General features: G+C 41.7%; 1 protein-coding gene across 1 annotated transcript; it reads right to left on the reverse strand.

The window, feature by feature from the left end:
* Window positions 1–13565: 13565 nt before the first annotated feature.
* On the reverse strand, window positions 13566–45611 carry LOC110489807 (V-set and transmembrane domain-containing protein 2A). The gene is made up of 5 exons (XM_021562728.2): window positions 44913–45611; window positions 43591–43760; window positions 20617–20667; window positions 20003–20333; window positions 13566–17530 (listed from the first exon to the last, which is right to left on the reverse strand). Exons 1-5 carry the CDS (start codon window positions 44989–44991, stop codon window positions 17454–17456), a joined length of 708 nt encoding a protein of 235 aa, XP_021418403.1. The 5' UTR covers window positions 44992–45611; the 3' UTR covers window positions 13566–17453.
* Between the last annotated feature and the right edge of the window lie 26478 nt (window positions 45612–72089).

Consider the following 72089-nt stretch of genomic DNA (forward strand, 5'->3'; position numbering starts at 1 on the left):
ACATTATCCTCAACTTTCCCCACACTTCCCTTTCTCCTAGTACACATGTTCATTAGGAAAGTTGTGTTCTGCTCTGCGCTGTCTATGTTGTGCAGATGTAATAAAATGTTTGCCAAGTTGGAGTATTGGATTAATACAGAAACACTGTAAAATCGATGATGGGTCAATTATGCGGTCTCCGTTTTTGGACATACCCTGTCCTTTGTCCTTCTCCTAATAGGGTGTCAGTTCTCCAAAATTTCTTCAGACAAAATGGCTGCAAAGAAACACTTTTTTTTCTCTCTCTTTTTTTTTACTACTGTGGCTTTAACTATTGGGCAAAGCAGAGGTCAATCATTTCATCTAGAATGCTCTCATGTATCATCAAGCATGTGATTTTCAGGTAGATTAGAAGAGGGTAAACTGAAAGCTGTTTTGTCTGACAGAGTTTAGGAGGAGGAGTGACATACAGTATTGTAGTCTGTCATTCGTTTGATCTCTAGTCAAGTCAGAAGTTAGCCTCTTTCAGAATCTCCCTCATACAAAACGTTACTTTTATGAGTTTGAATCCTGTATTTACGATGCTCTACTGTGAGAATTGAGTCACCAGCAACTTATTTATTCTCGTAAAATCAAACACTACTGCTGCCCCCAGTGACTTGCAAATATCATTGTGTAGCAACATGTATTCTAAACCATTGCTCTGGATATTCTGAATAGTTTCCCTAGCCCAACAAATACAAACAACTTATTGAATTTTGTGTACAGTTGGTTGCTGGCAAAACAATTGTTTTGCTCAAATGAGCTCCACGGCCATTCCTCAATGACCAGTGATGAATCTTGAAGAGCTGGTCTGCCGTAAAGCACTGTACTTTAGATTCAAAATCAATACCACTGACGTTCACTGGCAAGTACGTATTTCCTCTATAGATTTCTCTGCCATGGACTCAAAACAAATAATTGCACCAATGGCATTCATTTAAAAGGAAGACCTATGTCTTAAAAGGATCATTTCCAACTCCCAGATGCTATTGTGAATACTACATATAAACAGCCTTGAATTCAATATACTGTAGCAGTGTCCAGACTTGATAACTAACAATGATGTCAGTAACCTTAAACCATATGAATGGGTGCCTGTTGCATTCTGTGTCTATACTCAGTCAACTACATTACCGCTGGTTTTCAGCGTCCTCTTGATTGCTGTCCGCGTTTTGAGGATCTGGTAATATTCTGGTTAGCTGTCACTAGTCTGTCTGGGCACTCTGATCTGGATTTGACCTCCTGCCAAAGGATATTGCACATATCTACAGTACCGGTCAGTCTCCAGTTTTCCAGCAATACACCAAGAATCACCACCAAGAATGGTCTTAGCCAGTATTGATATGGTATGCACATTACCTGGAGATGAGACGTACACTTTTCACCCTTGATTGCTTCTACTGCAGCTGTCACGCCCTGACCATAGAGAGCCTTTTTATTCTCTATTTTGGTTAGGTCGGGGTGCGACTAGGGTGTGTAATCTAGGTTGTTTTATTTCTATGTTGGCCTGGTATGGTTCCCAATCAGAGGCAGCTGTTTATCGTTGTCTCTGATTGGGGATCATATTTAGGCAGCCATTTCCCCACTGTGTTTTGTGGGATCTTGTTTAAGTGTAGTTGCCTGTGAGCACTCCATAGCTTCCCGTGTCGTTTGCTTGTTATTGTTTTTGTGCGTTTCACGAATAAAAGGGTGTGGAACCCGTATCACGCTGCGCCTTGGTCCGAGTGTTATTATGACTATCGTGACAGCAGCATTGTAAAATGTTATTGTTGTTGCCCTCTTAACGGCAATGTCAATGAATTGGACTGTAGTTATTACAGACCAGGAAGATGACATCTTTACTGCAGCTCTTTTTAGGCCAATTGAGACGAGCTAACACTGCTGTAATGAGTCTGTCTGAGATGAGGTTCTGAAAATGGCCTAGAGTTAACAATATTTTATGTTCATTAAAATGTTAATTAGACGATATCCCTGAAGCCAAATTCTGAGTCAGTCATATTTTTTGGTCACACAGTCTTGTTTCTCTTGGACACTGCCAATGCCGAGAAACAAGTCTTACCATATCTTAGGTTAATGGTGTTACTGTTAATGTATGTGTTAGTGGCAACACCATTTTAGAAGATTAAAATAGTTTGGGGGGTTATCTAATTTAAGAGTGTTTTTTACAATTAATTTGTCAATTATAGATGTGTTTTCATGATTAGCATTACTATTCATTAAGTGTTAGAAACATTTGATTGCATTTCTAAAATCATACACCTGGGGTAAAATTTGCCTTGCCGTATTTTGCCAGCAAATACAAAAGTAATTGGGTCATACAATCATGACTAATGTCAATAACTGTCCTTCTATAATTACGCTCAGAGGTTACCCATTTCCTTTTAGTGATTTGCACATTGCTCACTTTCTGCAGTCGATAGCTTGATGTGCTGTATATTAAAGCTTGACTCATCCTTAAAGTTAACCAAAGAGGAGGCCTGGCTAAATGGCTTCATAATGCAGGTTATAACTTAGCCCTGCAGAAGGACGTGATTGAACCGCTTACAATATATTACTCTCCCTCTCAGCTTACATTACTTGGGCTTTCCCCTGTCTTGGCACATGACATCTATTGCAATGCAGGGCTAGGAAGATTCTGCAGAATACAATGAAAAGTCCTTAGCGTCCGCTATCATATCTTTAAAATAAATGAATGATCAAAAGAGGAGACCAGGCCATACAGTATGTGAGACTGACAAGGAGTTTTGCCATTAATATATTTTCTGCATAACCAATAAATAATCCCCTAATTATGTCTAGGCAACGTTCAGACTCATTTTTATTAAATTACAGTGAAGTACTCCATGCCTTATGACAGGATCAAAATGAATCCACTTGCAGCATTGATCATTTACTGTAACCTATAATTATGTCTTCAATAGATTTGACTTATTTTACCAGATTAAATCACTAAATATCGATGCTAACATGGAATCCGTTTCTAATGAGGATTGGGATTGAGAGGAAAGAAGAAATGGTGTTGTGTTTTTTCATCACACAAAATTGCATTGCAAAGTCGAAGACTTATCTAGATTCGAGATAACCTTTTCAGAGCCCTGTAGCACAATAATGACTTTCAAGTCATTGTACAGTATGTGCAGTCAGGCTTACACATTTTACCATTGTGCATTCATGCCACTGATTCATACCAGGGACAAAGATGCCCTAAAAACAACTTGAATTAATTTGACTGTAGCTTGTCACTCTCACATCGTCTGGTGTGTGGGTGTTTCTTCCTTGACTATGCCCCCGTGGGGGCCTGGGATGATTTGAATGCAGTTGTGCTCGAAGGTAACTCCATATTACTTGCCTCTGGTTTCACTGTGCGATAGTTCCTTTTGCTGCATTAGGCGAACAGAACAAGTCATGTTGCTGTCATGTACTAAACATTTTGAACTGTATGATAGTTTTGCTTCTGGTTTTGTCGGCTTCAAAATGAATTGGAACTAATGTGTTTATTGACATTAGCTCGAATCAGTTAAATAGTTACCGCTCATTCCATAGTTGAACAAAGCAGGCCAACAGATCCACTGTCATACACTATTTTCTTGGCTCTATTAAATAATATACACCCACTCAAGGCAATATAATTCCCTACCCACCTACCCTTTGCATCTGACACTCATATTAAATAGTGTGATATCCTTTATTGTTTATCTAACCCATTATGTACAGAAGGATCATTCACATGGTTACTGTGTGTTCCATGGTTTGTATTGCGCTAAGCCTTCTCACTGTTCTTTCAGTAGATATGGCAATACACTTTCCCTCTAAAGGGTTCTTACATCCTGAACCTGCAAGGGTTGCTTAGCATCGACTGATACATTTGAACACATTTTCCTCCCCCCGAGCCTCTTATAGAATAAATAAAATCACACAAGGTAAAATAACCTTTATTAAAGATAATCATTTCTGCAAGTGCCATTAAAGAGCCACACATCAATGCTACAATCAATTGATTGCATTTAATGAAACAAATAAATAATGCAGGTATCTTTCTCTCTGAGTGCGGCACATGCCCGTGCATGTGAGAAAGAGAGAGAGAAAGACAGAAAAGAGATAGATAAAAACAGGGTTGGAAGAGGACAATGTCATTGGATTGCATTGTATTACCTCACAATGTTTTTGAGCGAGGCGTCTTGTTTGCATTTCTCTCCTTTTCTTCAATGACCCCAAGTCATGGGGCCAAAGGGCAGGGCAGTAGGGAGTTACATGTATGCCTTGTTACTCTCTCAACATGCCACAAGGGGATTGTTAGTGAATACTGCTTTGCACTACCCAACAACCCTTATCTGTTTCAGTCTCATTGCTTACCCTGTTTGGTAGTAAATCCTAACCTATAAAAAGCATGCATACTAGGGTTGGGCTCAACTCAGAATTCTGGAATTAACTCATGAGTTGAAATTTGAATTGAATTTGGCCACACCCTACAGGATGCAGAATTTGAATTGAGTTTGAAATTCAAAGAAATTCCACTTATTCATAGAATGTGAGTTTAATTTAATCTGACATAAATGCCCTGTTATTGAGCATTTCTCTTTTGCCAAGATAATCCATCCACCTGACAGGTGTGGCATATCAAGAAGCTGATTAAACAGAATGATCATTACACAGGTGCACAATAAAAGACCACTCTAAAATGTGTGTTTTTTTCACACAACACAATGCCACAGATGTCAGAAGTTTTGAGAGAACATGCAATTGGCATGCTGACTGCAGGAATGTCAACCAGAGTGCCCCATGGTGGCGGTGGCGTTATGGTATGGGCAGGTATAAGCTACAGACAACGAACACAATTGCATTTTATCGATGTCAATTTGAATGCACAGAGATACTGTGACGAGATTCTGAGGCCCATTATCGTGCCATTCACCCGCCGCCATCACCTCATGTTTTAGCATGATAATGCAGAGCCCCATGTCGCAAGAATCTCTACACAATTCCTGGAAGCTGAAAATGTCCCAGTTCTTCCATGGCCTGCATACTCACCAGACATGTCACCCATTTAGCATGTTTGGGATGCTCTGGATCTACGTGTACAACAGCGTGCTCCAGTTCACAAAAATATCCGTCAACTTCGCAAGAGGAGTGGGACAACATTACACAGGCCAAAATGATTGTCAAACCAGATACTGACTGGACTTCTGATCCACATCGCTACTTTTTTTAAAAGATATCTGTGGCCAACACAGATATCTGTATTCCCAGTGATGTCAAATCCGTAGATTGGGGCTTAATGATTTAATTTCAATTGACCAATGTCCTCATATGAACTGCAACTCAGAAAAATCTTTGAAATTGTTACATTTTATATTTTTGTTCACTGTATAACTTTTCTCTGGAAGCAATGTTCATATACTCTTTTAACCTTAGTGCTTAGATGAGCCAATTTATATTTCGACAACCATTTTATTTTCTGGGCTTCTTTTTCTATTGCATTCTTGGAAATGTACTATTTTTCCCATATTGGACACAATTTAAGTGATTAATGAAATATAATCATTTAGAATATTCACATACATATTTTGTTTCCCTTGATCATTACTTTAAGTAAACCTTTTTAGATAAAATTATACTAAATATATTTACATGCCAACAAATAATTGATTTAAAAACCCTGTTTTGCATTGAAGGTCTACTGTAGCCTCAACAGCACTTTGTAGGTTAGCACCATGGTGTAGCCAGAGGACAGCTAGTTTCCATCCTCCTCTGGGTACATTGGCTTCAATACAAATCCTAGGAGGCTCATGGTTCTCACCCCCTTCCATAGACTTACACAGTAATTATGACAACTTCCAAAGGACATCTTTCTACCTATCAGACCAATCAACTGATATGTTGTCCACCCAATCAAAGGATCAGAAAATGAATCTAGTAATGAAGCTACAGTTAGCTAGTGCATAAAATGTGGTGAGTAGTTGACTCAAAGACAGAGAAAGACAATAGTTGAACAGTTTTTAACAAATACATTTCTTTAAAAATAAAGGAGAAGCAAGAGAGAGAGAGAGCGCTAGCTATATTTAATTGTATTTTTTTCCCCTTTCACTTTCACTTAGCTAGCGAATGCAGCTCGCTAGTTTAGCCTATTGAAACACCTGGCTCAATCAGAGAGGGATGCTATGTTAGCTCGTTGGCTATGACTAGCCAACACTGGAACTCTTCAAAGTCAAGGTAAGATTTTGGTTTTAAAAATGTATTGCCACCGGGGCCTGCCAGTGCAAACCTGCTTTCTGACTATACACTGTACTGCATGTTTGTAGCTATGTTGACTATGACAGTACTAATGTCATTAGCTAATATGATGACAACAATGTGGGCTGTGTGTAGCGGTTAGTGGTTATGATATGAAGGTTTGGCTTGGAAAGTATTTATTTGCCTGGTCACAGACAGCTGATGTGTTGTGCACTGAAGTCCAAAAACAAAGGGAAAAAGTGAGAGAAGGAGAGCATTTAGATGTATAAGGAATTATATACAAGCAAAATGTTCATGCTGTTTGTATGTGGCTGCTATGAAAGTTTACTGTGTTTGCGTGTGATCAGAGGTGTATTCATTCCGCCGATTCTGTTGAAAAAGTTTCTTAAACAGAAGGTAACTGAACGAAGCATGGATAAACATGGATAAACATGTGTCCAATACTAACTCTCATTTGCAACTGTTGGACTAATGATTAGATCAGAAAGGTGTAGACAAGTGTGCAAGGCAGTTATTAATATTTCTCTATCTGTCACCTTGATTATTCAAATTATTCTCTCAACCTGTGTAAATGTTGTAAACTGACATTCATAGGCTAGGTTGTAGCAACCTCATGATGGGTATAGAGACATTTTTTGTATCATGTAGTAGCCTAAACCTATCGATGTTACATTAAGCTGGGTGAATGGAATATGAATGACAGTCATCCAATATGCTGTAATAGAAATAAGGCCATGCTCATAAATTGTTTTATTGTCCTCCCACATCTTAAACGCCATCGACTGCCACTGGATCATGTTGCCATAATATAGTATATTTGTTAACAACTTAATAAACTTTAGAATCCAGTTGCTGAATATAAATGTGCTGCCATCCCCAGATTTATTCATATAATAATTTCCCCAGCCATGCTTCCCTGTGGAGCTATAGTGAGCCCGAACCACAATTAAAGTACTGGAGGCTGGGTTGCAATCATTTCCACATAAATAACGGACTTGGTGCTGACCAAATTAACAAACACAAGCCAGGCATAATTTTGCATTGTTGTTCATCTAGCGTTTCCACCCGTGGGGCCAATGGTTGGTATCATCCTTGCTAAATGTCCTTCTTTTCCCATCCCGAATCTTCTGATTAAACAAACCTGATTGCATCCGCAGTTGCAAATTTTAAATTAGAATTTCAATTTTTATTTAATTTTTTTATCTCGCTCCTCAAAAGGATGATTGGATGAAATGTGAGAGCAAATTTTTCTGGGCAGTGAAGTTGCGATTAGATCATTGTCCTGTGACCACAGTGTACTTAGGCAGAGACTGAATTAAAAATCAACGTGTACGATTACAGCCCTCCAGTAATACCAAGCTGTTACACTGCATCTCTGTTTGCCCAGTTCTGCAATCAACGACAATGTACACAAATACCCGTCTTCTCTGAGTAGGTGACATGCATGCGCCATTGTCAAATTCAGTAAGTTAGAGTAAAACATTAGCACCAAAGTACATTTATCTTTATTTTCAAACGAAATAAATGATATTGTCATGTTGTCTTGTCTCTGTCCTTTCCCTTCACCCTGTCTCCCTCTGCTGGTCGTGTCAGGTTACCTTTTCTCCCCTTCTTTCCCCCAGCTGTTCCCTGTCTCCTCCTAACTACCCATTCACCCCGTTCCCCACCTGTTCCCTTTTTCCCTCTGATTAGGTCCCTATATCTCCCTCTGTTTCTGCTCCTGTCCTTGTCGGATTCTTGTTTGTTTGTTTGTGTCATTCATGCCTGAACCAGACCATCGTCGTGTTACTGTAACCTTGTCCTGTCCTGTCGGAATCTGCCTGTCCGTCTGAGCCTACGTTTTGTTTTCGTCATTAAAGTAACTCTGTTTTGTTAATTCGCTTTTGGGTCCTCATTCACGCACCTTAACAGAAGAATCCGACCAAGAATGGACCCAGCGACTTCGGATCCTCTCCACTCAGCCGTCGAGATCCAGGGAGCGATGCTAGGCAGACACGAGCAGGAATTGTCTGCTGCTCGACATGCCGTTGAGACCCTGGCCACCCAAGTCTCCAACCTCACAGAACAGGTTCACCATCTCCGCCTCGATCCACCGGCCACTTCCAGGGCTTTCGAATCTCCGGAGCCCAGAATCAATAACCCGCCGTGTTACTCTGGGGAGCCCACTGAATGCCGCTCGTTCCTCACCCAGTGTGATATTGTGTTTTCTCTCCAGCCCAACACTTACGCCAGGAGCACTGCTCGTGTCGCCTACGTCATATCTCTCCTTACTGGACGGGCTCGTGAGTGGGGCACGGCAATCTGGGAGGCAAGGGCTGAGTGTACTAACCAGTATCAGGACTTTAAGGAGGAGATGATACGGGTTTTTGATCGATCTGTTTTTGGGGAGGAGGCTTCCAGGGCCCTGTCTTCCCTATGTCAAGGCAATCGATCCATAACAGACTACTCTATTGAGTTTCGCACTCTTGCTGCCTCCAGTGGCTGGAACGAGCCGGCTTTGCTCGCTCGTCTTCTGGAGGGTCTCCGCGCAGAGGTAAAGGATGAGATTCTCTCCCGGGAGGTTCCTTCCAGCGTGGATTCCTTGATTGAACTCGCTATTCGCATTGAGCGACGGGTTGATCTTCGTCACCGAGCTCGTGGAAAGGAGCTCGCGTTCTCCGTTGCCCCCCTCTCCGCATCACTACCATCTTCCTCTGCCGGCTCGGGAGCTGAGCCTATGCAGCTGGGAGGTATCCGCATCTCGACTAAGGAGAGGGAACGGAGAATCACCAACCGCCTCTGTCTCTATTGCGGTTCTGCTGGTCATTTTGTCACTTCATGTCCAGTAAAAGCCAGAGCTCATCAGTAAGCGGAGGGCTACTGGTGAGCGCTACTACTCCTGTCTCTCCTTCAAGATCCTGCACTACCTTGTCGGTCCATCTACGCTGGACCGGTTCGTCAGCTTCCTGCAGTGCCTTAATAGACTCTGGGGCGGAGGGCTGTTTTATGGACGAGACCTGGGCTCGGGAACATGACATTCCTCTCAGACAGTTAAGGGAGTCCACTGCCTTGTTCGCCCTGGATGGTAGTCCTCTCCCCAGGATTCAGCGTGAGACGCTACCTTTAACCCTCACTGTTTCTGGTAATCATAGCGAAACCATTTCTTTTTTGATTTTTCGTTCACCTTTTACACCTGTTGTTTTGGGCCATCCCTGGCTAGTTTGTCATAATCCTTCCATTAATTGGTCTAGTAATTCTATCCTCTCCTGGAACGTCTCTTGTCATGTGAAATGTTTAATGTCTGCTATCCCTCCTGTTTCCTCTGTCTCTTCTTCACAGGAGGAGCCTGGTGATTTGACAGGGGTGCCGGAGGAATATCACGATCTGCGCACGGTGTTCAGTCGGTCCAGGGCCACCTCTCTTCCTCCACACCGGTCGTATGATTGTAGTATTGATCTCCTTCCGGGAACCACTCCCCCCCGGGGTAGACTATACTCTCTGTCGGCCCCCGAACGTAAGGCTCTCGAGGATTATTTGTCTGTAGCTCTTGACTCCGGTACCATAGTCCCCTCCTCCTCTCCCGCCGGAGCGGGGTTTTTTTTTGTCAAGAAGAAGGACGGGTCTCTGCGCCCCTGCATAGATTATCGAGGGCTGAATGACATAACAGTTAAGAATCGTTATCCGCTTCCTCTTATGTCTTCAGCCTTCGAGATCCTGCAGGGAGCCAGGTTTTTCACTAAGTTGGACCTTCGTAACGCTTACCATCTCGTGCGCATCAGGGAGGGGGACGAGTGGAAGACGGCGTTTAACACTCCGTTAGGGCACTTTGAATACCGGGTTCTTCCTTTCGGCCTCGCTAACGCTCCAGCTGTCTTTCAGGCATTAGTCAATGATGTCCTGAGAGACATGCTGAACATCTTTGTTTTCGTTTACCTTGACGATATCCTGATTTTTTCACCGTCACTCCAGATTCATCTTCAGCACGTTCGACGTGTCCTCCAGCGCCTTTTAGAGAATTGTCTTTTTGTGAAGGCTGAGAAGTGCACTTTTCATGCCTCCTCCGTCACATTTCTCGGTTCTGTTATTTCCGCTGAAGGCATTAAGATGGATCCCGCCAAGGTCCAAGCTGTCATTGATTGGCCCGCTCCTAAGTCACGCGTCGAGCTGCAGCGCTTTCTCGGCTTCGCGAACTTCTATCGTCGTTTCATCCGTAATTTCGGTCAGGTGGCAGCTCCTCTCACAGCCCTTACTTCTGTCAAGACGTGCTTTAAGTGGTCCGTTTCCGCCCAGGGAGCTTTTGATCTCCTCAAGAATCGTTTTACATCCGCTCCTATCCTTGTTACACCTGACGTCTCTAGACAGTTCGTTGTCGAGGTTGACGCGTCAGAGGTGGGCGTGGGAGCCATTCTTTCTCAGCGCTCCCTCTCTGACGACAAGGTCCACCCATGCGCGTATTTTTCTCATCGCCTGTCCCCGTCGGAACGTAACTATGATGTGGGAAACCGCGAACTGCTCGCCATCCGGTTAGCCCTAGGCGAATGGCGACAGTGGTTGGAGGGGGCGACCGTTCCTTTTGTCGTTTGGACTGACCATAGGAACCTTGAGTACATCCGTTCTGCCAAACGTCTTAATGCGCGTCAGGCGCGTTGGGCGCTGTTTTTCGCTCGTTTCGAGTTCGTGATTTCTTATCGTCCGGGCTCTAAGAACACCAAGCCTGATGCTTTATCTCGTCTCTTCAGTTCTTCAGTAGCCTCCACTGACCCCGAGGGGATTCTCCCTGAGGGGCGTGTTGTCGGGTTGACTGTCTGGGGAATTGAGAGGCAGGTAAAGCAAGCGCTCACTCACACTCCGTCGCCGCGCGCTTGTCCTAGGAACCTTCTTTTCGTTCCCGTTCCTACTCGTCTGGCCGTTCTTCAGTGGGCTCACTCTGCCAAGTTAGCCGGCCACCCTGGCGTTCGGGGTACGCTTGCTTCCATTCGCCAGCGTTTTTGGTGGCCCACCCGGGAGCATGACACGCGTCGTTTCGTGGCTGCTTGTTCGGTCTGCGCGCAGACTAAGTCCGGTAACTCCCCTCCTGCCGGCCGTCTCAGGCCGCTTCCCATTCCCTCTCGACCGTGGTCTCACATCGCCTTAGATTTTGTCACCGGACTGCCTTCGTCAGCGGGGAAGACTGTTATTCTTACGGTTGTCGATAGGTTCTCTAAGGCGGCTCATTTCATTCCCCTTGCTAAGCTTCCTTCTGCTAAAGAGACGGCACAAATCATCATCGAGAATGTTTTCAGAATTCATGGCCTTCCGTCAGACGTCGTTTCGGACAGAGGTCCGCAATTCACGTCTCAATTTTGGAGGGAGTTTTGTCGTTTGATTGGGGCTTCCGTCAGTCTCTCTTCCGGCTTTCACCCCCAGTCTAACGGTCAAGCAGAACGGGCCAATCAGACTATTGGTCGCATCTTACGCAGTCTTTCTTTTCGCAACCCTGCGTCTTGGTCAGAACAGCTCCCCTGGGCAGAATACGCCCACAACTCGCTTCCTTCGTCTGCAACCGGGCTATCTCCTTTTCAGAGTAGCCTCGGGTACCAGCCTCCGCTGTTCTCATCTCAGTTCGCCGAGTCCAGCGTCCCCTCCGCTCAGGCTTTTGTCCAACGTTGCGAGCGCACCTGGAAGAGGGTCAGGTCTGCACTTTGCCGTTATAGGACGCAGACTGTGAGGGCTGCTAATAAACGTAGAACTAAGAGTCCTAGATATTGTCGCGGTCAGAGAGTTTGGCTCTCCACTCAGAACCTTCCCCTTAAGACGGCGTCTCGCAAGTTGACCCCGCGGTTCATTGGTCCGTTCCGTATTTCTCGGGTCATTAATCCTGTCGCAGTGCGACTTCTTCTTCCGCGATACCTTCGTCGCGTCCACCCGGTCTTCCATGTCTCTTGTGTTAAGCCCGTTCTTCGCGCCCCCGCTCGTCTCCCCCCCCCCCCCCCCCATCCTTGTCGAGGGCGCACCCATCTACAGGGTCCGCAGGATTTTGGACATGCGTCCTCGGGGCCGTGGTCACCAGTACCTTGTTGATTGGGAGGGGTACGGTCCGGAGGAGAGGAGTTGGGTTCCCTCTCGGGACGTGCTGGACCGTGCGCTGATCGAGGATTTCCTCCGTTGCCGCCAGGTTTCCTCCTCGAGTGCGCCAGGAGGCGCTCGGTGAGTGGGGGGGTACTGTCATGTTGTCTTGTCTCTGTCCTTTCCCTTCACCCTGTCTCCCTCTGCTGGTCGTGTCAGGTTACCTTTTCTCCCCTTCTTTCCCCCAGCTGTTCCCTGTCTCCTCCTAACTACCCATTCACCCCGTTCCCCACCTGTTCCCTTTTTCCCTCTGATTAGGTCCCTATATCTCCCTCTGTTTCTGCTCCTGTCCTTGTCGGATTCTTGTTTGTTTGTTTGTGTCATTCATGCCTGAACCAGACCATCGTCGTGTTACTGTAACCTTGTCCTGTCCTGTCGGAATCTGCCTGTCCGTCTGAGCCTACGTTTTGTTTTCGTCATTAAAGTAACTCTGTTTTGTTAATTCGCTTTTGGGTCCTCATTCACGCACCTTAACAGATATACTATACTCTCCCAGGCGTTTCTTTATCACTATTTTAATCTACGCCTCATCCTACACTCTCAGACTACATAGGGAATGATCATGTTGCTGTAATATAGTATATTTATTATCAGATTAATACACTTTGGAATCCAGTGGCTGAATGTGAATGTGCTGCCATCCCCAGATTTATTCATATAATCATTTCCCCAGCCATGCTTCCCTGTGGAGCTATAGTGAGCCCGAACCACGATTAAAGTGCTGGAGGCTGGGTTGCAATCATTTCCGCATAAATAACGGACTTGGTGCTGACCAAATTAACAAACACAAGCCAGGCATCATTTTGCATTGATGTTCATCTAGCGTTTCCACCCATGGGCCCAATGGCTGGCACCGTCCTTGCTAAATGTTCTTATTTTCTCATTCCGAATCTAATGATTAAACAAACCTGATTATATCCACAGTAGCAAATTTCGAATTTGAATTTAAATGTATTTATATATTTTTTTCACATACTTCAAAAGGATGACTGGATGACATGTGAGAGCATTTTTTTCAGGGCAGTAAAGTTGCGGTTAGACCACAGTGTACTTAGACTGAATTCAAACCAACATGTACGATTACAGCCCTCCAGTAATACCAAGCTGTTACACTGCGTCTCTGCTTGCCCAGTTCTGCAATCAACGACAAAGTACACAAATACCTGTGTCTTCTCTGAGTAGGTGACATGCATGCGCCATTGTCAAATTCAATAAGTTGGAGTAAAAAGTTAGCACCAAAGTACATTTATCATCTTTATTTTCAAACTACCACTGAACAAAAATATAAACGCAACATGTTTATATGTGTTGGTCCCATGTTTCATGAGCTGAAATTAAAGATCCCAGAAATGTTCCACATGCACGAAAGGCTTATTTCTCTCAGATTTTGTGTCATGTCAAAAAGCTGATTAAACAGCATGATCATTACACAGGTGCTGGAGACATTAAAAGGCCACAAACAACTGCCACAAAGTGTGCAGTTTTGTCACACAACAGAATGCCACAGATGTCTCAAGTTCTAAGGGAGCATGCAATTGGCATGCTGACTGCAGGAATGTCCACCAGAGCTGTTGCCAGAGAATGTTATGTTTATTTCTCTACCATAAGCTGCCTCCAACGTCGTTGTAGAGAATTTGTGGGTATCTTTAGCAGGAACCGGGAATCTGTTTGATCACCCCCTCATAACTCTGATAACTATTTACTAAATTACATTTATATGATACAAGGGTGAACACAATCTTGCATACAGTAACTAAAGATAGATCTCTTCTATAAAAAAAGTATGTTTTTATAGCTGTACAGTGTACATAGTAGGACATGCGTACTCGTGTGTCCATATTGTGTACACTGTATAGTTGTAACAACGTCGCAACCTGTGCAGAAAACAGTTTCTCCTACAGCAGACTTTAATGATAGCAATGCCACAGATGGTGTTGTGAGCCAATAGACACAACTAATTGAAAATACGAATATCCAGTTGGCATCCTTGCAATCTTATTGGATAAAACATTTTAGTTGTTATAATTGCAACCAGGGTAAAGATACTTTTTGTGGTTTGGACCTCTCTAAAACCTTCAGTGGTGTTTTGACCAGACAGCGTTAAGCTTTGTCCTGATATCCACTCGGAATGGTTGAATGCGCAGTACGTGCCCCATTATGTGCCACACTATGATCGCCCAGTGAACTACATCCAATGTACTCACTAAGTCAAGTCATAATGTGTTACCGATTTAACAGATGGAATCCAGCAGAGGAAGCGGTGTTTGAATCCCATCTGTGAAAATGATTTATTTAAATATTTTTCTGATATCATCATTATAATACAAACTGCTGCAACGTTCCAGTACAGAAGCTTCACACAGTACCAAATAAAATGAAAATTACAGGTCATAACATTTTTGACAGCTCAACAAACAGATAAGACTGCATTGAGATGAAGCGTAATAAGGAAACAATTCATCTATGTGGAGCTGAAACAATGGACATCGGCGTCATAAACAAAACATAACTGCTGTGTTGTTTCTGAAACAATATCCATGGATTTGTGTTGCTCAAATGTCATAATATAGTATCTTGTTTGATGGACTGAGACTTCGTTGCTTGTTAGCCACCACAATTGTCAGACGTTGCAATTCCCTTATCAGACGACTGTTGTCGATCCTTTAAATTATATATCCACTTTGCTTGAACTTGTACTCTGTAGTGATTCCATTTCGTGTTGAAGTAATTGGCCTTGCAACAGGTGTGCACTGCCATGGCAAGTGGTCCTCCTTAACAGACTGTCAATAAAGTTGTTTTTAAATTCCATTTCCTGTTGTTAGTGCTTCACAACGAATATGACAACATTGTTACAAATACAGAACATAACTTGTCTCTGCTTTTAAACATTTGGATAAAAAAGGTTACATGCTGATTACTTTACAAGTTTTACAGATTTTTTATTTTATTTTTAACATTTTATACAGGGATTTGATAAACTGAAGGCATTCTTTTACTGTGCACACAGATATGCTATCCATTTTACCTGCTTGGAGAAGTATGTGATAAACATTCTACTAGCAGATGTCAAGTTCTCAAAATCTTCTTCCTCAAAACTGAACAGTTAGGATTTGTGATAATAGTCATAAAATAACTTTTACTCAATGGACAATAGCCTAATATTGATTTGAGGTTAAGCAGCATGACACAGCTCTGCTAGATTAACTGTTCTCATCCCGGGAACCAGCGCAGATTAAATACTGTATATAGCCCACACATTTTGTACCCTGACAAGACTTGCTGATCAGGATATGTCTCTAGCTGGATTCCTCTGTATTATTTGCTCTGTCAGCTAACTCCAACTGCTGTATCAACAGGTTAAGATCCCTCACTGAGTTCAGCAGCGCTATCTACAGAAGACTGTAGACTGTTTACGGTGGAGACCTTAAGCAAAATCCTGCTTCTTAGTGGCCCCAGTAATTTTTTTGTACTGCCAATACATGTAATTATTCCATCCAAAGTGCTGTTATTTTAAATACGATTTGAAGAAATGGACAGATGGTGCTTTGTGAATCTGGGCAGATTGTCCGCCTCGTTCTGAGATTGTAAAAAGATAGGGAATAAAGGGGCACAATATGTGAGAACACTAGGCTACAGTATAAGCAATGTGCAAAGAGATCGATGTTGGTGAGCGTCAATATTGTATGGCCATAGCCACGGTCTTTGGTCACATGATACATTTTAAAATGGAGACTCTCTTCAGTCTATGGATACCCTCTTCAACTCAACTGAAAGGCAGATCTGAAGCACTGTTGCTGCACGATTACCAATACCACCTATTCATACCTTAGCTATGGTGGCATAATATGTCCAGTGGTCATTGCACTTAACAATGACGCTACATAAAATAGGTGCATCCATATAGTGAATTGAAATGATTCCAAGTGGTGAATGTCTATGGAACATTGCAGATAGACATTTAGAAAGATTCTATATATATTAACAGTTTAGTATAACAGTAGAATCCATGACTTCTGCTAACGGGTTCTGAAACAAGAGGTCAGATTGTCAAAGCGTTGTGTCGATGAACATTGAGAATGGACAAGAGCGAGAACAATTTAAAACCATTTTCTTAATCACAAGACCTTTAAACTGTTTCCTCGTATACTATAGATACCGTTGGGGCATCATTGCACCATCAAATGGCATAAGAACTCTTCTTGGCTAATGTGAGATTCTTTACACAAAGACAATGCCCCTGAGCATTAGGCTACAGCAGTACCTAGATTCTTCTTTTCAGTAATGGAGCATATTTGAATATTAGAGCTGTGCTCTAAGTGAAGCATTCCATTTCTTAATGGCTTTTTACAATATTAGTGCAGCCAAATTTTAACGAATGGTCTGCTGGCACAGTCACATATAAACATTGACATTATTATGCTTCATAACATGTGAAGCTGTTGCACATCAGGAAATTACAAGAGATGGAAGTATTGTTTTTGTATACCAAAGGAAATACCGTACAAAAGTAAAGAATGTGAGAATGAATAAGAACAGATCCATAATAACAAAGTTCAAGAATTGTAGTTGCAGATTATACATATGCAGATTTTAAAATAATACAATGTCGAGTTGCCCTAATTTAGCAATCCAACTAGGCCTATACATCATTTTGTTGTATTTTAGTAGTTCTTTTGTTTTGGGTGGGGCATGAATACCCTTGTACAATGTAGTTACATGATCAACAAAGTGAATGTAAGCTATAAACAGTTCAAGGAGTTTGAAATAAAACAATTATATACTCATATATTACACAAATATAGATCCTTTTGTTTTCTACTTTGACACAATAAATGTATTGCAGGAAACCAAAATAAAGAGTATTTGTGAAAGATATTCCAAGTAGACACTGTCGGTTTCCATTTTGTTTCAATTGTTGGGAGTGCTGAAGAAACATTGGCACAACAGGTAATCCCGCAGCTGGCCTTTGAGAAGGTGGCTCTTGTGTACAATGGGTAATAAGAATTCATTGGGTGCAGAGTAGCGGTGGGGGGAAAAAAGGGCCAACTGTGCTGTCTGCTTGGTGGTAATAATAGGCCATACATAGTGATACTGGGAGGAAAAGTCCGTTCTTGAAACTATAGCAAGGTATCCCTCATAAAGCCACAGCCAAGAATCAGGATGGCAAGTCCGTAGCTTGTAGCTATCCTAGTACCTGTGAATGAAGGCATACAGTCAGGACATACACAGTGCTCATCATCACACAAAATATGTGCACAGTTCTTATCTTTAACATGTACTGCTGCGGAGAAATATATGCAAAAGCTATCATGGCACTAGTCTGAAACATTCTATACATTGTGCACATATGGAATGATCTTATTCTTAAATGAAATATGAATATGGAATACAAAAAAACATTATATATGTTTGTGCATCACCATCTGACAACTGTATGATACTGAAAAGCCTGGCAGTCTTATGCGCATTTGGTTAATTTGCTTCTCAGGGACATTGTCCTTGAATTGATAAGATCAAAACTACAGGAAAAAGGCATCGATACATTTCTGTCCAAAGGATAATGATACAGAACTTATAGTACAGTAGGGAGAGATAGGGAGATATTCTGAATGGCAATGCTCTACTGTATATTGACGCAAGATTTTCTTCTGTTTAATCTCCCTGCAACACACAAGCTAAAATAGAATTCAAGGTCCAAAAGAATCAAAAGAAACCAGATTCCCTAATGAACTTTTTCTGGTACCTGCCCGGGACTGAAAAAGAGGCACAAAAAAAATGTCATCCTACGAAACAAAGGCAGCATTAAGGAAATGGAAAATGAAATATTCCCTAAATCATGGTGACATTTACTGGATTTTTCCGTCAGACCAAGCACAGCAATGTTCTAAGAGGAGAATTGTCTGGGGACACTATGGTTCGGCCAAGCTCAATATCGGGAGGAGGAAAAAGACGGAGGCCTGTAACCCGCTGTTCCTCCCTGCCAGATTTCATTTGGCCCGGGGTGATCAAGTGAACAGTATTGCCACAGAGGAGCAGCAATCACGCTAGGCCAAAACATCCTCTACATGGAGAATAATGAATCAGCTCGCAGCTTGATAGGCTGGACTAGGTTTACATGCCGATAGACACAGCTCTGATGACTTGCAGTGAATCTCTCACACCATCCACGAGAGCCCCACCTTAAAACATACTCAAACCCCTGAATATAGCTTAAATGCAATTCTTAGATAAATACTGAAAAAGTAATGTCGCAGGAAACGCTTTAAAAAAAACTATAATTTGCCACAACCAAACTAAATAATTAGTTTACAACATGAGTACTACACTACTAAATACCAAACCAAATACTGTTGCTGTACAAGTACTGACTCTAATCGCTTTACAATGCACAGAGTAAAGTCACCTGATCCACCACCAATAGTATACAGCCTGAGTCTCCAGTTTACTCCTTATTTTGTCTAATGGAATACAGATTTGAAATATAAGGTAGAGTGACCTCCCTGCTAAGAGTGGGTGCGTCACCCAGGCATATGCCGCTGCCATAGGGAGAGAGCTGGCCTGGCGCCATCTTTCTGCCTACATGATGGAGCTAGTGGTGGGCTACTGAATTTTTAAAAATAATACAGTCTGACTTGTGTAGCAAATCCCAGCTGGGATTAGTGATATCAGAATGTACAGAAGCTAGGTTCGATGTCATACACCCGTGTTTCACAAATTCTCCCTGTTCTCAGTGTCATTCACCACTCAGCCATGTCTGATAGGACAGGGGTATTCCTTCTTCTGTGTTTGAAGTTGTATGAGCACATTGGGAAGATGGTATGAAAGCAGTTATTTTCCAGAACCGGTTGGCGACTTGCCACATGGTTTAAACAAAGTTGAAGGCCTTTTGGTACAGTACATATCACTTCTGGGACATTTGTTGTATTTCATTTCAGTGACCCAAAGTGTTGAAAAACCAACAGTGCCAAAACCAATATATGCAGACTGTGAGGTAACTAGACCTGACACATTGGTCTTCTTTGCACAGGCAAGTAACGCAGGCAAACCACCATGCACTTAATTCCGACTCGGCTAACAGTTGCCATCGTTTACAGGTAAGGCAACGTGGAAAATCGTTTTACTCTCACAGGTCTAATTTCATCCAATTGTTTGACAATTGTTGTTCATCGACCAAAAAACCTGCATTTGCAGCAATGTAACTGTCCTCCAGTCATAACAGTGCTCAGTAAAGGTAAGACCGCAGGGGGAGCAATAGAGGAACATTTATCAGTGTCATACACTGCACAGAGCATTCAGCGCCACACAGTTGTCAGCATAATTTGGGGCGCCTCTGCCTCATAATCACAAACTGCAGTCTGGGCTTTTATTTCTGCTGTATTTCCACATTCAATTGTAATGTTCACTCACTACAGTGTCCTTCAGTGTCCTTTTGATTAACTACATGGGTGAATTGCTTTAAAGTGGAACAAACTGACAAGCGGACAGCAGACTGAAGGAAGACAGACAAGAAACATGCAGATGGACAAGCAGACTGACATACAGGCAGAATTAAAGACATAATTTTTTTTTACAAATAGTTAGACGGATTGGCTGACGATTTACCCTACTGAAGGGAAGAATATTTATATGAAAAACCAAAGCAGAATCTCTGGCGCCGTTATCTCACCTGAACTGTGTTTGACTGTCTTGGCTGATGAAGTCTGAGAGCTGGAGGTAGAGCGGACCCTTTGGTCGGCGCTCATGCCGTCTTGTGCTGCTGTGGAGCCTGTCTTGCGGGGCTTCTTATCTGCTGTCAGGTGGGACAGGGGGGACGTCTTCTTGACCGGTCTGATGCGGGGCCTGGTGCTGTTCACATTCAGGTAGGCCTGGACCTTGTACTCCAGCAGCTCTCCGTAGTTGGCGTTGGTGACTCTGCACTCATACAGGCCCTCGTCACTCTTCCCCACCCGGGAGATCTGCAGTTTGTGGGAGATGTCGTTTCCCTGTACCTTCACCGTCTGTAGAGATAAAGATACAGAGATGTTCAATGAACGATGCAGGAGCAACTACATCCCATCCACATGACTGGTTGTTCAGTACAAAGAACCATGTAATGACAACAGAAACATCAAACAAATTTGTTTGGTCACATACACCTGTTTAGCAGATGTTAATGCAGGTGTAGCGAAATAGTTGTAATGGTGATGGTTTTATGTGTCCATACTTATGGTGTCCATATTAGGACATGTGATGTTGCCCTAGTATGGACACTGTAAAAGCTCTGTACATACAATAACTTACACTTATTTTAGTCCCTTCGTCGTCTGGATCAGGCTCTGGTATCATTTCCATCTAAGAAAACAGAGAAAATAAAAATACACTTAAAAAAGCTGAATATAAGTTTGAAAGGGAGACATCAATGCATTACGAGACTCTAACATGTTGACCACACTGCTCGCGTTGTGTGCGTGTGTGGCAAAATAAATACATACATGTTATTCAATCATTGCACCCACACTGCTTGCGCGCGCCAATGAGCGTCTGTGAAGCCAGGCGCTAAAAGAGAACTTGGTTCTATTGGTGACGCTTGACGCACTGCAAGTCTTGGAGGATATACCCACGTGCCATCTCCTCATTGGTTTTTAGGAGCATATACCCATGTGGGTGATTGGAAGATGAACTGAGGTCCACACTCCAGTCGGTAGTGGTAATCCACCTTAAAGTTGGTTTCCAACCTCAATATAAAGTCCAAAGAAGATGACGCCTGAAGGAGGGGAGATTACTAGAAACAAACCCGGTTTACCATTTTATTTGTGGATAAATTGTCGGAGTAGAGGACCTTGTGCATTTCAGGTAAAATAACATTCCAATGTTTATATCCTAGGACAAATTAGCTAGCAACCACAAGCTAGCTAGCTAAATTGCCATAAATGTTTATGTCCCCAGAATAATATAGTTGGTTCAAAGTTTGTTTTGATATTTCAACCTGCGTGTCCTGATCGTGTCTGATGTGGGTGGACAAAATCAACATGCACGCGATGGCGGTCTGGTCAGCATGTATGAGTGTGGCACTCTAAAAAAAATATAAAATAGATATATTTTTATACCAGTCTAGTCTTCACAGTCACTGAAGCAAAAATGGTCAAAAAGCCTCTGGCATTCCTCAAAAGTACATTTCAGGTGTAAATGCGGCATCATTCATCGATGGCTATAAATGTTTGATAGCTACATCAATAAACAGTTTATCCCAGATGGAAGAAGCAAAAACATACCAATTGAACGAAAGATCGACTAAAATGAAAGAAAATGAAATCCCATATTCTTCCCCATTCTGTACATTTAGAATGAATGAAAAGCTTTGTGAAAAGAATCAATAAAATAAAGGGATTTTGATAGTCAGTAAAAGGAGGCAGTTCGAAAACAGAATGATTATACTCTTTGACAAATTGACAAATGTTTCCTCATAAATGAGACTGAACAAGCGATAATTATAAATCATAATCATCTTAAAAAATGTTCTCTCTATAGGCATATGAAACATAATTAACTGTCTGGAGGCTTTACCCAAAACCAACATTCAAATAAGAGACTCAAAGAAGTTAAAACACAAAGCCATCAAAAAGTGACCCAGCTTTAGGTTGAGCAGCAGGTAGTCTAGAGGTTAAGAGTGCTGGGCCAGTAACCGAAAGGATGCTGGTTGTTAATCTACTCATATTGGGGATTCAAATCTGTTGGTGTTCCCTTGAGCAAGGCACTTGATCCCAATTGCTCTGGATAAGAGTGTCTGCTAAAAATGTAAAACATGCCCACGTTCTTGCTCTGGTGGCAGTACTCTGGCACTATAGCAAACACTCAGTCCATATCATGGAATTGGCATTGCATTTCAAATGGACTTATTCCTGGGAAAGTCTGTTAAATGCAGAGCCTCTTTTAAACCAGTCCATGAAAGAAACAGCAACAGAGGGGATAAACGCTGTCGGCTCCACGGGAGACTTAAAATAAGGCTGGAAAAGTACAGGAGCTACTTAAGAAAACCGGAACGAGAGTGTTTTGTGTCAAGTATATAATTACTTCAGAGATGCCAATACTTACAATATAATACATATTTACAATTCTGATCAATGCTAATAACAGACAGATTGAGTGTTTGTTATTTTTCTGCCGTCATCAAGCTTCACAGATGTCAGACACAAAAGTTAACATTTTTACCCTCACCGTCTCAGACAGACCATTCTCTTTTGAATTGCCAAGACAAAGTTGATGGTGATGCAGTGGTCATTTTGCCACTCTTTTTAGATGTAATTCTAATCAGAGAGAGCGAGAGAGAGAGAGAGAGAGAGAGAGTGCGAGAGAGAGTGCGAGAGCGAGAGAGCGAAAGAGAGAGAGAGAAGAACAATCAAATCAAATTTTATTTGTCACATACACATGGTTAGCAGATGTTAATGCGAGTGTAGCGAATTGCTTGTGCTTCTAGTTCCGACAATGCAGTAATAACCAACGAGTAATCTAACCTAACAATTCCACAACTACTACCTTATACACACAAGTGTAAAGGGATAAAGAATATGTACATAAAGATTTATGAATGAGTGATAGTACAGAACGGCATAGGCAAGATGCAGTAGATGGTATCGAGTACAGTATATACATATGAGATGAGTAATGTAGGGTATGTAAACAAAGTGGCATAGTTTAAAGTGGCTAGTGACACATGTATTACATAAAGATGCAGTAGATGATATAGAGTACTGTATATACATATGAGATGAGTAATGTAGGGTATGTAAACATTATATTAAGTGGCATTGTTTAAAGTGGCTAGAGATATATTTTTTACATACATTTCCATTATTAAAGTGGCTGGAGTTGAGTCAGTATGTTGGCAGCAGCCACTCAATGTTAGTGGTGGCTGTTTAACAGTCTGATGGCCTTAAGATATAAGCTGTTTTTCAGTCTCTCTGTCCCTGCTTTGATGCACCTGTACTGACCTCGCCTTCTGGATGATAGCGGGGTGAACAGGCAGTGGCTCGGGTGGTTGTTGTCCTTGATGATCTTTATGGCCTTCCTGTGACATCGGGTGGTGTAGGTGTCCTGGAGGGCAGGTAGTTTGCCCCCGGTGATGAGTTGTGCAGACCTCACTACCCTCTGGAGTAGAGGTCGACCGATTATGATTTTTCAACGCCGATACCGATTATTGGAGGACCAAAAAAAGCCGATACCGATTAATCGGCTGATTTGTATTTTATTTATTTGTAATAATGACAATTACAACAATACTGAATGAACACTTATTTTAACTTAATATAATACATCAATAAAATTAATTTAGCCTCAAGTAAATAATGAAACATGTTCCATTTGGTTTAAATAATGCAAAAACAAAGTGTTGGAGAAGAAAGTAAAAGCGCAATATGTGCTATGTAAGAAAGCTAACATTTCAGTTCCTTGCTCAGAACATGAGAACATATGAAAGCTGGTGGTTCCTTTTAACATGAGCCTTCAATATTCCCAGGTAAGAAGTTTTAGGTTGTAGTTATTATAGGAATTATAGGACTATTTCCCTCTATATCGTTTGTATTTCATTAACCTTTAACTATTAGATGTTCTTATAGGCACTTCAGTATTGCCAGTGTAACAGTATAGCTTCCGTCCCTCTCCTCGCATCTCCCTGGGCTCGAACCAGCAACACAACGACAACAGCCACCATCGAAGCAGCGTTACCAATGCAGAGCAAGGGGAACAACTACTAGAAGGCTCAGAGTGAGTGAAGTTAGAAACGCTATTAGCGTGTGCTAACTAGCTAGCCATTTCACTTCGGTTACACCAGCCTCATCTCGGGAGTTGATAGGCTTGAAGTCATAAACAGCGCAATGCTTGAAGCACAACGAAGAGCTGCTGGCAAAACGCACAAAAGTGCTGTTTGAATGAATGTTTACTCGCCCGCTTCTGCCTACCACCGCTCAGTCAGATACTTAGATACTTGTATGCTAAGTCCGATTATATGCAACGCAGGACACGCTAGATAATATCTAGAAATATCATCAACCATGTGTAGTTAACTAGTGATTATGATTGATTGTTTTTTATAAGATAAGTTTAATGTTAGCTAGCAACTTACCTTGGCTTACTGCATTTGCATAACAGGCAGTCTCCTTGTGGAGTGCAACGAGAGAGAGGCAGGTCCTTATTGCGCTGGACTAGTTGACTGTAAGATGGCAAGATTGGATCCCCCGAGCTGACAAGGTGAAAATATGCCGTTCTGCCCCTGAACTAGGGAGTTAACCCACTGTTCCTAGGCCGTAATTGAAAATAAGAATGTGTTCTTAACTGACTTGCCTAGTTAAATAAAGGTATCAAAAATAGATATATTAAAATCGGCAAATCGGCCGATCACCGTTCCACAGACACCCCAGCCACATTTATTTCCAAAAGTAGAACGGGGGCTGATGACTGTTTTGCCCAGTGATGTAGTCGAGTCACTAAACCTCGCCCAAAAATACAGATTTCCGATTGTTATGAAAACTTGAAATCGGCCCTAATTAATCGTCGATTCCCGATTAATCGGTCAACCTCTACTCTGGAGAGCCTTACGGTTGTGGACGGAGCAGTTCACGTACCAGGCGGTGATACAGCCCGACAGGATGCTCTCGATTGTGCATCTGTAGAAGTTTGTGAGTGCTTTTGGTGACAAGCCAAATTTCTTCAGTCTCCTGAGGTTGAAGAGGCAATCACAATCCCCAGATGGTGCCGCAAAGTAGTATGGGTTGCACCTCCATCACTCGGTCCCGTCATTGCCATTGTTATCACAGTTCCACAGACACCCCCAGCCACATTTATGTCCAAAAGTAGAACGGGGGCTGATGACTGTTTTGCCCAGTGATGTAGTCGAGTCACTAAACCTCGAGTCCAAATCAAGTCCCAAGTCCCCTATGCTTCAATCCGAGTCCAAGTCCGAGTTACCAATGGCTGAGTCACAAGACGAGTCACTAGGGTCCATATTAACTAAATATAAAGTTACCCAGTCAGATAAGGTGTAGTGGCAAGAGGGATTTAGTCAATAAACATTTTTCTATCCATAGACTACTGGTAATGTTACCAGGGCAACGTTTAGTTAGAAAACGTTGCTGATAGAAATTCCATGAATAGAACCTACGTTATTTTTTTATTCTATTTGCCAGAGAGGCATGTTTGTTCTACATCTATCTGAACGTTCCAAAATGTTGTGTCCTGCTGAACGTGCCCCAGGTTGTTAGCTATAACCAGCTAATGAGGTAACATGACTGAACAAGGTGTAGCTTAAAGACAGAGGCGTCTTGCCCATAGGGGGCACAGGGGCATGTTCCCCATCAGATTTGTCCTGTTAAAAATAATAAAGTTGAAGTTGGCTTTAGCTAGTCCAGATAGGTTCCCAATGTCATAACTATTTACCAAGAAGCCATTTCAGGCTATCGATCAAGTTAGAGTAGCTAGCTTGTCTAACTATCTTAGCTGGCATGCCTGCTGGCAAGGTTGGTAGTTTCAAGTTTGAATGTACAGTGAATTGCCTTTCTTGCAAACTAAAAACTCAATAATGCAATAATCAATAACATTGTAATACTAGAAAAAATACACAAGAAATAAGAAGAAATATGAACACAATAAGTAAGTAAGTAGGCATACTACTGTATATACAGGGTCAGTTTCAATACCATATTTACAATGTGCAGGGATACTGGAGTGATGGAGGTAGGTACTGTATGTATATGGGTAAGGTGACTAGGCAATAGGGTATAAGATAAACAGAGTAGGATAAAGACTTTAGAAAAGCAAGCAATTACTAAATGTATCGAATAAGACTCACATTCCTTTCAATAGTTTACCTAGATTTTAGCAAAGATGCTGAGAAGCATATTTTGTTTCTTTAAAAAAATAACCACCTGTCAGGATACAGGCAGTTCAAGATGTATGCTTAGATATACGGGAAAAGTAACACATTTTTGACATAGAATTAAGCATTAAGGATTATATCTTTAGATTGCAGAAAAATCTGTTTCAGGTGTTTGATGTGGTTAACACTCCGGTCCGCAAGTAGCATACTTTTAGAACAGCCCGCGATATGCTTATTGAATGTAAAATGCGGCCCGCCAATGCACGATAGAGAGAAAAAAACAGAGAAAAAACATATATTTTGAACGGTAATGGCTAGAATCAAGCTGTTTCCTCTGAGGAAAAGAGGGAGACTTGGCTAGTACGTTCGCTACAGAACCTGGCTATAAAATTCAGAAGGGATGAGCGAGACTACAAATTACAAAACGTGTCTATGCTCAAGGGAGCGACAAACATAGCTAGATCGTTGTATTACTGTTAAACTTAATTCTGCTATTGTTTTTAATTTCTTAAAACAGCTTGTGTTTCTTAACCAGGAAAAGGGTATCTAACTAGAAGGCTGGTGCTGACTGGTTAGCTACGGGGAAGAAAGAGAGTCCCCTGTGCAATGTGTATGATCAGAGGCGGAGCCAGAGTGGAGCCTGTCTGCACACACTCATCGCTTGCTCCCCCGCCGCTCATGAGCTGATGTAGCATAGGCTGTGTGTGCCGAGTGTCCTTCCCACTCCTATTAATTGTGCTCATAATTGAAAAGCTCTCAATCTCTCCAAAAACTCTTGTCCAGTCCACTTAGTAGTCTGATTTTAGTCACAGAGACAATTTAGTCTCGACTTGTTTTAGGGAACTGAAAAATATTTTTTGTTTAGTTATAGTTTTTTTTCTGGGTCTTTTTAGTCAGTTATAGTCTCGTCAATTGTCACTGAAAAATAGGTGCTTGGTGAATATTTTAGCCATTATTTTTGGTGATGAAATGAACACTGTGGTGATGTGAAGGTAATTGGTGGGGCTTCTGCATGGATTTCACCAAAGTCCTCTATCTCAATCTTTTTCTTGACAAACTGCCCCCTGATTTAAACAATATATGTCACCTGGGGTAGATCATCTTCTTAAAAGAAAGACATCCATTCACATCTGCCTACCTGGTTTCCCTCTGTGTTCAGACATCATGTATTTCTTAAAGTGGACATAGAATGTGAAATATTCTGACATTCATCTACCCTTCAATGACCAGAGAATAGGTCCAGCAGAAAGAGATTGGAGTATGCCTAGCCTGTCTCTCCAGTTCAGTTCTGGATCACAGCTTTATGGGGTGCTTTATCCCAATTGGGTCTGGTGAATTTCCATTGGCTTTGCGAACCATAAAAATGCTGGGCATTTAACTGTCGAACTCCATTAGTCATTTAGCCTTGTACAAACAAATGCAATTTACTTAATTGTGAAATAATGAATTTCAGATATTATTTCAGAATCCAGACATTTATCTTGAAGTGTAATAGACATTTATAGGCCACTTGCAGACTGCCGTTGTGAGTCATCAGACACTTAACTGTCACGGAAATGTGCTGATTTCATAATGAGAGAAATCTATACAAATGTACACAAGTGTAAGCCTATCTGTAGCTTCAGCGGAACTGAATAGCTTGGTTTTTCAAATGGGAAATAGACTTGTAGTCTTAGAATGCCCGTTTTCATCAATAAAGATGCCCCTTTGCCTCCGAATGTGTTCTGTATAATTTACAAGCGTTCTTTAGATTGACTGAATGTCTTTTGACATTGATGCAAAAGTTTAAAGTGACAATAAGAAACAAAAGAGCCATTGCTTTCTCATTTATATTTCATTTTCGACGCCTGGCTGCCTTCTGAGCTCGACACACTCTCAGCCGTTTGGAGTATCTCAATTTCAATCTCTTGTCTCTTTATTACAAAAACCCTCCACTGTGACACACTGCTGTTTCTCATGCAAACTGAAATTGACTTCATGTAAAATGAGTCCCACAATTACTGTGTAAAAAGCAAGGGGCCGCCCATTTCCCTGCAACCAAATATGGTAATATCTACGTTGAAATACTGTATAGACCTAATGCACTTCCACTCATTACGATTGTCTGGCTTATTTCATTATTTCTGTTATGATCCTTTTGTTATTGTCAATAAGGCCTTTGCGTTACATTTAATCACTGGCAGCCTTGATTTCATAAAATCATCAGCAACAACGTGCTGAAACGTGTCTCTATGTCCTTCATGCTTTGAAATGTCTGATGTACAGTATGTATGTTGTCCTTTCGTATATAATGTTTTCCTGTTTTTATGTTCACCTGCACGGGGACTACAGATGTAAACGAGCTGTTAGCTAAATCTGTTGCAACACACCACTTCTCACTGTTGATAAATGCTTGTTGCACATTGTACTACACATTAATAAACAACTAGACTCGCCCTCTCATCCTTTAAAAGCTCACCTAAGCCCCTTGAGCTCAACAAGCTATTCACAATAGCGTTACTAGAGCCTGCCCAAGCCAACAACCAAACAAAAGATAATCAACTTGGATGTAGATTCACTTTCGGTAACACTTGAGTCTTTAATTGGTGGAACTGCCACGTCAGTTTTGGATATTACAACAACAAACTAGTTACTACAAACAACTAACACTTTTCTTTTCCCCTTGCACTCGAGATAGAATAGCAGAATGTGTACTGCGTTTTCTTTTACAACACTTAATCCCCATTCACATTACATCTAAGCAGTCCGTTGCGTTACGCCTGATGTCATTCATTTCAATGGGGACTGTCCACAACGGAATGGTATCGCAGCGCCCCCTTGCGGTTGAAGGCTCAGTTGCGAAACAACTGAGCCAGAGTCCGTCAATAGAACAGGAAGTTACCAAACCACAGAGCAAGAAAATAATATGTGGTTTTCGGCAATGGCCTTGTGGGACAATTACGCATTACTATAAGTGAGTACTATTTTAGTAGCCTAATGTTCAATAATACACATTCGCTGTTAAGCCAATTATATTTTGACTGTTGCCTCCTGTTATATTTCATTGTGATGGTAATGACACTTTTTTTAATGATCATTATTGGGTGGAGGTCGCTAGCTACAGTATCTTCAACCTAGTTGCTCTGTAAACTAGCTTGACTTGAGGAAAGTTGAGGGAAAAGTAACTAAATGAAACATGTTTTATTATCACCTGAAACAATGTTTCTCCTATCTTAAATAAAGCTAATGTTTTTCAATCTTCCAAAATAAATGTGATTTCTGACAGGATACTATGCTCCTCCATTTTGTATTGTGAAACCTTATGCTCTCCGTCCAGTAGCGGGACGAGATGAAGATGCCGTACGGCGTAATGAAATCCGTCACAATGTGTGGACTACTGTGCTCCTCTCCTCCATTTCTCCTCCATTACATCAACAAATCAGAGACGATAACAAATGCGCCGGGTGAAAATGGTGTTGTTTCCCCAAATGTGGAGTCGATCTTTAAAACCTTTTTACTGCAGTGAGCTAAATCAGGGTCACACGGTGTTTATTGGTAGTCTTAAACAAATCTACTTTGAAACAAAAACATACACATCACACACATGGTTATGGGCTTAAATAAAGTAAGACAGCTGTACAATGTTAGATAAGAAGTTGAAATGTATTAAATTATTTTTAGTGTGCATCCCACTATTACTTTATATACATCACAGAAGACTGAAATATAACAAAACTGTTTGACATTGAAACACTGGATTTCGAGAAGAAAAAAAAAGATTATGAAAAAGATTATGAAATTATGAAATTATGAAAATGTTTAATAATGTTCCACCCATAAGGCCACTAGAGGGTGATTTGGTCATTTGACCACAGCCAACAGGCAAAGGTTTATTAGCAGCTATTTTCAATCAGTTAAAAAATTGGCACTAAGGCATACCATGACTGAAGTAAGCTTGCAAGTAAGCATTTCACTGTTTCATGTGCACGGGACGAATAAACTTTGATTTGATTCAAAAAGTAGAAGCCCTGTGTACAGCAATGTGTTTTCTTTAAGTTGCTGGTTAGTAACAAATAAATTAGAGTCCAAAACACATGTAAAAAATAAAATGTAAAAAACATGCACACTTAGAAAGACAACGGTCAATCTTGATTCATTGTCTGAGGCTGTCCTGATATGGACACCATTTTCAAGTGTGCCGTTTTTAACATGTGTTTTAGGAACTACAAGTGAACTTCATTTACAAAATCTCTGAACCTTTAAACAAGTCCTCTGTGATAACATCAAGTGGCCGATAATAACGTTAGAGTGTGTTAAGTTGGAGTACATAAAACACCATGCAGCCTTGTAAGTGCTCGCTAATTACAAACCTCACTAACTCTTGAGTAGGCGCTCAAGACGTTATGGCCCAAGATCTGTTGTTAATGTTAATTATATTCACTGAAATCATGTTCTTGAGTTCTTCTCACATGGAAAAGAGCAGCAAAGGCTCCAGTGCAATTGGTCAAGTGTCAGGTGCTGCAATGGCAATTACATGTAAAATAGTTACACAGCAGTATCTCCCGATATGAGAGAGAGTGTAGGACTCAGATTCAGTCAGCTAAACAGCCTTCCAAATGTGCAAAGGTGTTAAAAATAGCAAATATTAAATAGACGGGACAAAACAAGTTTGGAATACTCAGTGGTGCAAAGTACATAAGTAAAAATACTTTAAAGTACTACTTAAGTATTTTTGGGGGCTATCTGTACTTTACTTACCTATTTATTTTTTTGACAACTTTTACTCCACTCTTACTCGTTACATTTTTTAATGCTTAATAAGACAGGACAATTGTCTAATTCACACACTTATCAAGAGAACACACCTGGTCATCCCTACTGCCTCTGATCTGGCTGACTCACTTAACACAATTGCTTTGTTTGTAAATTACATAAGTAAATAAATCAAAACAAGGAAATCGTGCTGGTTTGCTTCATATAAGGAATTTGAAATGACTTATACTTTTAATTTTGATACTTTAGTATATTTCAGCGATTATATTTACTTTATATACTTAAGTATATTTAAAACCAAATACTTTTTGACTTTTACTCAAGTCATATTTTACTGGGCGACTTTCATTTTTACTTAAGTCATTTTCTTTTAAGGTATCTTTACTTTTACTCAAGTATGTCATTTGGGTACTTTTTTTCCCCAACACTGGGAATACTGTACATGTAGCTCATGATTGCATTGCATATATTGTTGTGCTGTTTGCATTAAATCTGCATCATTTATCATCTTCTCAGAGGAATTGTAAAAAGGGTTTGAGATAAATCACTCTGCAAATAGTGTAAAGTAATAATGTCTGCATTGCAGTGCTGTTTAGAAGGCATTCAATTAAATGAACATTCCGTAAAAGGAAAAAGCTGAGTCGTGTGGACGAAACAACACTCCTACTCAGCCCTTGAGATGCTCCCAGTCTAGAAACAGGACACAAGATTACGTTTCAAGAAATATGTTCAAGTAAAGCATTGGCTTTTCAAAATTGGCAGAGGCTTGTGTGTTGTGACTCACAGTGGAGAAAAAGACAGGAGATGAAACTGAGCCTTTGGGATCTCAAACATACATAGTTCAAGGAAGAACAACATCTTACAAAAATAACTTCTAGACTACCTCCGGATTTCTATGGATAGATGTTGAAGGAAGACTGCTGCTACACTTTCTATATAGATATCTTCACTGGCATTGATGTTGTTTAATGCGTCTGGGCAAGAAGTGGCTACGTATGGAAAGACCCTTAGTATTTTTTTATAACAAAAAAAGTTTTCAAATACATTATTCACATTCATGTTGAATAATCACTGTAATTATGAAGCTAACTTTAATATGCACAGTCTAATAACACTATAAGCTATTATCCAATTTGATGGAAGTTCATTGGCACATCAATCAACCATTAAAAACATCTTGTGGTATTTCAGTCAAAATCACCGACGGATTACAGATCTTGAGATAGCATAATATCTACAGCTTTTTGTTTTCATAACTACCGGTCTATTCTTAACTTGTACAGTTGTGTACATCATACACTGTGACGGGTTGTACAGTAGCATAACAATCCAAGTACTGTACACACGACCTGTTCATTGACCAATCAAAGTATTTAGCAAAGTATTGACCCATGACCTTCAGAAATTACTTAAGTCTGTAGAAACTGAGCAAAAGTCGTATTTATGTGGCATTGGCACATATTAAATTCCTCAACCGCAATAATACCTGAATACCTCAAATCAATATTATTTTACACTTGCTTAAGGGTTTAAAAGTAAAGCCATGTTTTCCTTGCAATTGGCATACCAAGGGAAGGTACTGTATGTACTGCATTATTGAAAAGCTGTGCTTCACTGGATTTTTTGATTCTAAATGCAAAAGACCCCTTTTAGGCAACAGAAAGTTGAGAGAGAGAGAGAGAGAGAGAGAGAGAGAATATGAGTGCCCGTCTAGAAGTTTTGGGGGGAATCCATACATGCTTTGAAGTTAAAACAGTAGGCTTCACATGATGCAACATATAAATGGGCATCACATACCACTAAAAACAAAACAAAAAAATACAATAACATTGAGACTAAAATGCAGGCTTAGGTTAAATGTTGCCTGAAAAATATCAGAGCCTTAACAATGATGAGAAACAAGCAATCAAATATAATACATGTGCACTAATTACTAAAGTACAGTACCTGGACTGATATCAGTCATTTTGATGAATTATTATCACTCCCTTTGAGGGGATTGATACAATCATACGGAATAGAATCAAATGAAAGAGATTCCAGCTGGAAACAAATACACATATTTCCCTCAATGATGCCAATAACACATATTGTATCATACCACTTCCACTGCTTTGTTTTATGTAAAGCCAACCTAACAGTGGGGTATATCCACATATAGAATGTGTAAACATGCGTTACACAACCACATGATATAACCTGTCACCATAGGTCAACATGAGGGTGTTGAGGCACCACAGAGCAGTAACGCTTAACACTCCTGGTAGCTGGCACGCATGGGTGATTGATACCTCTCCCCCTCAAATAGATATCTGGTCTGCTCCATGATTGACACATCGATTGAAATGACTTATTTCACTCACTGAAAATGGTTTCTCTTTTCTCCCACCTGAGAGCATGGAATCCCAAGATTATTTATCCAAAGTAGACATTGACCTTGAATTTCAAACAGCTAAGGAAACCCAAACTGTGTACAGATACAGTATTGGTTTCTGTGTACACTGTAAAAATAAATGTTGGTTCAACATACAATTTAAACCAGCTACAATATGTTTGTGAGATTGCAAAGTAAAAAAGTTGTTGGGCACACACAGTCAAAAGTTTCTGTGTGGAACATTTTGTTGCGCAAACTCACAATCCTATCACAGCTGCATGCTTTACAATTGTACAGTATGTTGAATCAACATCAACAATCAACATTTGGACACACCTACTCATTCAAGAGTTTTTCTTTATTTTTTTTACAATTTTCTACATTGTAGATTAATAGTGAAGACAACAAAACTATGAAATAACACATATGGAATCACGTAGTAACCAAACAAGTGTTAAAAAAATCAAAATATATTTGACAGCTTTGCACACACTTGGCATTCTCTCAACCAGCTTCACCTGGAAAGCTTTTCCAAACAGTCTTGAAGGAGTTCCCACATATGCTGAGCACTTGTTAGCTGCTTTTCCTTCACTCTGCGGTCCAACTCATCCCAAACCATATGACGTAGCACTCCATCACTCTCCTTCTTGGTCAAATAGCCCTTAGACAGCCTGGAAGTGTGTTTGGTCATAGTCTTGTTGAAAAACAAATGTCTCACTAAGCGCAGACCAGATGGGATGGGGTATTGCTGAAGAATGCTGTGGTAGCAATGCTGGTTAAGTGTGCCTTCAATTCTAAATAAATCACTGACAGTCCCACCAGCAAAGCCCCCCACAACATCACACCTCCTCCATGCTTCACAGTGGGAACCACACTTGCGGAGAACATTCGCTCACCTACTCTGCATCTCACAAAGACATGGCGATTGGAACCAAAAATCACAAATTTGGACTCATCAGACCAAAGGTCAGATTACATCGGTCTAATGTCCATTGCTTGTGTTTCTTGGCCAAGAAATCTTGTTTCTTTTATTCTTATTGGTGTCCTTTTGTTGTTGTTTCTTTGCAGCAATTCGTCCATGAAGGCCTGATTCATGTAGTCTCCTCTGAACAGTTGATGTTGAGATGTCTCGTTTAACTTGAACTCTGTGAAGCATTTATTTGGGCTGTAATTTCTGAGGCTGGTATCTCTAATGAACTTATCCTCTGCAGCAGAGGTAACTCTGGGTCTTCCTTTCCTGTGGTGGTCCTCATGAGAGCCAGTTTTATAATAAGACTTATCATAGTTTTTTGCGACTGCACTTGAAGAAACTTTCAAAGTTCTTGAAATATTCCGTATTGACTGACCTTCATGTCTTAAGATAATGGACTGTCGGTTCTCTTTGCTTATTTGAGCTGTTCTTGCCATAATATGGACTTGGTCTTTTACCAAATAGGGCTATCTTCTGTATACCACCCCTACCTCGTCACAACACAACTGACGCATTAAGATGGAAAGAAATTTCACAATTTATCTTTAACAAGGCACACCTGTTAATTTAAATGTATTCCAGATGACTACCTCATGAAGCTGGTTGAGAGAATGCCAAGCGTGTGCAAAGCTGTCGTCAAGACAAAGGGTGGCTAATTTGAAGAATCCTAAATATAACACATATTTTGATTTGTTTAACACTTTTTTGGTTACTACATGATTCCATATGTGTTATTTCATAGTTTAGGTGTCTTCACTATTATTCTACAATGTTGAAAATAGTTAAAATTAAGAAGAACCCTGGAATGAGTAGGTGTGTCCAAACTTTTGACTGGTACTGTATATTTTTTTATTTTTACAGTGTAGGTCTGTGGAGCGAAGAAAAACAAAACATCTTTCCAATAATGATACAAATTGTGGTATAGAAGAAACTTCTCACTTTCTGCTGAATGATTGCTTTGCCTTTTTCTCTTTCAGACTTAAAATTTGTGTCACAAAACAAGGTGGCGTACCATTGAAATTAGTGATGCACCGAAATGAGATTTTTTTCCTTGCCAAAAAAACCCTGATACCGATAACCGATACTTAAAATTTAAGCAGCCTTTTAACCATTCTAGTACAGTTAAATAGTTAGCATACACATGGATGCAATGGTCTAAGGCACTGCATCTCAGTGCAAGAGGCATCACTACAGTCCCTGGTTTGAATTTTGAATCCAGGCTGCGTCACATCCGGACGTGATTAGGAGTCAGATAGGGAGGCCCACAATTGGCCCAGCGTCGTCCAGGTTTTTCCGGGGTAGGCTGTCATTGTAAATAAGAATTTGTTCTTAACTGACTTGCCTAGTTAAATAAAGGTTACACACACACACACACCACACTGACAAAATGTATTTAGTTGGCATTTACGCATTCCCCATTAACAGTAAAACATAAATCAAAACCTATTTCTTTCACTTACTTGCTGTTTCGTTGTTAATTTATTCAGTCGTTTGATTCTCAACCAGGATTTATATGGAACGCCGTTTTGGTCTTTGCGTGTCAAAAAATATACTATTTAACACTATTTGATGTGTCAAATAACACTATTTGACGTGTCAATTAAGCTTGTTGACCAATCAGGAGCCGAATGTGACTGCACATCACATAATAATTGAACGCATTCATACATTTTTACATAGTTATTACACATTCATTACACTATCACTCGTATTTCATGTCACAACAATTTATCAATATGTATGCTATGATGCTGGTAAAGTTGTCTCGCACACCTACAGTGCTGGCCATAAAAAAAAGCTAGCTAGCTCATGGATGCAAACAATGTTCTTCCCCAAAAACATAGCAAAGCGATATTTGTTTCAGTAGCTATAGTTAGCTAGGTGTCATCATCTAAAATAACCCTAATTTATCGGACCCATCTATGTGAAGCTAGCCACAACAGTGGACTTTGCGGTTAGCCTTCAAAATAAAAGTATGGCATAATTCTACTATTTGTATTCCTTTGCATAACTGTCAATGACATACTTTAATTTTTAAGGCAAACTGCAAATTCCACTATTGTCCCTAATCTTTATTGTGGCTAGATTCACAGCACATAACCCGGTCCGGTCGAGCTTCACTAGCCAGATAAAGCTAGCTGGCTGCTTATAACTTTAGGTTTGGGCAAAAGGGTTAAGTAGCTGGCTAGCTATTTATTTTCATGAACTGAAGTTAAATTTCAATAGGTGAACAACAAGTGGCAACCTAGCTACTACTTACTCACGATGATTCCTAAATCATTGCTAAGAATAATGAAAATGACTGCAGTTTCTACTGATCATTGCTGGTTGTGTTGGCGCTAGCTAGGTACTAAGCTAAAGCTAGCTACCCCAGAAGTTGCGGTCGAACAAATGATGCCAATGCGGTGTTGAAAACACATTGTTCGTGGCTGATGTTTGCATACTTGCAGACTTTTTTGTACAGCTTTGACAGTGCACTGTATCTTTTTTGACACGCAAAGACCCAAACGGCGTTCTGTAATATGTATGTCATGAAGCTAATAGCAGTGACGCTATTACTGTGTAACTCCGGCCGGGCAACATCTGATAAGTAGCGCACTTGGTAGTGTGCATCGGTGCTCGGCCAGTTGGCGAAAGCCAACATCGCCCATGACAGAGAATGGTTGATTGTCAGAAGCAATGAATTCCATTATCTTGGCTTTAATGGATTTTCCCTTCGAATTGTCTCGCTGAAATGTTCTTTCTCTTGCAAATGACTGCTCTATACACATAGCAGACATTGCGGGATAAGTTAGGAATTCTGTGTTGCACGTGTAGTGCAATATTTTACGTGGCGTCATTGCATCGTTATATAGGTATGCACGTCAGCTTTGACATCGGTTTTGCACATCAGCGTTAAACTAGACATCCAATATGTTCACCGATATATCGTGTATCCCAACTTGAAATGCTTAATATCAAAAGTGGCGGGGTGTCTTGGTCGTAGAAGTGGACATTTTTATAATCTGTCAGTATATAAACCTTCACTGGGAGTCCTAATTAGGGGCTTAATTCAAAACTCTTGTTGCTCACTCATCTCCAAATGCATCATGGAAAATTGTTAAGCAAGAATCTCAGCTCGGCTAACTGCTGTTTCGTCCAGGTGGTTTCTGACTCCATTTACCATCAGAGACTGGTTGTCAGCGTGGTTACAGGTGCGTAGCAGCACAGTACAGTATGGTGTGAGTCAGTCAAAGTGCAGGGACTTTGGCGTGTCAGAGGGGATGTGGGTTGAGCTATGACCTGTGTAACCTTCCAGTCCAAGCCCAGCTAAGTGCCTATACTCTTGGACATTTCCCATTCATCACAAAGGACACAATGATCCAGTCGATAATGGCTGTTATTTTCAGCTTTTGCCTTGTGCCCTGTCCATTTAGAGTTATGGCTGTACAGGTGTGACTCATAAACAATAACAAGGCACAGACAATTCTCTTTTTCATTCAACAAAGTCTATCATGTCAGGAAATGGGCGTTTGCTCAGACAATCAAGGGCACAACTGATATGAGGATTATTGGCACATATGACTACATATCCAGGTGTGATCAGTGCCATAACTGTTCTGCACGACCATACATTACTCTGATATCCCCAAAACCACTATCCGGTGGAAGCCATAAGCAATTAAAGATGGAATCAATGCCCTGAATCAAAACAGTGCGACAGCTCCATTATCCCAGAATATAGGAGCCTCTCTCTCTCCCTTGCTCCCCTATCCCCCACCCCCCCCCCCCCCCCCCCCCCCCCCTCTGGGTTCATTTCAAGCTGATCGGGCGGGTCGAGACAGAGAGAGTAGAGAGAGAGAGTAGAGAGAGAGGGATCTGGGAGTGTTGCAGAGGGAGGCTAGCACAGTGCCATGGTCAATGTCATCCTACACATCAAGGGGATTGGCCACGTTTAATCTAATCAGCCACTTTTATGTGCGGACACTCATCTATTTGACACTCGCACCAGACGTCCATGAGATTCATCCGCGAAAGCTCCACAATGGGCTCTTAATTTATCCTATTACAGTAGGGGAGCAGTCAGGTTGATAACACCGGACCACAGTGGGTCACACCTTGAAGTGGAGATGCCACTACACTATAGTCTCTTAATAGGGAGACATGCTGGGCCCATATTCATGAAGCATCTCAAAGTAGAAGTGCTGATCTAGAATCAGGTCCCCCCCTGTCCATGTAATCAGACTCATTGTGATCTAAAAGGCCAAACTGATCTTAGATCAGCACTCTGAGGGGCCCTTACCCCTACTTAACTCTTCACTCCAGCCTCATACCAAACATTATTAACTTTATTTTAGATCTCCAAGACAGGCTCATGATGAATACCTTCCCCAATAATGTAATTAGAATAATGGGCTAATCCATTATGATTTTCCACTCGACATGAAGTAACAAATACATTTAGGTAATGTGCCAACAACACTTTCCTCAAGTGGATATGAGGAAACAGTTGTAATATAGTGCACAGTGTGTGATCTACATAATTCAATTCAATATCATTCTTAGAAGTGCTCCAAAAGACTTTAAATATATAACACCAGAAATATTTGTATGTCCTAACTTAGTTTGGGGTTGTGTTTAATGCACAAGTTATTAGGTATAATCCATAGTTAACAATGTTAAGGTCTATGCACACATATCATGCCATCAGAACAATAATAAGAAAAGGTTTCATAGAGCAGCAGTTGAAAATGTGACAAAACTATTTATCAAGCGTTTGCCCTTGGGGATAGAACATATCCAAATGTATTTGTCCTATTGAAGGAGACTTCTGATTGACATCTCACATCCATATCAAAGTATTAAATAACATACAGTACATGATATCAGAAGAATCTTCAAGTATGATACATGCCTTAACATTGATCTATGCAGTGGACACAAACACATCTCCTCGCTTCTCAACAATCAACAGCCCCTTCGAAAACATATGAGCTGATTCTCATTGTGATGCTGTCGCACTGCAGTTCTGGTTCACACCTCCATCTCTGCCTTCTCCCTGTAATCCTTCCCTGGAACTGAGCGTCCCGGGCCTCCAATCATCCAAGTCCATGTTTCATTTCCTGTCCCTCCGCGATACATATAAGCCCTTTCCTCCCTGTGCATTCTATCACTGCGGACAATGTGGATCTGGGTAGAAATGTCACTTGAGTGTCGCTGCTGTTTCTAACAAGCAGAATTCCACATACTGCAGGGTTTCTGTCCTTTTTCAGAGAAAACACATCTGGAACTCTAAAGAAAGGAGTTTTTTTTGTGTTGTCCTTGAACTATGTTTGTTCTAGTGATGTTTGCCATGTTGGGACACTTGTCATGTCAGCTCCAACTATTCATACCTTGACTCAACAACATCAGTCGGTCACCTATGAATGCGCACACACACACAAACGCATGCGCAAACACAGCATGCACACACATGAATAGACCTTCAGCCAAACTTTCACCTTTCTTTAGTCTCCCGTTGACTTGTTGGACGAGATCAAATGCTAGTCATTCTCTAATTGTGAGTCCAGCCACTATGCCTGATGTCTTCAAATAAGACTGGTTCTGTTCTGATCCAGTAAATTGAATTGGAGGAAGCTGCTGGCAGTGCATGCCAGACAAAGCCTCTTCTCAAGCTTATGTTTAGTCAGATGTACCTCACGCATGGAGAATTGTCTTTCTCTTTTCTCACCAAATATGGTCATAAAGCCAAGAGACATCCCACTCTATGCTGCTCTGCAAGCCTGTTAGTCGTATTCCTTCCTACAATTCACTTCTGTTTGGTGTCTTTTGACAAAAATAAAATTAAAAAAATTGGACACTGGTCAGGGTCATGCAACCATTGGATATTGCACTCAATAACCCTATCCACTGATATCACCACTGTGTTCCTGCAGGGAATTCTCTGAAGGATGTTGAAGACAAGATTGCTGTTACATCCTCTAACTTGCCCAGTGGCTCCGATCCATCTCCTGTGTGAATTTCCCCTCCAGGTGGTCTAACTAATCTGGCCTAACACATGGCAGTTTTACACCGGAGACATCCTCACACTCTTTGACTGTGTCACACTAGTTAGTTACTGTGGCCACCTCAGTGGCCCCCAAGGCCCTCCCGAGGGGCCCCTAGTGAAAGCTGTAAATGTGTGATGTTGACAAAAAGCACTGAGAGACAATTATTATAGTACAAGATTTGCAGCAAAGTATTTGAAAGGGATGTCCCTTCGTTAGTACTGGTCCTTGTCATAATGATTTATAACACGTTTTTGTTCTTAAAGCTTGCAGATAAAGGAGATTACTCCGGAGATTCTCCATGCCATATGTGTGTTTCAGGTAGCTAGTATCATCAAAGGATTAAAGTGAAGAATTACACACAACAAAAATGAGAAAACTTGTAAAGCAAAATGGGGACCTGTATTATTAAACATATTTAACAAAGGAATTAGTTAAAATTATTAAATTAAAATCATCAATTAACTAGCACAGAAGAACCTTGTGTTGGTTCAGCAGCTGTCAGTGACAATGGACTCGATACGGCAGATGGGATGCATACAGATGGCTCTGTTCAAATTACTACTAACTTTCTAACACCCATTGGGACCACGCTAGCCATGAGGATAAGTATCTAATAGAACTCGGTGCTGATAGCCATTTTGTAATGTGTGCCTCTGTTTTTATTCATCTTCTAGAAGCCATTTTGCTATGACGACCTGCAATGGCCTCCCATCATTGTCTGATTGTTCAAATAATTATAATACTCAGCCAGACCCTTCAAATTGCATGTGGCGTTTGTTATTTCCCAGGAGCCTTTGCATCCTTATTGTCTCACGTGTTCTGTATGTTTTTTCTCACCCATCTCTTCATCACCCATCCCTTCAAATGAATTGACTCCAACTAAAGTCACTAATGGTCCAATAATTGAGCCATTCCAAATGAGAAATCAGTAATGTTATTGACACACTGTAATAAGGGTGAAGTAGCAGGGAAAAAGACAAATAGGTGGTAAGCAGGACCTAATCTACTGTACAACCTGTTCCCCACCACCCACATCTTGATCATGTGATCCCGAAAACCTTCCATCCATTAAAGTGGTGTGTCGGTCTCTTAATGAGACCGGGGTCGATGGGAGCCTCTGCATTGTATTGACTCTGAATGTTATTATCTTGGCCAGACAGGGCACAAGGCTCTCGGGGCAGTAGTTGCGAGGGCCGGTGAAGGAGATAGTAGTCTAAGGTCCAGAGGCTTGAGTACAGCTATGGATTTTATGCTTCCTTCTGAAACAGGAAATATGTGCTCTCATTAAACATTGCAATGGTCTAAACTCATTCTCTCAGTATCATGCCAATTCCAGAATTATTCATATTACAATTCTTGGAATACAAAGACCTGCTATACCTTGATCCAAGACAGACATTCTGTACATCTGTGACCTTCACACTTCAACTTTCAGACTCATGTTTTATTGAGACAGGTTAGAAGTAGAGACACGGGGATTAAACCCTGGTCTCCAGTAGGGAGGCATATGTGGTTGCAGCGGGTGTGTTACCACAAGACCACAGGCTTTGGACCACACTTCCTCTTTAACAGAGAAGAAAAGAGAAACTTATCTTATCTCGTTGATAGAGGCTGTGGCACACAATTTCAATCAATGGTTTTAGGCTTTTCAACAACCTAGGAGGACACAACTGTTACCTTGAAGGGAAATCCCATTTGCGTTTGCTTATAGCTACCCTTAATCCCACACCAAATAGAATTACCGGCGAACAGGATTGTAAAGATTTACTCCATAAATTGATTTGATAGCAAACAGTGGACCTGTGGATTAAGCAGATAGCGATAGATCCAGACTTGAGGAGATGAATCCCCTCTTCAACATCAGAGTAGCGGGACAGACCACCATCTTAGCCCAGTCAAACAAGGCAAAGCAGAGAGCTCAGAGCACCATCAACCTCTGCACATGATAGTGTCATTGGGACTATAGCTCACAGAGCTAGAGAACGGACATTGTGATGCCACTTTGATATAGTCAATGTGCCCACCCATGAAGTGTGTTTCAATTGTTATGTTTTTGCCCTAAACTGGACGCTATAGTCTATATGTGCATGTCTGTTCGACTTCAAATCATATTCCACATTCATTAATTTTCTCAGCTCTACTGTTTTCTATGGCATCTTTTATAGTTCCCCTTTATGACTCCTTAGCGTATTTTTGTTGAACCTCATTCCTCGCGAGAGAAAACCACTGCTTGTCATTTCAAACAGATGCCATGAAAAGAATTGGATAATATGAGCTACAAAGCCGTGGTGTGCGTCGATAGCTCCTTCAGCCAACATCTAAGAGTGATGAACCAAATGGATCAAAGCCTTGGCAATGCGGGCATGATGGGTGACAACAAAGGAGCAGTAATAACTGTTTTAAAGCCATGTGGATATCCAAGAACGGGCTCTCTCTATGCATTGTGGTTTCACTGCGAGGAAGATGAGCATTTATCAAAGGAAACATTTCCCTGTTTGATGTCAGTGATGACAAACTGCCAAACTCCCCTAAAATGTACCAGCCATCTGAATAGAGAGAGCATAAGAAGATGCAGACACAAAGTAACTGATCATTATCCACAAGGAGAAGCTGTCATAGGTAGCTGTCCAATGTAGCAATACATTACAAATGCCAGTTGTGTAGGGTCTCAGAAAGTACACTGTTCAGGCTTACTGTATATAATGAGTCAATTTGCAAGAACGTGTCAGTGAAGCTTTATGCTGACTCTGAGGGTCCTACAATCATAAATGACCATACATGCACTTAACTGTGGTCATATGGCCTTATACATACTCCAGATTACATTTCCAAGTCACTTAAATTAGCCCTGGTTTCCTGGGAAATGTACATGTTGACTTAATGTTAAATGCACTTGGTAAAGAAGGCTGAGATGATACAGACCAGTATTATTTTCCCACTGCATCTTATGTAAATCTGTTGTCAAAGGTTATTACAGTAAGTCTTACAGGATAATATAGGGATTTAAAAAGTGGATAAAAACACCAAATCAGTTCCAAGTCAAATACAGGTAGACAGAATCACAGATAATACATTTCATGTAGGCTATGGGAACTATGCTATTCTTGATAATGATAAGCCAATCATGCTAGAATTCACGGCGTTGTCTGTGCCTAATGGGCTTCGGCGAAACTGCGCAACTATGCAGGCATGTGATTGCAATGTGAAGGGGCATGGCGTCATATTGTAAAGAAAGTCCTCAACATTTAAACAGGTATTTGAAACAAGTGAAATCCATACGTACTTCTTCGTCATCATCCTCCTCCTCGCTGTTGCTCGGTTCTTCTGGCGCTCTAATAAACCACCACTGAATCTCCAAGTAAACTGATGCGGTTCCACTCTGGAAGGCGCACGCCATTTCAATGTTTTGACCTTCTTTAACTGTTAGATTGGAGGGGATATCCGTAAACTTTCCTGAAAGAGAGTGAAACAGTCAGTAGAATTACTGTGCGTCCATGGTCGTAGGGCTATTGAAATGGAGGCCTTTCCCTCCGCAACTGTAGCCTATTTCTAACAAACTTATGATATAAAAACGTAAAAAATGGTGATAGTGTATGGCATGCGTGTGTCTTATTCTTTCAACAAATGGCAGTATAATTAAATTGTAGGTGATCGTAATAGTGAACGAAATCCTCGGAAATGGCGGGGCTCCACTATGCGTCTAAAATGTCACTGCGATAGGTATCACATCATTATAATAAAGGGATGCCTCCTAACATATAAATAGCATTCTCAAACATTGACATATGAAATAAATAAGTGACTAAACATGAACAGATATTTGCCAGATTCACTCTCCAATAACTCTAATCCAAATTCATGCGCACAGTGTAATGAAAATAAGACCAGTAACGTTATATAATATAGCCTATAGTGCATATATGTTGAATATATATTTAAGTGTTGACAAATGTTACACTGGTTTAATCCATGAAAACACTCTGAACATCACAATAACTATCACTGTAGCCTACAGTTTTCCCCTGCAAGACTCACTGCGCTTAAAAAGTATTTGCAAGGGATACAGACTATCTTTACCGAGACAGTGGCAGACGTGCAAATGTATCATATTTCGTTTGATGAGATTCAAAGGTAGACAGAAACCACTGAGGGACAGATCAAGAATCTCACTGGTATGTCAACAGAGTAACTGTCAATGGTGCTCTCTGCTTTCCAACCCTGTTTCTGCATATCCGTTACTTTAAATGCATGTCGCGCTCTGTGACTCTACAAAGTTATACAAAGACAGTAACTACAATAAATACTAAATCATACCTAGATGCCATTTTTATAAGCAATCAACAGTTGCGTTTTGTTCATTTGGACAACGTTAGGTGAATGCTAGGTAAGCTACTTTTTCTGCATTTATTTTATAGCCAAGCATAATGGATGTTGCATTCGTTACTTTTTTCAATCGTAATAACCATTATTTCATGTCTGCACTCTGCAGCTTTAATGCTGAAGTTATTCGCACTCAAATGTGACCTATAGGTTGTTTTTACCTAGAACAAGCCCGGATAGGTAAGCATTTATATACTTGTTTTATGACGATATGTTTCAATTTACCTTCAAAGGAGAATCCAAATTGGATACATAAACTGGACAGGAAAACAAATCCAATAGAGTCATGAGAGGTCCACATCATTCCAAAGGGATAATGTCACATCAGCCGAGGAAAAAACGATCTTCCAAAACTGCTCAGCAAATTAAACTGTTGCCATGCGGATATGCTTGGATACAAAATGCCGAATATGTAACATGCTGGAACTATAGCAAGGCTTCTGAAGTTCTTTATGTGCGCTGCCACGGGCTTTGCGGATAGAGACTGACGACTGCGCGCTCTGCACAAGGTGTTGTGAAGTATGTAAAAGAATAGCCTCTGTTCCCAGCTCTCGGTACGTGGCTGTTGATGCAACGTCAGTGTCCAGCTCCCCTATTGCGTGCTGATTGCGTGCCTGGTGCTCTAGCGACAAGTAGAGCTGGACTCAACGGATATGTTCGTAAGTCTACACACCTTTTTACACCTCTGTAAACCCCGTTGTTCACATTCCTTTCAAATGTAAATAAACGTAAAGATATTAAACATTATAGATTGAAAATTATTATCAAGTACAGCAGCAGGAGTGGCGACTTTTAAACCCAGTAATAATTTTAGCATTTAAGCCCAGATTTGTGTGAGGAGAACAAAATAGCTCCACACTTTTCTCAGCAACCAAAAAATGCCAAATAATTGAAGAGACTGAGAGAGCTGTCACTCAAAGCAACATCATAACAGTATCTGATTCTGAAGTGGTATGCGGCATGAAGCATTTACGTATGGAGTGTGGGTGTGTCCATCTCACGTTTAATAGCTACTGTTTGCAGTCAGAGGAGACTCAAGCAGGCACAGAACAGACCCACTGGTACAGAGGCTATAAAACAATATTGTTGCCATTGAGGGGAGACAGCTCAGACAGGGCTTGGACCAGCAACTCTGCAAGTATCAGTCAAGCATACAAGACCCGGACCTCTTGCCAGAGCCTGTAGTTCTCTTACATCCCAAGATGTGTTTCTGGCCAGCGCAAAACCTCAGCGCAGACAAGTGTACACTTGCAATGCAGACTTGAGAGATAATCCCATTGCTGTCACCAGTGTAGTGAAAGGGGGAAAAGTTGGAGTGGAGCTTTCCTTGTCACCACCAGGTCACTGGTTGAAGTCCTGCTCAGCCCATTCTGGCTTTATTGCAACAATAAACTGCAGTATTTATATGAAATCAGACTTAGGGCTCTATTCGAACCATATCGTGGAAGTTCTGCCTGACAGTGTGATTGAATTTAAAAGGCAACATTCCCGCATTAGCAGAGACTGCATTCATGTTAGACACTGCATATGTCGGCTCAATTTCAAATGACCTTTACATTTCTATCACACAATCTATTATGCTTCAGCGATACAGATTGAATAGAAACCTAGATCCAGTTATATACTCTATGGTTGCTGTTGTTGATGATCAGCACTCTCTCTAGCAATAGTCAGTGGGGGGCAGGCAACGCTACACAAAGGGGCTCATCCAGCTCTGGCTCCTTGCCAGTATCCATTTTCTCAACCTGAGCATTCTTCACGAGCTCCTTTGAGAGTGCATCCAGAAATAATTAAACACTTTTCTAAGGTGATGATGTTAGCAATAATTAATTACATTCACATCCAACCACGTTCGTTAGTGTGCATTCGACAATAATACCTTCTCTCTCTGTCGCTCTCTCTATCTAGCTCTCTCTTCCCAGAAGTCATCATGTTAATGACAGCTGGTCATGCAGAACATGCTGATAGCATGTAGAGGCCTACAAGGCCTTGAGCGCCATACACTGGTAATGCTGGTGGGAGTCAATGACAAAGGGTTGGCTAGGTCACCATCATTATCAAGGGAAACAGACAGTCTGCCCTGAGCACTGTGTCTGCACACAAAGGACACCTCTATCCACCATGAAATATTAATAGGCTCCTTAGACATGGTTTGTCATACTGAAATAGCATGTTCCTACCCAGCAAACCGGGAACATTTCCAGAACATTAGCTAAGATTCCCATGAAGTTCTAGTTAGGTTTTTAATCTAACATTAGGATAATAACAACCCCAAAACATTAAAAAAATGTTTTTTGAAAATAAAACACTAAAACATATGGAATGTTATCCTAACATTCACAATAATTTGGTGCACAGCATCTGCAACAACCACCACAGAACATTCCCCAAAAGTTCACATTAGGTTTATAGCTAATGTAATAACACAATGTACAACTAAATGTTTTCCCAAGCAAACCAAACTTGGTTCTGTGAAAGTTCCCATAACATTCCTTAGGTTGTGGCAAATGTACTCAAAATACAAAAACTCTAAAGAGAATACCTAGTCAGTTGCACAACTTAATGCATTCTACCAAAATGTGTCTTCTACATTTAACCCAACAACTCTGAATCAGAGGGGTGCAGGGGGCTGCCTTAATCAACAGCACCCGGGGAGCAGTTGTTGGGGGTTACATGCCTTGCTCAAGGTGAGAACAGCAGATTTTTCCACCTTTCCGACTCAGGGATTTGACCCAGCTGCTGTTTGGTTACTGGCACAACACTCTTAACCACTAGGCTACAGTTGAAGTCAGAAGTCTACATACATATAGTTTGGAGTAATTAAAACTTGTTTAACAACCACAAATTTCTTGTTAACAAACTATAGTTTTGGCAAGTTGGTTAGGACATCTACTGTGCATGACACAAGTCATTTTTTCAACAATTGTTTACAGACAGATTGTTTCACTTATAATTCACTGCATCACAATTCCAGTGGGTCAGAAGTTTACATACACTAAGTTAACTGTGCCTTTAAACAGCTTGGAAAATTCCAGAAAATGATGTCATGGCTTTAGAAGCTTCTGATAGGCTACTTGACATAATTTGAGCCAATTGGAGGTGTACCTGTGGATGTATTTCAAGGCCTACCTTCAACCTCAGTGCCTCTTTGCTTGACATCATGGGAAAATCAAAAGAAATCAGCCAAGACCTCAGAAAAAACATTGTAGATCGCCACAAGTCTGGTTCATCCTTGGGAGCAATTTCCAAACGCCTGAAGGTACCACGTTCATCTGTACAAACAATAGTATGCAAGTATAATGGGACCACGCAGTCAACATACCGCTCAGGAAGGAGACATTCTGTCTCCTAGAGATGAACGTACTTTGGTGCGAAAAGTGCAAATCAATCCCAGAATGACAGCAACGGACCTTGTGAAGATGCTGGAGGAAGCAAGTACAAAAGTATTTATATCCACATTAAAACGAGTTCTATATCGACATAACCTGAAAGTCTGCTCAGCAAGGAAGAAGCCACTGCTCCAAAACCGCCATAAAAAAAGCCAGACTACGGTTTGCAACTGCACATGGGGACAAAGATCGTACTTTTTGGAGAAATGTCCTCTGGTCTGATGAAACAAAAATAGAACTGTTTGGCCATAATGACTATAGTTATGTTTGGAGGAAAAAGGGGGATGATTGCAAGCCAAAGAACACCATCCCAACCATGAAGCACAGGGGTGGCAGCATCATGTTGAGTGGGTGCTTTGCTGTAGGAGGGACTGGTGCACTTCACAAAATATATGGTATCATGAGGAAGAACAATTATGTGGATATATTGAAGCAACATCTCAAGACATCAGTCAGGAAGTTAAAGCTTGGTTGCAAATGGGTCTTCCAAATGGACAAAGTTGTGGCAAAATGTCTTAAGGACAACAAAGTCAAGGTATTAGAGTGGCCATCACAAAGCCCTGACCTCAATCCCATAGAAAATTTGTGGGCAAAACTGAAAAGTGTGTGCAAGCAAGAAGGCCTACAAACCTGACTCAATTCCACCAGCTCTGTCAGGAGGAATGGGCCAAAGTTCACCCAACTTATTGTGGGAAGCCTGTGGAAGGCTACCCAAAACATTTGACCCAAGTTAAACTATTTAAAGACAATGCTACCAAATGCTAATTGAGTGTATGTAAACTTCTGACCCACTGGGAATGTGATGAACGAAATAAAAGCTGAAATAAATCATTCCCTCCACTATTATTCTGACAATTCACGTTATTAAAATAAAGTGGTGATCCTAACTGATCTAAAACAGGGCATTTTTACTAGGATTAAATTAAGTTTAAATGTATTTGGCTAAGGTGTATGTAAACGTCCGACTTCAACTGTACCTGTCGCCAGTCGTACATGAGATTTCAAGTACATTCCCAGAATGCATTTAGTCTGTAATGTAAAGGTTCCCATAATGTTTCATTAGGTTGTGGGAACAGTCTGGTTGGAACATTACAAAATATATCGTATGTACTCAAAACAAAAAAAACTGTCCAGTTGTGTTAAGGATTCTACAATGTTTCTTTTAGGATGCAAAAAACATTCACCTGATGTTAGAGGAATGTTCCCAGGGCCTCCCGAGTGGCTCGGCGGTCTTTGCAGTGCTAGAGGCATCACTACAGATCGAAAGAGGAGCCGCACAATTGGCCCAGGGATGTCCTTGTCCTATTGCGATTTAGTGACTCCTTGTGGTGGGCCGGGCGCATGCATACTGACTTTGGTCGCAGCTGTACAGTGTTTTCTCCGACATATTGGTGTGGCTGGCTTCTGCGTTAAGTGAGCAGTGTGTCAAGAAGCAGTGTGGCTTGGTGGGGTCGTGTTTTGGAAGACTCATGGCTATCGACCTTCGCCTCTCCTGAGTCCGTACAGGAGTTGCAGTGATGGGGCAAGGCTGTAGCTACCATTTGGGGAGAGAAAAAAATATAATGTTCCCAGAACACTTTTTGTCTGTTCTTTAAAGGATCCCAGAATGTTTCTTTAGGTTGTGGGAACAGTCTGGTGGGAACATTAGGGTACATCACAAAAGATACTGTATGTCTCCAAAACACAAAACTGTCCAGTTGATGAATGATGAACATTTTTAAAGTCATGTCCCCCTCATCCTTAACTTTTCCTACATGTGTCAATATAACACACTGTTGTTAGAATCTTAATATCACAAACAGAACTGGAGTTATAAACAGTTTTAGGAGGTACCATGACTCTCCTGTGAGGATCCAAAGATCAGGTTACAATGGATCAACGTCCACCAGACCCCTCTCACTCAGGGAGGGGAGTAGGGATTGATGTGGGATTTTATGACACCTCACGCCAATCGTAAATTGTATGCAGCAGGGAACTCTTTTTGGTCTTCAGGAGTGGTGATTGGGATGTACCTTTGTTACAGAGACATTTTGCAGCCCAAAAACTCTGACGTCCAAAAGGGAACACTGGGACAATATTTCTAAATATCCGGATGTGGAGAATGATGTCAGATGGTCTATGGAACATGAATGTCTATTTTGTGATGTCATTAAAAATGGTATAAAAATGTTACAAATTATTGTAACTTGAAGAGCTTTCACATTGTGTATGTCAGCTTACATATTTTATGTTGTGTAGGAAATATCAAGGACGAAGATACGTTTTTGTTAATAAGATAGATTGTGGTTTTAGTTTTCTAACAAGATCATAGTTTTGATGATACTTTTTCCATTAAGTAGCCACACCCCAAATGAGGTCAGAGAGCTTGTCAGCGTTTTGGAACCGCCCTTTTCGACCAGAGTGCTTAAAAGGATATGGGTAAGAATGAACATATCATACCAGAAGACGTGAGACTGTGGTCCACACGTTGAAATTGTTAGAAACTCAGAAACTCTCAACCTCAACACTAGATAAGAAGATAACCTCAGCTACTAGACCAGGAAATGTGGAGCATTAGCTACACGTGGGAAATGGTTGAAACAACACAGGGTGAAGAAGGTAAACTCACGAGACTATAACCAAACATGAACATGCTGCAGCTGTCTGTGTAAAAGTGCTTCAAACTCTCACTATCCAAGTTCTGAACAAATCTCATTGGAGACCGGACAACTAAGAAGAAGGACATTGTGACCTCTGGTGGACAATCAGACCATGTAAAAGTGGGCCGCGGAAATGCCCACAAAACCCTCTTTCAAGAAGGTTTGGTTTCAACAGTGATAGATGACGAATGACAGCCTTCAACACATAAATACAGTCATTAATTCTTATTCCAAAACCTGGCGGTGGTTCGTGTGCAAGGTATAATGATTAATGTGAAGACAGTCCTAGAATGTATTCACAATAAATGTCCCTTTTTCTCTCTCTATTTCCCCACCCCCTTCTCCATTTCTGTGTAATAAGCCATCATATCTTGTCAGTCCACTAGGGACTTTCGTCTCATGTAAGTGTGTATGTGTATTCTGTGTTATTATCTAGTTAGTTAGTAAATAAATAAATAATGACATCAATTTGTGTAGTACTGAATAATCAGCAACGCTGGGGTTCTTGCGGATCCAGAAAGTTACGACTGTTCAGAATGAGACTGATATGAGGTCATGATTAACAAGTGACTGTTATCGATATATAACATATATATTCTAGAGTTTAATTCGGGAGATGGTAACTTCTACCGTGGTAACTTCTACAACTTCTACAACTTCTACCGTGGTGCCCCAAATTCCTAATGAGTTAATTGTTACATGGTTAATTTAATCGGGTAACAATTAAACATAGTTAGTGGATTAAATAAATAAAAGTCATCAGATTAATGTAAGACATGACAGAAGGCATGTCATTTCTTTAATGGTTTTCCCCGGCCTACTCCACTCCTTCTCCCGAGCTCCTACTCCCGATAGCTAAATGTGCCGTGCCCAGTTGATAATCACCCCGATAATTGCCTCGAAACTAAACCTAAACTATACTGAAACTAATTTCACACATATAACAGATGAAATAAATTAAGTATAGTATGATAGGGAGGAAAGGGGAAGAATGGGTGACTTGATGAGCGAGGGGAAACGAAAGATGCATAATTCTGTGATCCCCAATTGTGAATGAAGAACAGCACGGGGCATTCTATTCTATTTATCTATTCTAATTATGATCTCAAAACGGTGTACCCTATATCAGTCCACCGAATCCAAGCAGCATTATTAGTCTACTCTAGGACCTCTTGGAGTAGGCTACACAGTGAGAGTGTGCGTAATTTACAATGGCAAGACTCAGACAAATGGATCATGCTACAAGATCGGAATAAAAATGACTCAGATGGCAGGGAAGAAATGGATCATGACATCGCTGATGATTATTATTCTGATTCATGCTGAACAGCTTTCCATGTCTAGGAAAGGATCCATATCAGGCAGCAATTGAACGAGTGTCTGATGAGTGTCTGATAATGTTTTCGGATCAGATGGAATGGCTGTATTAGGTGGAACGAGTTGCAGATGGCCTGTTGCTGTGTTCTACAACATGCTTGACTTGGCTTCTATCAATGCACACGTGTTGTTGCACGAACAACATCATAAGCAGGAGAGAGTTCACCATGAGTCTGGCACAGGCTACATGAGAGACATACTGTATGAGGGCCAAGGTTGCTGCAAAAATTCCACACGAGCGATTGTGCGAGCCAAATTGAGCATAGATCCCAGGGAGGAGAAACTGCAAGGTGAGCAGATGCATTCGGAACAGAATCCATGCCATCCGTTTCAGGTGCAAGCGACTTGTTTGTATGAAGTGTTGTAAACAAGTGAAAGGGACAGTGGTGACTGTTAGGACAAGGGATAACAGCTAAATGAGATCCAACTGTTGCGTATAGATGCACAACTTACTGTAAGCACAAGCGAGGTCACAAATAATGCGTCCAATAACTGACAGTAATATACTATTTTTGACTACTGTCATGTCGACACCTATGTTCATTATGCCATTATTGCTTTTGTGCTGATTTTCACTATTCACAAGCACATGTGGTGCTTATGCTGATGTTTGGGCTTCTGATATTTACATCATTGACCACGTGTCTTGCGGTTTGGGTATTTTGATTTGTAATAGCTTTTTGGTATTTTATGAAATACAGTATATCTGAAAGTAATGCTAGTAAATAAGCATATTTAGGAAAATTCAGGGCAGATGGGTTGAAGGTTCTTATTTAAATAAAGTTATTGAAATGACAAAATGGTCAGGTTGACCGTCTTGGCTGTTCTAGTGTTAAAGCTTCCCAGAGCAGTTAATTCAGTTATGGGTGTTGTCTGGGGTGTTGTAAGAATATTATTGTGACATTCACATAGGTTGCACAGAACATGCCTACAATATTGCAAAATGTTCCAGTTTCCAAATAAGTCAGTCATGACGTTCATAGCACGTTTGTTTTAGATTTAACATCATTTTCCATTGATGTTCATGCAATATATGTCACGTTCTGACCTTTATTTCCTTTGTTTTGTATTTATTTAGTATGGTCAGGGCGTGAGTTGGGTGGGCAGTCTGTTTGTTTTTCTATGTTTTGGGGTATTTCTATGTTTCGGCCTAGTATGGTTCTCAATCAGAGGCAGGTGTCATTAGTTGTCTCTGATTGAGAATCATACTTAGGTAGCCTGGGTTTCACTGTGTGTTTGTGGGTGATTGTTCCTGTCTCTGTGTTTTGCACCAGACAGGGCTGTTTTTGGTTTTCCACGTTTGTTGTTTTGTAGTGTTCGTGTTTATCCTTTTGTTATTAAACATGAATCAATATAATCACGCTGCTTTTTCGTCCGCCTCTACTTCACCACAAGAAGACCGTCACAATATAAATTAGACCTTGTCTTGGAGGTCCTCAGAACATTAAGAACATTTCATTTCTACCTAATATTACCACAACATTTGTAGCTCCTTAAAACGTAAGATAAAACGTAAGAAAGGTTTTTGGAATACATCCCCATTATGGAATGGCAATTCGCATTTAAGGACTGTATTGTAGGCCCACTACAAGGTGATATAGACCGCTGCGCCACTGCGTCTCAGTGCTGGAGGTGTCACTATGATTGGGAGTCCCTGTGATTGGGAGTCCCATAGGGCTGTGCACAATTGGCCCAGCGTTGTCCGGGTTTGGCTGGTGTAGGCCGTCATTGTAAATAAGAGTTTGATCTTAACTGACTTGCCTAGTTAAATAAAATAAAACATGATACACATGGCATTTCAATTTCTTTAATCGGACTTTGAACATGCAGCATTTAATCATACAAAAACAAATAATATTTTTTACACTTCATATGTTGACAACCTGCATATGTGGGGTTTGAACCAGCAATGTTTGGTTCCCAAGCCAGGTATTTTAACCTCAAATTTTTTAAAACGCACCCAATATAATTCCCTCTTTGAGATGCTTCATATTCTGTCTTATTTTTCATGATCTGAAAAGCAAAAGTGATCCTAAATCAGCGCTCATAGTCTTGGATACCTTGTAACTATGGACCCAGAAGTATGCATCATATAAAGAGGATGGGTGAGGTGACGGTGAATAACTCAGTTACCAGTATTTCCCTGGGTTGGTTATGTCTAAGAAGGCTAAAAAGGAAGCATGGAATTCCTGATTGACCATATTGCCATGGCTATATACACAACTAGCCTCCCTGGTGGCGCAGAGGATAAAAGACCTGGCTTAAAAAACCTAATGAAGGATTCTGTAAACCTTTAAAGAACAGATGAAATGTGTTCTAGGAACGTTCATGCAACATCAGGTAAATGTTCTCTGCACCCTAAAAGAAACGTAGAATCATCCACACAACTGGACATCTTCTGTCTTTTGGGAACATATATTTTGTGATTGTCCCCACAATGTTCTCACCAGACTGTTCCCACAACCTAATGAAACATTCTGGTAACCTTTAAAGAATAGATTACATGTGTTCTAGGAATGTCCTTGCAACATTGGGCAATATGTTTTTTATACAAACATTCTATAACCATCACCACGACGGGACAGTTTTTGATTATGGGAACATGCAATGCGACCTAACAAATGTTCTGGTAACATACGAAGAACCAATTTGGGTTGCTAGGTAGTCTCAATTGAATATTTTTTTACATTTTTTCCTAAGAGACGACATTAAGGAAAGATATCATCTGTTTTTCCCTATATATCATTACCTACGAGGTTGTGTCAAGAGCAACGCCAAGAGGAAATAATTTTATTTGGAAAGAAATCCTCATTAGGGGGCACTGTCAAATTAGTATGAGTAAATAGAGGAAGAGTTCACTGGCATTATGTATACGGCATGGCCGTATAGGATGCATTTCCAAATGCTAAGAGATAACTGAAAGGCTAATGCTACCTCTGGCAAATACATTAGGGTATGTCAATAGATTACAACTAAAGACGGTGTTTCACTCTGTAGTTCAACATTTCAGACATGATTAGAGAGACCCTGATGATCTTTCTTTCTCTGCATTGTTCAATGTGCTTTTTTCTGTGCTAACAGTTAGTGTTAGTACAGGAGAGTAGGCCTAACTACACTACCATCATCCCAATGGTAACATAACCTGTAAAACACAATGCATGCACATCATTCACAACACAAGAGAGTGCAAGAGGATCATTGGTTGTTTTGTATTATCCCTGAAGAGGTCCAGTTGTAAATTATGTGAAAGAGCAGCCCCTGGTATCATTGAAACATGATGTGATGAGTAAATGGGCGCCATAAAGTTAAGGGATGCCTTTATGCGTTGTTTTACTCACTTGTGGCTTGAGTGATGCAGTAATTAATGTCAAAATGGAAATGATTGCATAAATGGCTAATTAATGGTAATTACCTGATTTACAATAGGGATTAGCCCACCATGTTGTGGCTAGAGGAGAAAAATAGATTTGCACGCAGATAAATGCAGTGATGAAAACCCTAGGCGCGGGCCGTGTGATTAAAACTGAATTAAATAGACTTTTTGGAAAATAGAATGCCTGATAAGACATAATTAAATCAAATGTCTCCTCTTAAATCAACATAATTAGCTTAAATTAAGCTAACTTAGTATTGCTTGCTTTGTGACTGAGGGGGCGGCTATGTAGAGGCCATGACATTGTGACTCTTTATGTGAACAAGAATGGCCATTTCACCTGCGTCATTAACCCAGCTTACCGCAAGGACAGAGCTGCTATTTTGAGGCCGAGTGACTTGTATTTTGAGGTCCAGTGTTTTGCAAACAGTGTTCTCTGTAGTGATGGGGAAACTGATTAGAGGGATCACAATGGGTAATATTGTCACACTATCCACCAGCTTACAAAACTGAATAGACCTCCATGATGCTGTATCGCCATACATACAGTGTCACGTTGTATAAGGATAGGAGACAGGCGCACAAATATGAAATAGTTTTAAAAAATTTGCCTACCCAAAATAGAGTACGTCATTGAACATGACAGGGACAAAGCCCAAAACAAACACATAATACAGTATATAACAACGGGATGCAACCCAAACAAAGAGCGAGGCATAAACCTACTACATACACAGTAACATGAAAGCAAATAGAATAGAGCACAGGTAAATACAAGACCACCTGACATGGAACAATAACTGACAAGGACAAAGGGGAACAGAGGGCACATATATACACATAGTAATCAGGGGGAATAGGAACCAGGTGTGCTTAATGAGACAAGACAGTCCGGGGTTGGTGGTAATGAATCCAGGTCACTGACTCCTAGAAGGCCGGTGACATAGACTTCCGGAGCTGGTGAACCGAATGAGCAGCAGTACCCGGGGGGATCCAGACTTCCGGAGCTGGTGAACCGAATGAGCAGCAGTACTGGGGGGATCCAGACTTCCGGAGCTGGTGAACCGAATGAGCAGCAGTACCGGGGGATCCAGACTTCTGGAGCTGGTGAACCGAATGAGCAGCAGTACTGGGGGGATCCAGACTTCCGGAGCTGGTGAACCGAATGAGAAGCAGTACTGGGGGGATCCAGACTTCCGGAGCTGGTGAACCCAATGAGCAGCAGTACTGGGGGGATCCAGACTTCCGGAGCTGGTGAATCCAATGAGCAGCAGTACCGGGGGGATCCAGACTTCCGGAGCTGGTGAACCCAATGAGCAGCAGTACCGGGGGGATCCAGACTTCCGGAGCTGGTGAACCGAATGAGCAGCAGTACCGGGGGGATCCAGACTTCCGGAGCTGGTGAACCCAATGAGCAGCAGTACCGGGGGGATCCAGACTTCCGGAGCTGGTGAACCGAATGAGCAGCAGTACTGGGGGGATCCAGACTTCTGGAGCTGGTGAACCGAATGAGCAGCAGTACTGGGGGGATCCAGACTTCCGGAGCTGGTGAACCGAATGAGAAGCAGTACTGGGGGGATCCAGACTTCCGGAGCTGGTGAACCGAATGAGCAGCAGTACCGGGGGATCCAGACTTCTGGAGCTGGTGAACCGAATGAGCAGCAGTACTGGGGGGATCCAGACTTCCGGAGCTGGTGAACCGAATGAGAAGCAGTACTGGGGGGATCCAGACTTCCGGAGCTGGTGAACCCAATGAGCAGCAGTACTGGGGGGATCCAGACTTCCGGAGCTGGTGAATCCAATGAGCAGCAGTACCGGGGGGATCCAGACTTCCGGAGCTGGTGAACCCAATGAGCAGCAGTACCGGGGGGATCCAGACTTCCGGAGCTGGTGAACCGAATGAGCAGCAGTACCGGGGGGATCCAGACTTCCGGAGCTGGTGAACCCAATGAGCAGCAGTACCGGGGGGATCCAGACTTCCGGAGCTGGTGAACCGAATGAGCAGCAGTACTGGGGGGATCCAGACTTCTGGAGCTGGTGAACCGAATGAGCAGCAGTACTGGGGGGATCCAGACTTCCGGAGCTGGTGAACCGAATGAGAAGCAGTACTGGGGGGATCCAGATTTCCGGAGCTGGTGAACCCAATGAGCAGCAGTACCGGGGGGATCCAGACTTCCGGAGCTGGTGAACCCAATGAGCAGCAGTGCCGGGGGGATCCAGACTTCCGGAGCTGGTGAACCCAATGAGCAGTAGTACCGGGGGGATCCAGACTTCCGGAGCTGGTGAACCGAATGAGCAGCAGTACTGGGGGGATCCAGACTTCCGGAGCTGGTGAACCCAATGAGCAGCAGTACCGGGGGGATCCGTGACATACAGACCATAATGATGCTGTTGTACAGTAAGATCTTCTCTTTCAAAGTGACATGCATAGTAACTGAAGTGACTGTGCTCATATGGACACTGAATAAAAAATGTATTTGCACCTTAAGAGTCAGCGATCAGGTAGTCAGCAATCAGCGAGTATAACTGTTTATGACTTTGGTGATGTCATCATTATGACAGTGAAGGCTGTGATTGATAATAGGAATTACAGGTTATTACAAATAATGTCTGTGAAAGCTCTACTTGTATTCCTCATGTTTACAGATATCTAATTCCTGGCTCCAGATTCGCTCCCCGGCTCCTATCTGATTGTTATGCTGTGGTTGATAATTACCCCTGGTGAAACACTCGTGAAGCCCAACCATTTGTCACAGCTTCAAACATTGCAGATTAAGGCTTTGCTTTACGTTTGAATTCCGGCACGTCTAAAAGCAAAATGCCTGGCAAGGTAACACAATAATATGCAGATGCGGGACTAAAGTGTGGATTTGAAAAACTTGGCTCTGGTCTGAAAGGAAATGTGTAGATAAGCATAGGAAACAGACTTGAAAGTCCACATCAGTGGGAAAATATATATATATTCATCTGAAATGGGAGAGTTCTGCACTTCGGGATCGTCGGTCTCCACCTCGCCACTCGCCTCCCTCCTTTGGCTGTCCTGAGGCAGAGCCTGAACCCATGGAGGTGGGGGCCACGCACCTCTTCGGGGGTCCACTAGAGCCAAGGGGCGGCCCGTGACCTTCCGTCTCCCAGGGTAGGTGTGAGTATTCCATCACTTTCCACCAAAACCTTTCTGGTTTAAATTTCGCTGGCTGTCCATCCTCTGTTGTCTTTACAGTTCTAGTGGACTCCAGTGCCACTGGGAACTTCATCGACCAGGCCCTCACCTCCTCCCTAAACATAACTTCATACCCGCTCTCCTCTCCTTTTCCTGTCCAAGCTTTGGATATGCGACCGTTGGGATCCGGCACAATTACTCACGTCACAGCACCACTTACCCTCACCGTGGTACCCAAGCACCAGGAAAGCCTTCCCTTCTTCATCACCTCATCCATACACAAAGTCATCCTCGGCCTTCGTGGCTACAACTCCATAATCCCACCATCTCCTGGTCAAAGAGGAGGATTACTGTCTGGGGACCAGGCCATAAGCAAACAGGAAACCGCTCATCCAGAGGCGGCGCTCCTAGTGGCCGGGTACTTTAATGCAGGAAAACTGAAATCAGTTTTACCTAATTTCTATCAGCATGTTAAATGTGCAACCAGAGGGAAAACAACTCTAGACCACCTTTACTCCACACACAGAGACGCGTACAAAGCTCTCCCTCGCCCTCCATTTGGCAAATCTGACCATAATTCTATCTCCCTGATTCCTGCTTACAAGCAAAAACGAAATCAGAAAACACCAGTGACTCAGTCAATAAGAAAGTGGTCAGATGAAGCAAATGCTAAGCTACAGGACTGTTTTTCTAGCACAGACTGGAATATGTTATGCGATTCATCCGATGGCATTGAGGAGTACACCACATCAGTCACTGGCTTCATCAATAAGTGCATCGATGACGTCGTCCCCGTAGTGACCTTACGTACAGTACATACCCTAACCAGAAGCCATGGATTACAGGCAACATCCTCACTGAACTAAAGGGTAGAGTAGCCGCTTTCAAGGAGCGGGACTCTAACCCGGAAGCTTATAAGAAATCACGCTATGCCCTCCGACGAACCATCAAACAGGCAAAGCGTCAACACAGGACTAAGATTGAATCGTACTACACCGGCTCTGATGCTCGTCGGATGTGGCAGGGCTCACAAACTATTACAGACTACAAAGGGAAGCACCACCATGAGCTACCCAGTGACACAAACCTACCAGACGAGCTAAATTACTTCTATGCTCCTTTCGAGGCAAGTAACAATGAAACATGCATTCCACACGACTGTGTGATCACGCTCTCCGTAGCCGATGTGAGTAAGACCTTTAAACAGGTCAACATTCACAAGGCCAGATTACAGACAGATTACCAGGACGTGTACTCCGAGCATGCGCTGACCAACTGGCAAGTGTCTTCACTGACATTTTCAACCTGTCCCTGACTGAGTCTGTAATACCAACATTTTTCAAGCAGACTATCATAGTACCTGTGCCCAAGAACACTAAGGTAACCTGCCTAAATGACTATCAACCCACTGCACTCACATCTATAGCCATGAAGTGCTTTGAAAGGCTGGCCCCTCAGGGGTTGCATGCGCAGTCCCCTCCTGTACTCCCTGTTCACTCATGACTGCATGGCCAGGTACGACTCCAACACCATCATCAAGTTTGCCGATGACACAACAGTGGTAGGCCTGATCACAGACAACAATGAGACAGCCTATAGGGAGGAGGTCAGAGACCTGGTCGTGTGGTGCCAGGACAACAACCTCTCCTTCAACATGATCAAGACAAAGGAGATGATTATGGACTACAGGAAAAGGAGGACCGAGCATGCCCCCATTCTCATCGACGGGGCTGTAGCGGAACAGGTTGAGCTTCATGTTCCTTGGTGTCGACAAAGCCAATTCCCCCTCAGGAAACTGAAAAGGTTTGGCATGGGTCATCAGATCCTCAAAAGGTTCTTCAGCTGCACCATCGAGAGCATCTGGTTGCATCACTGCCTGGTATGGCAACTGCTCAGTCTCCGACCACAAGGCACTACAGAGGGTCGTGCGTACGGCCCAGTACATCACTGGGGCCAAGCTTCCTGCCATCCAGGACCTTTATCAGGTGATGTCAGAGGAAGGCCATAAAAATAATCAAAGACTCCAGCCACTCTAGTCATAGACTAGTCACTCTGCTACCGCACGGCAAGCTGTACCAGAGTGCTGCTAAAACTGCTGAACAGCTTATCAAATGGCTACCTAGACCCCTCTTTTACGCTGCTGCTACGCTCTGTATTTAATCTATGCATAGTAACTTTAACTCTAACTCCATGTATATATTACCTCAATTACCTCGACTAACCGGTGCCCCCGCACATTGACTCTGTACCGGTACCCCCTATACATACAGTGCCTTGCGAAAGTATTCGGCCCCCTTGAACTTTACGACCTTTTGCCACATTTCAGGCTTCAAACATAAAGATATAAAACTGTATTTTTTTGTGAAGAATCAACAACAAGTGGGACACAATCATGAAGTGGAACGACATTTATTGGATATTTCAAACTTTTTTAACAAATCAAAAACTGAAAAATTGAGAGTGCAAAATTATTCAGCCCCTTTACTTTCAGTGCAGCAAACTCTCTCCAGAAGTTCAGTGAGGATCTCTGAATGATCCAATGTTGACCTAAATTACTAATGATGATAAATACAATCCACCTGTGTGTAATCAAGTCTCCGTATAAATGCACCTGCACTGTGATAGTCTCAGAGGTCCGTTAAAAGCGCAGAGAGCATCATGAAGAACAAGAAACACACCAGGCAGGTCCGAGATACTGTTGTGAAGAAGTTTAAAGCCGGATTTGGATACAAAAAGATTTCCCAAGCTTTAAACATCCCAAGGAGCACTGTGCAAGCGATAATATTGAAATGGAAGGAGTATCAGACCACTGCAAATCTACCAAGACCTGGCCGTCCCTCTAAACTTTCAGCTCATACAAGGAGAAGACTGATCAGAGATGCAGCCAAGAGGCCCATGATCACTCTGGATGAACTGCAGAGATCTACAGCTGAGGTGGGAGACTGTCCATAGGACAACAATCAGTCGTATATTGCACAAATCTGGCCTTTATGGAAGAGTGGCAAGAAGAAAGCCATTTCTTAAAGATATCCATAAAAAAGTGTAGTTTAAAGTTTGCCACAAGCCACCTGGGAGACACACCAAACATGTGGAAGAAGGTGCTCTGGTCAGATGAAACCAAAATTGAACTTTCTGGCAACAATGCAAAACGTTATGTTTGGCGTAAAAGCAACAAAGCTCATCACACTGAACACACCATCCCCACTGTCAAACATGGTGGTGGCAGCATCATGGTTTGGGCCTGCTTTTCTTCAGCAGGGACAGGGAAGATGGTTAAAATTGATGGGAAGATGGATGGAGCCAAATACAGGACCATTCTGGAAGAAAGACCTGAGACTGGGACGGAGATTTGTCTTCCAACAAGACAATGATCCAAAACATAAAGCAAAATCTACAATGGAATGGTTCAAAAATAAACATATCCAGGTGTTAGAATGGCCAAGTCAAAGTCCAGACCTGAATCCAATCGAGAATCTGTGGAAAGAACTGAAAACTGCTGTTCACAAATGCTCTCCATCCAACCTCACTGAGCTCGAGCTGTTTTGCAAGGAGGAATAGGAAAAAATGTCAGTCTCTCTATGTGCAAAACTGATAGACATACCCCAAGCGACTTACAGCTGTAATCGCAGCAAAAGGTGGCGCTAGAAAGTATTAACTTAAGGGGGCTGAATAATTTTGCACGCCCAATTTTTCAGTTTTTGATTTGTTAAAAAGTTTGAAATATCCAATAAATGTCATTCCACTTCATGATTGTGTCCCACTTGCTGTTGATTCTTCACAAAAAAATACAGTTTTATATCTTTATGTTTGAAGCCTGAAATGTGGCAAAAGGTCGCAAAGTTCAAGGGGGCCGAATACTTTCGCAAGGCACTGTACATCCCCAAGGTGATCAGAGATCAATTGCTGACCTGGGGGCACACATCCCTCGTGGCTGGATACCCAGGTATCACCCGCACCACTCAATCCCTTTTTGAGAAATACTGGTGGTTCACTTTGGCACAGGATGTAGCACACTATGTCAACTCATGTTCAGTATGTACTCAATTGAAATCTCCCTGGCACGCTCCAGCAGTTAAACTCTTTCCCCTTTCCATGCTTCAGCGTCCCTGGTCTCATCTGTCCTTTGATTTCGTCACTTATCTCCCTTCCTCTGATGGTTTCACCGCCATTTTAGTGGTTGTGGACGGATTCTAAAAATAATGCTGTTTCATCCCTTTCTCTGGTCTCCCTACTGCTCTCCAGGTCGATGAGGCACTGTTCCAGCAGGTCTTCCAGCACTATGGCCTTCTGGAGGATATCGTCTCTGATCGTGGCCCCCAATTCACATCACATGTATGGAAGGCTATCATGGAGAAGCTCGGGGTTACAGTCAGCCTCACTTCCGGGTACCGACCTCGATCTAACGGGCAGGTGGAGGGGATGAAACAGGAGCTGGGGGGGTTTCTGAGGAGTCACTGCCAGGACTGGCAGGCGGAGTGAGCCTGACTCCTTCCTTGGACTTAATAAGCCCAGAATTCATTGCAACACTCCTCCACCGGGCTGACTACCTTCCAGTGTGTTCTGGGTTATCACCTGACCGTTGCGCCGTGGACTCCAAGCCAGACCGCAGCTCCTGCAGTGGACAAGTGGTTCAGGCATGCAGAAGAGGTATGGAACGATGCCCACGTGAGACTCCAGCGCACTGTACGCCGTCAAAGATATCTCCACCACAGTGAGGCTCCCGTTTTCCATTCTGGTGACCGCGTCTGGCTCTCTACCAGGAACCTCCCGCTCTCCCTGCCCTGTAAGAAGCTGAGTCCCAGGTTTGTGGAGGCATTCAAGGTCCCCCGGAGGGTCAACGAGGTAATTTACAGACTACAACTCACCATCTTTTTATCTTTCCCTCAGGCTGGTGGTTCCTGGTCCCCTGGCTGATGCCGTCCCCCACGAGGGGCACGGTCCAGAGGAGCGGTGCTGGGTTCTGGTGGACGACATTCTATATCCCAACATCATCTGAGAATTCCACCTTCACCATCCGGACGACCCTTTCCTCACCTTCGGGGACATCCTCCTGGCCCGACGTTGTCCAGCAGCAGGAGCTACGCGGTGGCGAGGGGGGGGGGGGGGATTTGGGATGTACTGTCTACTCCCGCTCCCCCTCTCCGGCACTCGACGTCGCCGGTCTATTAACCACCGGTCCTGGCAACCCTCACACCTAGACTCAGCTAGACTCCATCGCTTCCCTGATTACTCCCCCTTTATCGAGCATCACTCTTCAGGCAGTATTGGTTCAGTTTTCATGTCCAAACGCTTCTCTTGTTTTTGTAACTCTCCATGTTCATTATTATTAAACTCACCAACTGCACCTGCTTTCTGACTCCCTGCGTCTACGTTACAATGTTGGTTAATAAGTAAAGATCCTGCCTTCCGATTGGCTTTGTAGTCTAAGGCAGTGCTAGCTGTGCCACTACAGACCCTGGTTCGAGACCGCGACCGGGAGACTTATGGGGCGGTGCACAATTGGCCCAGCATCGTCCGGGTTAGGGGAGGGTTTGGCCGGCAGGGATGTTCTTGTCCCATCATGCACTAGCGACTTCTGTGGCGGGCCTTGTGCAATGCACGCTGACACGGTCGCCAGGTGTACGGTCTTTCCTCTGACACATTGGTGCGGCTGGCTTCTGGGTTAAGCAGGCATTGTGTCAGGAATCAGTGCGGCTTGGCTGGGTTGTGTTTCGGAGGACGCACGGCTCTCAACCTTCGCCTCTCCCGAGTCCGTACGGGAAATGCAGCGATGGAACAAGACTAACTACCAACTGGATACACGAAATTGGGAAGCAAATGGGATACAAAAACAAACAAACAAAAAAATTTACATACTTCGCTGTCAATTAACTGTAATCGGTATATTCTACAATATAGCTATAGAGTACCTGGATTCTACCTCACACTAGCCTGCTCACACAATCTTCATTCACCAAATCAATCTACCATTCAAATGATCAAGCAATATTGCTTCTGTCAGTGACTAATTAACACGTTAGAGCCCAAAACAGCAGTCACATTTTTTTTTGTTCGGCCGTTGTGGCAATCGTAATTTACATAGGCTTTCTAGGGCAGACCAGGGCTTATCAGCTGATGTAAGAAGGGCTATATAAATCAATTTGATTTGATTTGGCAACGCTAGGTTGCTTCGCAGTAACCGACCAGCAGAGCTTGTGACTTCATGCTCTCGACCGGACACTGGGGGCCTGGTAAAGTCAGACACTTATAGAAAGCGAAACATCTCATAGGCTTGTTTATTCTGGTTGGGGGCGGGTGGGCAAGGTGGGGATTTCGGGTCAGGGCGAGAGGGAGGAGGGAATTAAGGTTACCAGATCCAGGTGTTATTGCATTGGTGCGTATGGGAGAGCCATAGGATTTGACAGACTATTACAGATTTCCCCCCATACAGTAACTGGAGTACTTTTTTGTGTGGGTTAGGGTTTGTGATTTTATGACAAACCCAAAGTGTTCTGAGAATTTTGAGCCCAAATTGACATTTGAGGAGATTAGGAGAAAACATATTTTGTGTAAGTTCTGTGCTAGCGTAGGACACTTCTGCCTGGTCGCTAGTCAGGAGGGATGGGGCTTAGTAACTACCCTTTATAAAGACCGGAACTTTAAACATTTTATTTTATGAAAGATGGCTTCCATGCGAAATCTTCATTTGAAACCATCTTTGATAAAGTATCACCATAAACGTCACAATCTCTGCACTTTTTTGTATACCTGAAATTGACTAGTATTGACACACACATACTCACGTAGGCACAGGCACACACACACACACACACGACACAAACACAAATTCAAATGGCTGACACCACCCGACAGAATGGAGTTACAGTTATGTAATTGAAAATCAGGGTTTCACTCTCGAATATAGCAATTGATATGTCACTGGTAATACATATCAATACAGGTGCGGGCCAAATCTTTCATCCTTGACCACAAAGCAGACTTGTTTAATAATCAATTTTGTAATATCCATTGGCCAGAACCTGATCTTTATATCAAAAGACTAGACCAGTACAAGCATTGCAGCATTAAAGACACTGTGTGAATCCCACTAGGCCAGGCAGCCTTAACAGCCTTAGCTGAGATATAGTATTTTTATTGCACTTCAGTTGCAACTGCCTGAGCCCCTCCACCATCTCTGATCTGCTCTTGTTGTCATGCATTATGCACTGTTCCGGAACATATATTTATTTATTATTTGTCTTTCAAGATCAAAATGAATGCCAGACAAAGTCCCCATATAAATATTGCATCAGGACCACTCCGGATTTCGATGTGAAGTGTTTCACAAGAGGTGTGTCTTAATAGAGAATATCATGTAAATGCTGCTTTTTTTTTCTCGTCAAGTGAAGCTCAAATGGAAGCAAAGTGTTGTTTTTAAATTCATAATGCAATAAGAGTCTCCATCTGTCTACATAGGCTACATATTCTGTATGATGATAGCTATTACAGTTTTTTGACATATAGCATTAATTAGTGAAAGGAAATGTGTCATTATTATTCTCCCTAGGGTTTTTACTGTGTGGTTTCAAATGCATGCTCATAGAGAGTGAATTAAGTACAGAATCTATAGATACACCATGAAACATACAGCAATAAGCCATCTTCCTAACAACATAAATGACAGAGGCTTGATGCAAATAAAAATACAATTACATCTTTGTGAAAGTAAAGTGTATTTTCATCAGAAAATAAAAGGTCCTATCTTTTGTTGAAGTTCAAGTAAGTTATTAACATGGGAGAAAACAATCGAACTCTGAATACCATGTCCATGTTAAGTGAAACTATCTCGAGTAAACTTATCAACAAGTCAACTTCCATGTCCAAGTTAAATCAATTTATCGCTGAATATGTAGGGAATGGATGATCTTTAGTATCTTTCAGTTACTGCTCTGAAAGGCCTGAGGACCATCTTGTCATTGGCTGAAATGAAATGTTTGTTTCCTAAAGTCCCCTATGCAAGTGTACCCACATGTTCTTCCCTTCATCAAAAATAAAACGGACAACACACTCTAAGATGGTCAAGGAAATTGTGTTCCATGTACAGCAGTGACATGCAGTCAGAGTAGGTAGGGTAGGCAGTGCTTAACCTGTGATTAAAACTTTTTTTTAAATTAAAAAACTGTTGTGAAAAGCTAAATAAAAAGTACAATTATATTTAAAAAATATTATTGTTTTTGTTATATTGTGTTTTTATCAATGATTCTAGTGGTTTTTAGGCAAAAAATCTCTACATTTGCAAAAAACTGCATCAAAACCTCAGGAAAGGTGCCAGGGTATGCGTGCCTTACTACCCATCCATCCATTCAAATCCACTCAAATCAATGATGCGGACAGCTGTTCCTGACTCCAGTCACTGTTGATGAACAGGGTCAGCATAGGCCCACATCACTGTTGTACAGTCATTAGTCCTTCAAGTTGAGTGTCGTATTATTTCATGAAACCAAAGCTCTGGAAAAGAAATTGGATTCTATTTGATTTGAAACGCACATGGTGAACTCCACATGACAGTTAAGGGGATTGAACCTGTGTTTGAGTAGCGACAAATTGGATGAGTTGTATTCGTTTGCCTCATTGATAGATAACTGGAGTGATTATCTGATTCATTGAACTACAATACCATTCCTTCATGACTGAACGACGAGTCAATACAGATGGGGGGGAAAAAAGATGCAAATTATAATCCAAATCCATGTGTATCTACTTGAGAAGGTACTGGCATTGTGTAAAGCAGGGGGAGGCAGCCACCATATTCAGGTGAGTTACGATTTCTGTCAAAGTGGATGGTTGGGAGGGTGGAACATAATTATAATTTGTACACTACAAATTGACCACAAAAAGAGATCTTATTTGAAAAAGACAGTCATTTCATACCTTGATTACATTGAGACACCATCACGTCTCCTTTTTTATTCATGGGAATATTTGGGAACAGATTTCCTTTTTTTTAGCAGAATTCCTGGTGATTTTACAGTCTTTTTAGACCAATAATAAATATCCGTAATTTAATTTTTTTTATTTTTTTTTATTTTTTTTTTTTTTTATGTTGCCGACCCCTACTGTACTGTATTACTGCACTCCTCCTATCACACCTCAGCCACCTAAAAATGAGTCTGCTTTGTTTCAATCAAATGTTATTTGTCAAACACGTTGCAGACAACAGGTGCAGACTAACAGTGAAATGCTTACTTAGAAATAGTGACACAAGGAATACATACAGAGTGAATAATGAATAAGGAAAGCAAGTAAAAATAACATGGCTACATACAGTATAGGGATTAGAAAATAACATGGCTACATACAGTATAGGGATTAGAAAATAACATTCAGACCCCTTCACTTTTTCCACATTTTGTTACGTTACAGATTTATTCTAAAATGTTTTAAATGTTTTTGTTTTTCTCATCCATCTATACACAATACCCCAAAATCACAAAGCAAAAACATTTTTTTTTTTTTTTTTTTGTTAATGTATATTAAAAAAAACGGGAAATATCACATTTACATAAGTATTCGGACCCTTTGCTCAGTACTTTGTTGAAGCACCTTTAGCAGAGAACACAGCCTCAAGTCTTCTTGGGTATGACGCTACAAACGTGGCACAACTGTATTTGGGGAGTTTCTCCTATTCTTCTCTGCAGATCCTCTCAAGCACTGTCAGGTTGGATGGAGAGCGTTGCTGTAAAGCTATTTTCAGGTCTCTCCTGAGATGTTCAAGTCCAGGCTCTGGCTGGGCCACTAAAGGACATTCAGAGACTTGTCCCAAAGCCACTCCTACATTGTCTTTGCTATGTGCTTAGGGTCATTGTCCTGTTGAAAAGTGAACCTTCGCCCCAGTCTGAGGTCGTGAGTGCACTTGAGCAGGTTTTCATCAAGGATCTCTCTGTACTTTCCTTCGTCCATCTTTCCCTCGATCTGGACTAGTCTCCCAGTCCCTGCCACTGAAAAACAACCTCACATCATGATGCTGCCACCACCATGCTTCACCGTAGGGATGGTATTGGCCAGATGATGAGCGGTGCCTTGTTTCCTCCAGACGTGACGCCTGACATTCAGGCCAGAGTTCAATCTTGGTTTCATCAGAACAGAGAACCTTGCTTCTCATGGTCTGAGAGTCCTTTAGGTGCCTTTTGGCAAACTGCAAAAGGTTGTCGTGCCTTTTACTGAGGAGTGGTCTGGCCACTCTACCATAAAGGCCTGATTGGTGGAGTGCTGCAAATATGGTTGTCCTTCTGGAAGGTTCTCCCATCTCCACAGAGGAACTCTAGAGCTCTGTCAGAGTGACCATCGGGTTCTTGGTCACCTCCCTGACCAAGGCACTTCTTCCCCGATTGCTCAGTTTGGCCGGGCGGCCAGCTCTAGGAAGAGTCTTGGTGGTTCCAAATGTCTTCCATTTAAGAATGATGGAGGCCACTGTGTTCTTGGGAACCTTCAATGCTGCAGACATTTTTTGGTACCCTTCCCCAGATCTGTGCTTCGACACAATCCCTTCTCGGGGGTCTACGAACAATTCCTTCAACCTCTTGGCTTGGTTTTTGCTCTGACAGGCATTGTCAACTGTGGGAACTTATCTAGACAGGTGTGTACCTTTCCAAATCATATCCAATCACTACAATTTACCACAGGTGGAGTCCAATCAAGTGGTAGAAACATCTCAAGGATGATCAATGGAAACAGGATGCACCTGAGCTCAATGTCGAGTCTCATAGAAAAGGGTCTGAATATTTGCACCAAAAAAATGTAAGTGTTTTTTTCTTTGTCTTTATGGGGAATTGTGTGTAGATGGGCGAGAACAAAAATAACATGTGGAATAAGTAAAAGGGTGTGACTACTTTCAGAAGGCACTGTATGTATTATACATATACAGTACCAGTCAAAAGGCTGGACACATCTACTCATTCATGGGTTTTTCATCATTTTTAGCATTTCCTACATTGTAGACTAATGGTGAAGACATAAAACCTTTGAAAGAACACATATGGAATCATGTAATAACCAAAAAAGTGTTAAACAAATCTAAATATATTTTTGATTATTCAAAGCAGCCACCCTTTGCACACTCTTCTCTAAACCAGCTTCATGAGGAATGCCGCCCACACCATCAAACCTCCTCCTACATGCTTCATGGTGGGAACCACACATTCAGAGATCATCCGTTAACCTACTCTGAGTCTCACAAAGACACGGCGGTTGGAACCAAACACATCAAATTTGGACTCGTAAGACCAAAGGATAGTTTTCCACCGGTTTAATGTCCATTGCTCGTGTTTCTTGACCCAAGCAAGTCTCCTCTTCTTATTGGTGTCTTTCAGTAGTGGTTTCTTTGCAGCAATTCTACCATGAAGGCTTGATTCACACAGTCTACTCTGAATAGTTGATGTTGAGATGTGTCTGTTACTTGAACTATGTGAAGCATTTATTTGGGTTGCAATTTCTGAGGCTGGTAACTCTAATGAACTTATCCTTTGCAGCAGAGGTAACTCTGGGTCTTCCTTTCCTGTGGCGATCCTCATGAGGGGCAGTTTCATCATAGCGCTTGATTATTTTTAAGACTGCACTTGAAATGTTCCATATTGACTGACCTTCATGTCTTAAAGCATAATTTCAAAATCTGAGACGACAGGGTGATTAACAAAAGGCTAAGCTGTGTTTCACTATATTTCGCTTGTGATTTCATGAACATGAATATTTTCTAGTAAGATTATTTGAACGTTGCACTATGCTAATTAATGTAGTTGCTGACAATTCTCCCGGATCCGGGATGGGTAGTTCCCAGAAGGGGATAGGGGGCAGCATTTTCACTTTTGGATAAATAGCGTGCCCAATTTCAACTTCCTGCTAGTCATGCCAAGAATATAGGATATGCATATTAGTAGTATACAGTTTCTAAAAACTGTTTGAATCATGTCTGTGAGTATAACAGAACTTATGTAGCAGGCAAAACCCAGAGGACTTTTTTTTTTAGGTCTCTGTCTGTTCAGTGAGTTCTCTTTGGCAAACAATATTTCTTAGGAACTGGTTTTCAGTTCCTACCGCTTCAACTGGATGTCACGAGTCTTTGGAATTTGGTTGAGATTATTCATTTGTGCAATGAAGAAGTAGGCCATCTAGGAACTGGGTAACACCGTTGAGAGTGCACAAGACGTGAAAGGTAGCATGGTTTGTTGTCTTCCTGTATTGAACACAGATAGACCCGTCTACAATTTGATCGATTATTAACGTTTAAAAATACCTAAAGTTGTATTACAAAAGTAGTTTGCCAAAATATTTCAAAGTTTATAGGCAACTTTAGAAATATTTTGTAGTGACGTTGCGTTTTTTGGAAGCTGTTTTTTTCTGGAACAAACGCACTTTATAAATTGACATTTGGATATATATGGACGGAATTAATCAAACAAAAGGACCAATTGTGATGTTTATGGGACATATTGGAGCGCCAACAAAAGAAGCTCGTCAAAGGTAATGCATGTTTTATATTTTATTTCTACGTTTTGTGTAGCGCCTGCAGGGTTGAAATATGCTACCCTCTTTGTTTACTATTGTGCTATCATCAGATAATAGCTTCTTATGCTTTCACCGAAAAGCCTTTTTAAAATCTGACATGTTGGCTGGATTCACAACGAGTGTAGCTTTAATTGAGTATCTTACATGTGTGATTTAATGTGATTTTTTTATTTTGACGCGCTGCATTTCCCGTGTTTTTTTTCCCAATTGGGACGCAACCGTCCCCTAAACAGTAAGAAGTTAAGTAAAAACACCTTTAGTAAATCCTCTGTGAGAGCTTCCCATGTCTGGAATACACTGCCTTCAGGCATACATAACTGCACCACCTATCACACTTTCACAAAATGTATGAATACATGGCTAAATGTCAATCAGATTTGTGATCATAATCCCTGGCTGTGTATTGCCGCTTTCCATGTTGTCTGTAGCTTGTGAGGTGTGGAACCACTTTGTTGCTTTTATGAATTTTGTCTTGCTGCTTTTTGTTCTATGTTGCTCTGTCTGTATGCTACGTCTTGCTTGTCCTATGTTGCTCTGTCTGTATGCTATGTCTTGCTTGTCCTGTGTTGCTCTGCATGTGCTCACTGCTCAATGATTGTCTATTTTGTAATTGTTCTTAATAACCTGTCCAGGGACTACGGTTGAAAATTAGCCGACACTAAAAATAAAAAACTCAAACAAGAAAATTTCAGAGGACATAGACATATCTGATATTGGAAGAAAGCTTAACGTATTGTTAACCTAACTGCACTGTCCAATTTACAGTGAAGGAATACCATGTTATTGTTTGATGAGAGTGCATAATTTTGAACATGCAAAGTTATTAATAAACATATTAGGCACATTTGGGTGGTCTTTAAACAAGATTTTTAACATAAATGCAGTGGTTCATTGGTTCAGTCTTAAGCTTTGCACATACATACA

Source organism: Oncorhynchus mykiss, chromosome 15 (genome assembly GCF_013265735.2).
Source record: "Oncorhynchus mykiss isolate Arlee chromosome 15, USDA_OmykA_1.1, whole genome shotgun sequence".
Taxonomy (NCBI): domain Eukaryota; kingdom Metazoa; phylum Chordata; class Actinopteri; order Salmoniformes; family Salmonidae; genus Oncorhynchus; species Oncorhynchus mykiss.

Excerpts from the sequence above, each read along its gene's own strand:
- LOC110489807 (XM_021562728.2), bottom strand. The coding sequence starts at position 44,991 with ATGATGTGGACCTCTCATGACTCTATTGGATTTGTTTTCCTGTCCAGT. Across the intron at positions 20,334-20,616 it reads ACGAAGGGACTAAAATAAGT|ACGGTGAAGGTACAGGGAAA; the intron begins GTAAGTTATTGT and ends TTATCTCTACAG. Across the intron at positions 17,531-20,002 it reads GACAGTCAAACACAGTTCAG|GTACTAGGATAGCTACAAGC; the intron begins GTGAGATAACGG and ends CTTCATTCACAG.